Raw genomic sequence first — 72,089 nt, 5'->3', positions numbered from 1 at the left:
GTACTGTAAGCGCATGATTGTTGCTTGTACTGTTTTAGTACAAAAAGCAAATGAATGCTGCTAGTACTGTTTACATGCGGCCTAAATGAATCATCTACTCAAAGATACCCGATATACCTAGTCATTTTTATTAACAACCTATTGAATAAAGTAAGGTTCTTTGAAAGCTGTTGACGGTCTTAGAAAAATGTCTCCATTGAGAGAGATGATGATCTGGTTGTCTTAGATTATTAATTGTCGTCTAATGAGAGGTTTTTCATATTACAAGGTGATGGATATGGGTTTGTGAAAAGTAGCTAAGACTTTACGTCTTGTGAGACTGTGTATGAGAAAAATATTTTCTAGGAGCTCTTGTTCAAAATCCAATTAATGAGATGGAAAATACTAAAGAATCTAGTTTTGCCTTGTATACAATTTGGTGTTTCCATTATGGTTTGCTCATGGGAGTTAGAGGTTGAGATTTTTTAGAGAGTAAGTATGGCTTAATTGATCAAGTAAGTTTTTGATGCGATTGTCGTTAGAAGTAATGACTAGACTATTGTGATGGTCTTTATGGGCAAAAGGCCCTAATTGCTTTACCCTTAAAAGAAAAATAAATTATGGTTATCTCACATGCTTTTTGTTGAGTACAAGAGATTCATATGAAACCTTAAAGTCACAAATTTAGCTTGTTGAATGACATTTGAGGTCACATTGAAGATTCTTAAAAGTCGCATGTAGGACTTGCTTACTAGAATCTAAGATTTAAAATTGTGAGTTTGATCTCAATGAGATTCGCGATGAGTTTTCGCTGACTTCATGGTTGTGCTAATGACTTTTATATATAAAAGTAGAGTCTCTTGGAAGGTGCATGTTTTTGAAAGTTAATATACATAAGAATGCGCACGGAGAGAAATGGTCCTAAAATTTCACTTGAGAGTTGTGATTTGATTATTTTTAGTTGACCATGTGATTTCCCTCCGTCATGGCATTGCTCGTAATGCACGTGACACTGATATGTTTTATGATCATGTGGCGTGGCTGGAAGAATTTTTTGGTAAGCACACACATTCACCATAAATTTGGTAGTTATGGTGAAAAAGATATGTCGACAGGCTTAGATCAGCTCAGTCACAAGAGCGATCACTTTTGGCGCTACAAAGGGGTAGCGAGTAAAGATGAGACAATGTGTCATTTGGAACTTGTTCAGAGAAGAATAAGTTGTAAGACACATAAAATATGTCATCTTAGTGGGAGCTACTATGAGGTCTAAGGACCGTACATGGTTACCCACAATCCATGTAGTCTGTGGTTTAGCCAGATGCCGAGATCCTCTTTGGTGCTTTGGATAGCAAGCAAATGGAGAGACTCGAGTTAGGCGCTAAGATAGTGACTACACTAAGATCTATACGGTGTATTGAGATAAGATATACGCTCTTTCTTTGGAAAGAGAATTTCATTATAACATGTATTTCATACTACATATGCTTTAGCAACCAACAGTAGAGGTGAGTGAATGGATCCCTGTTTCCTCACCGTTTGAGTCCTGAAGGTCATAATTGATGACCTTAATTTATTTATGCCCTTAAGAGACCTTTGACTATGTCACAAGGTTGATGTTTTAGTGTCAGCTACTTTAGCATGTTATCTATGGCCATGAATGATGCGGTCTAAAGAGATATTGTTGGGAAAGCGACTGAATTGAAACTGAATGACATGAGGGCGAAGGGAAGACTATTTGGTAACACATCGATAATGGTGTGTACTTACTGCCGGCAAGTTATGTTACTTTTTGGGAGTTGCGATGTAACTGTGAGTACATTATGTTTTATAGAGATTGAGCATTACTCTGAGTCATTTGGACTCGAGAGGGATTAGGGATGCTTAGTCTGATGTGACCAAATGAGTCGGGGCATAACGAGACACTTTTAGGGATGTTGCTATGCCTGTCTTCTTTCGGAGAGATTTGGTATAGTGCTCCCATTTTTCTTTTACAGTTGTGCTCGATGGTCGCACGGCCTATTTGTCAATATGAATAAGATTGAAAACATATTGAGAGATGCAGACATGGGGTCTTGCCCACTATGTGTGAGTGGGAGATGTAAGAAAGGGGCACCCATAGTGGGCACCCCTTCCCCTTCTCATGGGGGGTTATGAAGTGGCTCTTAAGTCACTTCATAAGGCTTGATGGCTGGCCATTAATGGCCAGCCAAGGGGTTACACATGAGGGGCTATTTACATACCCCCTCCCCCCTTTGGATACAAGACTTTGGTTACCAAGCTCTCTCTCAAATGGTTCTCTCTAGTCCTGGCATCAAGGCTGTGAAATTTGTGGGTGTTGCTCTGGTATTATAGCACACTCCACCATCGACAGGATAATTTGGGATAAACAACAACGCCAGGGAATCTGTGGAACTATTGTACTAGATCTAAGATATTTCCGACGATGTAATATCGCTTCTGCTGTATACTTTACCTAGTTTTTCTAACAGTAAACAACACAACTTGATCAAAGTTATTGATACTCTATTCCATTGTAGATAAAATGAGACAATGAAATTTTATGTCTGGGGACCAAGGAAGCTGTGATCTTCACACAACAGAAGAAAACCATAAATTTAAATTTATTTTAAATCTTTGGAAATAATTAAGTTTGTGTTAATGAGTCAGTGATCACTTTGTGGTTCTAATGCTACTTACACTTATATGGAGTTTGATTTGATATGGTTGCTAACGAGTCTATGTTTATTTTTTGTTTGTGACATTTCCACAAGCACCTTACGTTCACAATCCAAAATCAAGAACTTTAACAAAAGAAACATCACAACAATTTCCTCAATACATTCATTCACACAATTATATAATCTACATAATCCAATTCCCAATTTGAATAAGAAATAATATCCAAAATTCAGAGAAAATTCCTAAATTTAAAACCCTAAAAATTAAAATTACCAATTGGCAAAAATTGGGGAGAAGAAGGCATTGCGGCGATGGCAACGTGAAGCAATCTACGATGGAGTGACATTAACGGCGGAATCCTGCTTGATCGTGGGATGTGGCATCATGCGGTGTGAGAGAAGAATCACGATGAGTCAGTGAGAGGCTAAGAGCTGAGTCGGAATTACTCCAATTCTGACTCCAATTTCTGAACACTCCAATTCCCTCAGAGTAGGAATCGAAGCAGGAATCAGTCAGAATTGGAGGGGTCAGAAATTTGCACACCCCTAGAGAAAGGGAGAGGGTGAGAAAATGAGAGGTCCAAAAATGGCAAAAGAGAAACCCTTGGGCGTGTGGCTCTCCCCCCTTTATATAGAACTCTCCCACAAAACCTTATCGATCACTTGAAACTCAATGCATGAAGGACAAATGACTTGCTCCTCTTTCATTCCCTTTGGCCATCCATGTCCCTTGAGTTCCCATCATGAGATTGCCTTGGGAAGGACCAAGGCTTGGGGTGGCGTGTGGGTTTCCTCCCCTCTTGGCCAAATGCCTTAAATACCCCTCTCAAGTGTGTCTAAGTGCAATACACCTTAGGGCACAACTAAGTAAAATCACCCACTAGTCTATTCCTCTTCCAAAATGAGATGTTGCATGGATGCTACATGGCTTAGGCATGTGGTGGCTCTAAATGCCGCTCCTCTCTCTCTCTCTCTCTCTCTCTCTCTCTCTCTCTCTCTCTCTCTCTCTCTCTCTCTCTCTCTCTCTCTCTCTCTCTCTCTCTCTCTCTCTCTCTCTCTCTCTCTCTCTCTCTCTCTCTCATAGAGATCTTTCCTCTTCCATGCACATTCCCTAGGTGACCTTACACTTCCCAAAGCTTCTTCTTGTAACCCTAGTTGACAAGTGGCGTGTGAGTGTGTCCTTGAGTGTGGTGTCTGAAACTTTAGGGTTAAGATTGTTTTTTGTGCAAATGTCCTTTCATCTTTTCTTCTAGAAGCTCAATGTATGGTTGACACTTGGCAAAAATCTAAGAAAACATATAGGTAAAATATTATATTTTGATTGGATTTATTTAGTTATAATATTTGTTTTGTGGAGTTTTCTTAATATTAATTATCGTTTTGATTTTGAGGAATTAGTAGTGATTTGAAGTTTTAATGGGAGATTAATCATTTGGTCGTGCAAATTTTGTTTATTGATGGTTAACTTTGGAAATGGCTATTAGGTTACCAAAGTTGGAATAGGATGAAAGTTTGGAAGGTAAAGCAGAGACGTCGTTGATATTAGTAATTTATGGTGTGAAGATAATAACTATTGGAATTTGTTGGGAGTTGTTAATGATATGTATCTTTCAAATATGTTCGGAGTTGTATCTTGTATCTTTTTGGCACTGATGTTGGACCTCACAAATTTTGAGGACGAAATTTCCTTTTAAGGGGGGAGGATGTGACATCCCGTTTTTACGTGTATTTTCACTGAATGAGTATTTTAATTTAATTAAAATATTAGTTCTTTTATTTTAAATTATTGTATTTTAATTGGATTTATTTAATTGTAATATTTGTTTTGTGGAGCTTTCTTAATATTAATTATCGTTTTGATTTTAAATTGTTGTGTAATTTATTTTAGTTTGTTTTTGAATTTAAAATTATGTTGTTGTTTTTATTAGTTATTTATTATATTTTAATTGATATGGTGTTTAATAGTTTTGATGGATTGAAGATTTAAACAGTATGGCCTGTCTTGAAATTTATTTGTGAAGTGCTATTGAAGGAATTAGTTGTGCTAAAACTAGAGTTTTTGAGAGTACAAGTAGGTGGGTGAGTTACCAAGAGTGTTTCGATTATGTCTAGGTGAAGTCAATGGTAGTTTATAGTGAGTTAGTTATTGCAAGATTATATGTTATTCAAAATATAGGTAATGAGCTTGAAGTGTGGGATATCGGATAGAAGTTATAGACGCTCTCGTTGGTTGGCCGGGAAGGACTTGGGCCTTTTGGATATGCTCCTTATCTTTAGAAGATATATGTGTATTTTGGGATGATGTTAGTGTTTTCAATTTGGAACCTGGAGGTTGATTAGTATTGATTTTTGTCATCAATCAATGGATGTATTTTTGCGGAATGTGATTTTTGAATAGGGCAGCGATGGCCAACTGAGGAATGAGTGGAGATTTGTGGTTTTTGGAGGTATATTATTTTCTATAGAAATGTGGTAAAAGTTTTCTTGTGATTAGGTGTGGATTGAGCTTGTACATGATGATGTTAATTTATGAGGATACAACCTTTATGTATTTTGGCGGGTTATCAGAGTGCACGCAAAAGCATAATTTTTGCAGATACTTAGGTACTCAAATTTTGTATTGATTTTAAGGAATTAGTAGTGATTCGAAATTTTAATGGAAGATTAATCATTTGGTCGTGCAAATTTTGTTTATTGATGGTTAACTTTGGAAATGGCTATTAGGTTACCAAAGTTGGAATAGGATGAAAGTTTGGAAGGTAAAGCAGAGACGTCGTTGATATTAGCAATTTATGGTGTGAAGATAATAACTATTGGAATTTGTTGGGAGTTGTTGATGATATGTATCTCTCAAATATGTTCGGAGTTGTATCTTGTATCCTTTTGGCACTAATGTTTGACCTCACAAATTTCGAGGACGAAATTTCCTTTTAAAGGGGAGGATGTGACATCCCGTTTTTACGTGTATTTTCACTGAATGAGTATTTTAATTTAATTAAAATATTAGTTCTTTTATTTTAAATTATTATATTTTAATTGGATTTATTTAGTTGTAATATTTGTTTTGTGGAGCTTTCTTAATATTAATTATCGTTTTGATTTTAAATTACTGCGTAATTTATTTTAGTTTGTTTTTGGATTTAAAATTATGTTGTTGTTTTTATTAGTTATTTATTATATTTTAATTGATGTGGTGTTTAATTTATTTTAGTCGTTTATGTTTTTTTTTTTTAAATCATTTTTGTCGGATCAGTTTTTGGACTCCGGAGGTGAGGATTAGACCTCATTTCTTTTCCCCATCTTTTCATTTTCTTTTCTCTTTTTCTTTTTCTCTTTTCCTTTACTTTTTTTTCTTCTTTCCTTTCTTTCCTTCTTCTTCTTCCTCCCGTGCGCATGACCTCTCCCCCTCTCCCTCCGTCCGTTCCTTTAGGCTGCCCAACTGATGCCACCTCCAGCCGCCGTGACCCATCTCCACCTCCGGCATGTCCCTCCCTCACCGGCGAGCTCTACTGCACCGGTGGTGTGCTACGCCGGCCACCCAATCTCTCTCTTTTCTCCTCCAAACAAATGGATCTTCAAGCCTTTTTCTCCTCTTTGAGCCACCATTAACGGCCAAATCAGCCACCAAGCACCACCAATGGATTCACCACATCAAGGGCTTCCTCCCTATGTCTTTCTTTTCCCCTAACTCTCTCTTTTTCTCCGATGGGTCTCCATAGCTAGAGTTTCGGTTGCACCACCGTACGCCGCTGTACACGGCCACCCATGGTATTTCACCACCACCATCTTGTTCCTCTCATCACCATGACCTTTCCCAAGAAATTTCATGGCCAACGAAGTTGTGTATAGCCCTCACTCTCAAAAGCCGAAATTAGCTTCAAGTGTCCGATCCACTGCCATGCGCTGCCACCGACGGCCAACTCTCACTTCCATTAGCTTCATAAACATCTCTAGACTATTCCCTATCAATTTCGTGTCTTGGTTTGTCCCCGTTCGAAAGTGGGTAATTTACTACCCACGGCCACAGTGTAAAATACACTGTTACGTTGCTTTTTCTCTGCCGTTTGCAACGTCGTGAGCTTTCAAAAAATACCTTATAGCACTGTAAGTATTTTCCAAACTTCATTTTAGATTTAAATATATTTTTGCTCTTACAATTAATTTATTAGACTGGTTGGTTGATTCCGGACTGAATCCGAGGAGTTCGGGGGTCGGATGGATTGAGGACGGAGTTGCTTGGTTTGGTTGATTTTGTGATTGGATGGATGTTTTGCATCTTGAGGTGTGCATTGCATGATGCATTCCTGTGCATTTTATTTAAATTGAGAAAATCTAGTTTTATTTGTGTAAATGGATTTTCGGGTGCGTGTGTATCACGACCCCAAGCCGGGATGGGGTATTATCTTGGTGGAGCTCCTCTGGTCAATCGGGAGTGGATAATACTGAGTGACATCCCCTGGGTTGTCGCTGGGCGACGACCGGATCGCACGATACGGTAACGCTGTCGTGTCGACTCCGTGGTCCCTAGAGTGGCGGGGACTAGAGGATGACCTGGTCCAGGGACGCGCTGGGCGCGAGTACTGGGCATCGCTCATTTAGGTATTACACGCATAGTCGTTACCTGCGGTGTGGTGCAAGAGCTAGAGTGTGCGGATGATCCCTAGGGGAGATCATGGTGCATGCAATATTTGGATCGGTTTTATGGATTTGGATACGGGCCATTTTCTGGGAAAACGACGAGGTTTGGTTTGAGGCTATGTGATCCATTTTATGGAAAAATGGTAGTTTATTGATTTGGGTCATCATCTGGGATAATAGCGAGGACTAATTTTAAAGGTTATGTTTTTGGGCCAAAAAAATGGGATTTTGGCAGGCGTCGAAAAATGTGAGTTTTGTGGGACATGTGCATTTGCATTCTTTCATGCATATTATTTGAGTTTAATATATTTTTATCTTGTAGCGTTTGGATCTTACTTACTTGCGACACCATTTTAGTACCGTAGATCTTGATGCAGATATCGAGGAGGAGGAGGAGGCTGAGCCCAAGGAAGCGACTCCGCCGGAGTATTGAGTTGGAGTTTATGCTTTGTAGTTGGTTTGAAACAATATTTGTAGGTTGTAATATTTTATTATGTATGTTTTGAATGGGTTTGTATTAAACAAAGAAAAAATTCTGGTACTTAGTTATATGATTTTGTTTATCCGCTGCGTGTTTTCTTTTGCACACTTGTTGCATGTACACACACTTGACACTTAGAGATAGGGTGGTGACCCATGTTGTCATCATCCGGACGTCTTGATTTTTCCGTGTCCGTACGTGGGATTTGGGGGCATCACAGGTGGGCGTGTTGTAGGAGGTACGGGTGAAAATCGACCCCTTCCGATGAGAGGGAAAACGATGGAGCAACTGATCGTAACCGGTTGACGGGAAGGAGAACAACCAGCCGTATCGACTCTAGCGGTTAACTGTCAGTTTTCAGTTCCCCCTGCCAGCGTCATTCGTTTGAGAGAGAGAGAGAGAGAGAGAGAGAGAGAGAGAGAGAGAGAGAGAGAGAGGTTGAGAAACAAAATCGAAACGGGGAAGAAGAAGGAAGAAGAAGAGACATAATATCTAAACAACGTCGTTTGGTATTAACTGTTTGGTTTAATTCCAAACAGCGCCGTTCTACTTATTTTCTTTCACACCTTATAGACAAAACGACACCGTTTAGTTTAATAACAAACGACGTCACTTAATTTGTGTCTAAAACACAAATGCAGGAGTAAAACGATGTCATTCCACTTAAACTTACAATATCGACTATAACCCATAGCCCTCCAAGCCAATGATGCGGGTTCAATTCCCGCTACCCGCTTCTATCTCTATAATATCCCTATTTATTATATATATTAATTGTTTCTATATTAAAGTGAATATTTATGAATATTCAATATTATTTTAGAATATTTTATTCTATTAGCACTTTTTGACAAAGAAATACACTATACATTCTTAAAAATCACTATTTCTTTTTTCTTTTTTCTTTTTTTGAAAGGAAGACAATTTCATGGATAACTTTGTAACGCCCGTCCTTGTAGTGGATCCTTTAGAAAATGATTTTATGAAAATAGACGGGAATTACAGTTTCTTTTTTAAATTTCTTTTCCTTTCGTGCCAGGATATAAAAGATTTCATGTTTATAAATAAAACTTGTTTCTTAATTTAAAAGGTTACAGTAAAAAATATTAAATTTCGTAATTAAAATTTCTCATACAAAATAGCATGCATAGGCTTTCGTGCTCTTCTTCTTGGGTTGTGTCCGTCCTAACGAGTCATGCTCATCTTATCCCTGGGAGGGCACACATAAAAACTAAAATGAGCTGATGACTCGTAAACATTACTTCATACAGTTAAAATATAATAACATAAGTTTTCAGTTATGCATTCATCACTCCATGCATATCATACATAGACATTCAATTCGTTTTAAAATATTGTGAGGTGGAGTTTTTCTTTAAAGAGGATTTTCTTTCGTAAAACAGTTCCCCATGCCTCGCTGCCTTCATTTCTTAAAACATCTTTTCATGTATACATATTTTCATACATACATGCATTCTTTCTTAACATGCATACATTCTTTTTTATCGTTTTTATTGGCCGTTGCACACTGTTGCGCCCAGTGTGCTGGGGTTAACAGTCTTTTATACCTAATTCCGCCCGTGGCCACGGGTTGGAAATCCATTCCGTTATGGTGCAGTACTGGGTGTACTATTAGTACTACTTATCCTGCATTACAATCTGCTCAATCCAGTCCTTAGGTACCTTTTCCCCTCATTCATGTGGCTGTTACGTATTTTCATACATTAAGCATTCAGTCATTTTCATTCATTCCTTTTCAGTTCTTTACAGTCCAATCCTTTATAGTTATTTCATTCCTTTCTTTCAGTTCATTCATTCATTTCAGTCCTTACAGTTCTTACAGTCCTTCAATCATTTCATTCATAAAAGTCATTTTAAAACACTCTCTTCGGCCAAGCCCTCTCATTTCATTTCGTAAAAATACATACAATACATACCACATATAACATCCATCCACATGCATATACTTACGAATTTTGGGTACGTGAAAAGGGGTTGCCAAAGAGAGTCGTTACATACATATACTTGAAAGCTTATACTTAGCATTATTTCTTAAAACGTCTTTCATGTCAGTTCATAAAGTATCGTAAAGAAAAGCATTTTGTTTTCATTTTCTTATATTTTATAAAACTCTAGAAGAGTATGAATACAATATTTACCTGGACTTCATGCCATACTCATTCCATGCAGTCCCTTCGTGTGTGTGTCAGATGGCAACCTACATGTATACACATAACGTTATGTTATTCTCTATCTAATGCATAAGCAATTATATTAGAAATAGAACTACGCTTCACTTGAAACACTCTCCGTCCATCCCTGGATTCTTATGTGCCATTTACTATGCTAAAACTTTCTGATTCTTATTCCTTAAAGTGAACCTCTATAATTCACCTTAGAGTTAAGACACTAAGACCTTCGTCTTATTCTTTTATCGATCACATATCGACACATGACTCAGACTGACTAAGTCATGCATTCCAATCCTAGACAACTTACCTATTACTACCTTCATGTATCCTAGCTCATACTAAATCATCATTCTCATCCATACAAGCCACATAACTTTAAGCCAACTCTGAGGCTTAACATCATGCAACCATGTTAAGGATAGATTACCCATTATATATGGTAAACCTGTCCGGCACACGTGTCTCACCAAAGGCACATGCACCTTATCCCTTTATCGCTTAAGACTAACACACAGTCTATTGGTAGCTTGCTTATATGAACAAGTACCATACTCCGATACCAACTTGCTCAAAACCAGTCGATGGAACTTTTCGCACTTCCCGGCCCTGTAAAAGTTCATCCCGACAATTAAAAAGACAGGAATGCATCTACAAATGCACCTCTATCACGTCACGTAGCTCGAGACTAATCAAAAGTTACGTCACGACACCCGTCATACTTCCAATGTGCTACTCTGATACTTTTTTGTCACTTCACACATATTCTTAGCCATAAGTCAACTACAAGGTGACACCCATCACCTCGGACTACAGGTCACATCACATCTATTTCGAGACACTGTTACACAGTTATCAACTGTTGCCAAGATGACTAACACAAGAGGGGAAGTGAATTGAGTTGTATTTAAAAATTAACAATTATAAATCAAATACATAATATAAAATATAAACAAAATATGAATCGTCAATAATATAAAGAGTAAGGGTAAGAGAGAAATAAACTTAGTATGTTAACGAGGTTTAGCCTCATTGCCTACGTCCTCACCTCAAGCTACCTCTTGAGGATTCTCAAATTCACTATTCAACTTCTTTCAGGTGGAGATAGAAACATATTACACCTTTGAACAACACCGCTACAAAGGATCCGTGTAGAACACTCTCTATACTTGCAATTACCTTACACGTGGTTATTCAACTATTCCCTATGTAAAACACTTTCTACACTCACAAGGGTTATACACACCTTTTTACTGATACAAGAGCTGATAGTTGGTAAGTTATCAAAGTACACTCATCAATGAATGAAATAAGAACAATACATCGCAAACTTTATCTTTCTCAAAATAAACAATGGTTAAGTCTCAATGCTTAGAGAAGAGAGAATGAAAGTTTTGAATGAATGTTGTATGCTCTTGGTGATGTAAATTTGAAACTCTTAAATGATCTATTTATAAGCATATGAGACTTCATATTTAAATTTAAAAAAATTCACATGTCAAAGACAACATCATTCACTTTTCAAAAATTTCAAACCTAATATTTTTACTTTTAGCATGTGACAAAAGTGGTACACTTTACTTTTCAAATTTTTCAAACAAAATCATCTACCTTTTCCATAAGTAGAAAAGAGCATCAATCACTTTTGAAAATATTCAAATAAAGCATGCACATGTGAAAGATGACAATTAATCATCTTTAATATTTTTAAAATTTTCAAACAAAATCATCTACCTTTTACATAAGTCAAAAAGAGCATCAATCACTTTTGAAAATATTCAAATAAAGCATGCATATGTGAAAGATGACAATCAATCATCTTTAATATTTTTAAAATTTAAATATTTAATCATGTCATGTACATGTGAAATATGGTAATCAATAATCTTTCAAAATTTTCAAATCAAAATTTTCAAAATATTCGTGCACATGTGGAAAATGTATTTTAATACTTTTTGATAAAATATTAATTTTGATTTTCAATCCTAATTTCAAATTTTTAAGAGATTTACAACATTATTCTATGAACTTTAAGAGCTTTAATGTAAATTTGTTCCTTTCTTGCTCATTCTTGGTTCTTTAATGTGCTTGATTCCATTGTATAGACAACTTGAATTCGAGACTCTTTTATTCTTTGAATTCATTTGTTATCATCAAAATCTATGTGTAGATATATAATTACACGAAACTTGAAACCTTGGGTTCAACAATCTCCGCCTTTTTTATGATAACAAATACTTGATAAAACTTGAAACTTGTATTAATGCTTAAGCTCCCCCTGAGAATGTGAGTTTTTCAAGCAAAAGTATAAATATAATTCCAAACATATATAACAAGTTTAGCAATTCAGATAATGTTAATATTCTAGTCTAAAACTTCTCCCCCTTTTGGCATCATTAAAAAGGATCTGCAGCAAGTAAATAGACTGAAGAAAAAATGGTGTGCTAGTAAAAAAACTGTAGATAGTTGAAAAATTAGAGCCACCCATGACCCGACAAGTGATGCAAAACCTTGAGGCCTAAATTTATGAATTTAGTGTGGCTGGAGATTTAAAAAATCGCCTAATGTTGTTGACAAACAAGATTAAGGGCTCCGAATTTTTAAAACAAAATGTCATTTTCACCCATCAGATATCAAAAAAATCACATTGCTCATTGACTTGGATGATAACTTGTCTTGTTCTTTATGCTATATCTATAAAATCAGTCTTAAAGTTCATCCAATCTACATCAAATTTTCTTCTCATCTTTATAAATCATCTGCATTTTTTCAACATTCTCGCTTTAAGTTTTCAATTCTTTTCTCAATGGCTCATTCTTCTAACATTCCTCTGGATTCATCCATGAGGTATTCTACACCTCAATCTCCTGTCCTTTCTGCAACTGCCATTGGTGCCATATTGCAGCAAGAAAATAATAATTTGGCTAATAAGTCAGATTCTGATGCTATCTACGACTTGGCGAGTCTCGAAACTCGCTACTCATTTTCTATTGTTGCTTTTTTTAACAACTACAAGTTAAAAACAATGAGGTGAAAAGCTTAAAGAACAAATTGTTGTACTTCAGCGAATTGTTCAAGAGTCTCACACAAGGAAAGGAATCATTCGGCAGAGGAATAAACAGTTGAAATCTCTATTAGATTCTTCATATCGCTTGCCAATTTCCATGGATAGGGATGGCATGATAATGTATGAAGAGAATGAGTCTCTCAAACATAAGGCTAAAAATCTCAAATTTATGTAAAAGTATTTATAAAAATTCTCTCTCTATTTTTATTGACTCTAATCTATCTTTTAAAAGATATTCATAGCATGCATCATACATATTTCTCTTCTAATCATACATAATCTATCTTCTAGTAATGGTTTTGTGAAAATATCTGCTAACTAATTGTATATGTTTGTGATGACCTGCTTTTACGTGTATTTTCACTGAATGAGTGTTTTTAATTTAATTAATATATTGGTTCTTTTATTTTAAATTATTGTATGTTAAATTGATTTTAATTTATTTGATGTTGTATTTAATTTATTTTAGTCGTTTTATGTTTTTAATATCGTTTTCAACGGATCAGTTTTTGGTTTCCGGGAGTGAGGATTGGACCTAATTTCTTTTATTTTCTCTTTTTTCTTTTTCCCTTTTTCCTTTTTCCTTTTTCCTTTTCCCTTTCTTTCCTTCTTCTTAGTTTCTTTTTTCTTCTTCTTTTTTCTCTTCTTTTCTCGCGTGCCCGAGCTTCCCTTTCCCCTTCCTGTCACCGCCTGTTGACAGCCGCCGTGTAATACACCACCCCCACCAAAATCTTCCCCTCCCACCAATTTTCAGAGCCATCCGTCCAGCCGTTAGCCGCCACGCACGGCTGGAAGTCACGGCACCAGCCCTCCTTTTTCTCTCTGTCGCGGGTTGCTTTCTCAGCCCTGAACCACCGCTCGCCAGCGGCGTGGCCTACAACACCCACCCAGTTTTCTTCCCCTTCCACCGGTGAACATCCCCACCAAGTTTCACCTCCATTCGAGCCATCGTTAGCCGCCACGAACTCCTCCAAGCCACACGATTTTTGAGCTTTTCCGGCGCCGTCGCTCCACCTCCAGCCACCACCTCTTCACAGCTTCTTCCCCTACCTCTTGCTGACCTAACCCACCCATTTCTAGCCTAGATCCGTTGCCGGAGCAGCTCCCACGAGCTCAACTCCGATTTGGCATTTTTCCACTTTCTCCGTCGTTTCCACTGCCACCCATGGCCAAAACTCACTTTCACTAGCTTTATAAACATCCCTAGACCCTTCCCTATCAATTTCATGTCTTGGTTTGTCCCCGTTAGAAAGTGGGTAATTTATTACACACGGCCATAGTGTAAATTACACTATTACATTACTTTTCCTCTGCCGTTTGCAACACCGTGAGCTTTCAAAAAATACCGTATAGCGCTGTAAGTATTTTCCAAACTCTACTTTTAGATTTAAATATATTTTGCTCTTACAATAATTATTTATTTGCTGGTTGGTTGATTCCGGACTGAGTCCAAGGAGTTCGGGGGTCTAATGGATTGAGGACGGAGTTGCTCATTTTGGTTGTTTTGTGATTGGTTGGTTATTTGTGCATTAAGGCGTGCATTACATATTGCATTCATGTGCTTTTTCTTTAATTGAGAAAAATTATGTTTTGTTGGCGTGTATAGATTTTCGGCTGCGTGTATCTCACGAGCCCAAGCCGGGATGGGTTATTATCTCAGTGGAGCTCCTCTGGTCACTCGAGAGTGGATAATACTGAGTGACATCCCCTGGGTTGTCGCATGGCGACGATCGGATCGCACGATATGGTAACGCTGTCGTGTCGACTCCGTGGTCCCTAGAGTGGTAGGGACTAGAGGATGGTCTGGCCAGGGACGCGCTGGGCGCGAGTTCTGGGCATTGCTCGTTTAGGTGTCACACGCGTAGACGTTACCTGCGATGTGGCACAGAGCCAGGGTGTGCGGATGATCCCTAGGGGAGATCATGGTGCATGCATAATTGGATCGTTTTTATGGTTTTGGTTACGGGCCATTTTTTGGGAAAATGGCTAGATTTGTTATGAGGTTTTGCGATCCATTTTCTGGAAAAATGGTGGTTTGGGCCATTATCTGGGATAATGGTGATACTTGGTTTTAAACAATATGTTTTTGGGCCAGATGGATTTTTGGCGTGCGTGGAAAAAATATAGTTTTACGGGACATGTGCATTGGCTTTTCTTTCATGCATATTGTTTGGGTTTTATATGTTTTTATCTAGTAGTGTTTGGATTTTACTTATCTGCTGTGACGCCCCCAAAATCCCCACGCCCGAACACGGGGAAATTGAGACGTCCGGATGGTGACAACCCGGGTCACCATCCCATCGTCGGGTGCCGAGTGTGTGCAAGGCAACAGATGTGTACAGAAAATCACGCAGCGGATAAAGAAAGTTATAACTAAGTACCAGAATTTTTCTTAACGTAATACAAGCTGTTTAAAACATACATAGATAAAATATTACAAAACACAAATACAGTTTTAGACAAATAAAAAGATAACATCAGCAACCCGGCGGAGCCGCATCCTCGGGCTCAGCCTCTTCCTCCTCATCCTCAACTCCTGCACCAAAAGCTACGGAACCACAAATGGTTCCGCAGGTAAGTAAAACCCCAAACACTACCAGATAAAAACACATATAACTCAAACAAGATGCATGAAACATGCCCAATGCACAAAGCCCAAAAACACCAGTTTTCCACACACGCCAAAAACCCACTTGGCCCAAAAACATATCCATTCCGAAAAACACGCCAAAAGTCACATTTGGCCGCCAAAAGTCCATTTGGCCCAATATCTCGCCGGAAGTCCATCCGGCCCAATATCTCGCCAGAAGTCCATCTGGCCCACGCCAAAAGTCACATTTGGCCTCATAAACCATTATCCAATTTTAACCGTATGCACCATGACCTCCCCTAGGAGTCATCCGCACACCCTGGCTCCAGTGTCACACCGCAGAGTACCACCACGCATGTGACACCTAACAAGCGATGCCCAGTTCCGCGCCCCGCGCGTGCGTAGCCAAGCATCCTCTAGCCCTCGCCAGCGAAGGGCCACGGAGTCGGTGAGTAGGGCGATGCCCGGTTCCATGCCCGGCACGTTCGTAGCCAAGCATCCCCTAGTCCCGCTCCCGTCATCTCTCTCGATAACTCAGGGGACATCACTCAGTTTATTCCGCTCCCGAGTGACCAGAGGAGCTCCACCGAGATAATAACCCATCCCGGCTTGGGCTCGTGATACACACGCACCCGTAAAACCAGTCACGCCAATACACAGACTTTTCACACAATCCCACAAACACACGTGCATGCACCATGAAATGCCAAATCAATGCATATTAAAATAATCCAACAATATAAATCAATAAAACAAGTAACTCCGTCCTCCATCCATCCGACCCCCGAAACTCCTCGGACTCAGTCCGGAATCAACAACCAACAACAGATATTTATGGAATGAGCAATATATATTTAAATCTGAAAGTAGGGTTTGGAAAATACTTACAGCGCTATACGGCAATTTTAGAAAACAAGCGGCGTTGCAAGCGGCGGAAAAACAGCAACGTCACAGTGAAAATTCACTGTGGCCGTGGGTCTGAAAAACCCACTTTTGAACGGGGACAAACTAGGACACGGGATTGATAGGGAATGGTCTAGAGGTGGTTGTGAAGCTATTGGAAGTGACGGACGGCCGTGGGTGGCGGCGGAATGGCCGGAAATGGCCGAAAATGGCAAATCGGAAAACAAGCTCGTGGGAGCTGCTCCGGTGGTCGATGGAGGCCGGAAATGGGTGGGTTAGGACGGCAAGGGACCGGTGATGAAGTGGTGAAGAAATGGTGGCCGGAGGTGGAGCGACGGCGGCGGATCGGAGCAAAATCCGTGCGCCTTTGTTGAGCTTTTTCCGGCCAAATGGCCGGCCGGTTGGGGGTGGGTTTTGGAGGGAAGGTAGACCGGAAGGAGAGGAAGAGAATGGGACCGGTGGGAGGCTGAACGGTGGCCGGACGGCGGCGGTAGGGGCTGGGGAAGGTTGACGCCGGCGTGAGGGAGAGAGAGAGAAGAGAGAGAGTGCACGGGGGGGGGTCCGAGTCGGGGAGAGAGGAGAGGGAAAAAAAAAGAGAAAAAAGAAAAAGAAGAAAAAAGAAAAGAAGGGAAAAAGAAAAAAAGGAAAAAGAGAAAAAGAAAAAAGATGTGAAAAGAAATGAGGTCCAGTCCTCACTCCGGGAAAAGAAACAAACCGCCAAAAAGATTAAAACCACAAAAACAACTAAAAGAAATAAAACACAACCTCAAATAAATTAAAATAAATTAAAAACCGACTTTAAAAACGCAATTAAAATAAAATAAAATATCTGATATATTAATTAAAATAAAAACAATTATTTCAGCGAAAATACACTTAAAAGCGGGTCATCACATCCTCCCCTCCTTAAAAACAATTTCGTCCTCGAAATTGCAAATCAACTACCAACTTAAAGCAAGCCACATAAACGCTCACAAACTAACAGAGATCAAGATTAAAATGCATACCTTCATCATTCGAACAGATACGGGTACTGCTCCCTCATGTCCGCTGCTCGCTCCCAAGAGAAGTCTTGAGCTAACGGATCTCCCCAAGCCACTTTAACCAACGGTATCGTTTTGGACCTCAATTGTTGCTCCTTCCAATCCAAAATCTGCGACGGAACAACCTCGTAAGTGAGATCCGGTTGCAACTGAATACTCGTTGGGTCGACGAAGCTTGGCTCTTGCTGTCCAAAGCTCTTCTTCAGGGATGATACGTGGAAGACATCATGAACATCCCCAAAATAATCCGGCAAAGCAACTCTATAGGCAACGGACCCTACTCTCTCCAGAATCTGAAAAGGGCCGACGTACCTCGGATCTAGTTTCCTTTTCTTACCAAAACGCTTAACACCTCTCATGGGAGAGACTTTAAGATAAACCCAATCACCAACTTCAAATAACAATTCTCTCCTCCTGGTATCAGCGTAGCTTTTCTGGCGACTCTGAGCTGCCGCCATTATATCTCTAATGATCCGGACTTGGCTTTGCATTTCTTGAATTATTTCGGGTCCAATAATTCTACTCTCCCCAACTTCATCCCAACACAAGGGCGACCTACACTTTCTTCCATAAAGAGCTTCATAGGGAGCCATCTGAATGGTCGCATGGTAGCTGTTATTGTAGGCAAACTCAATGAGCGGCAATTGATTTTCCCAACTCCCTTGGAATTCCAGGGCACATGCTCGCAACATGTCTTCCAGGGTCTGTATGGTGCGCTCTGACTGGCCGTCTGTCTGCGGGTGATAAGCAGTGCTGAACTTCAACTTAGTACCCAAAGCTGCCTGCAGACTCTTCCAGAACTGCGATGTGAACCTCGGGTCCCGATCCGACACTATACTCTTTGGTATGCCGTGTAGCCTCACTATCTCCTTAACATACAAACGGGTCAACTTACCCAAAGAGTCGGTGTTGTTAACAGGCAGAAAATGAGCACTCTTCGTTAACCGGTCCACGATCACCCAAACAGAGTTCTTCCCACTAGGTGTTCTCGGCAAACCCACTACAAAATCCATCGTGATGTCATCCCACTTCCACTCAGGAATAGGGAGGGGTTGGAGCATACCTGCAGGTCTCTGATGCTCGGCCTTTACTTGACGACACGTGTGGCATTTCTCCACATATAAGGCAACGTCCTTCTTCATTCCATCCCACCAGTAAATTTTCTTCAAGTCTCGATACATCTTTGTACTGCCGGGATGAACTGAATACGGGGCCGCATGAGCTTCCGCCATGATCCGTTCCTTGAAATCTGAGTCCTTTGGGATCACTCTGCGATCTCGGAACCGAAGTATTCCATCACTATCCATGCTATAGTGCAACGGCCCTCGAGATTTTCGGACTCTTTTCCTGATGTTCAGCAGCTTCTGATCCTTTCTTTGGAGAGCTTTCAATTCTTCAAAATCTATTACCCGAATGTCCAGAACCGAAGACAAAATCTCTACTTGCTGCGAACTCTCTATAAGGAGCCTTCTCATTCCATAAAGTAACGAATCCATTTCTGACGGTTCGGCTTCATCCTCCAAATGAGACTTCCGGCTCAAAGCATCAGCAACTATGTTAGCCTTCCCCGGGTGGTACTTGATCTCACACTGATAGTCACTGATTAGCTCTAGCCAACGCCTCTGCCTCATATTCAAATTTTTCTGGGAAAACAAATGCTTCAAGCTCTTATGATCAGTAAATACCTCACAAGCTTCCCCATACAAGAAATGCCGCCAGATCTTGAGTGCAAAAACAATCGCAGCCAACTCTAGATCATGCGTCGGATAATTCTTCTCATGGTCCTTAAGCTGACGAGATGCATAGGCTACAACCCGTCCTTCCTGCATAAGGACACAACCCAAACCGAACTTAGACGCATCACTGAAGACTACAAACGGCTTATGCGGTTCTGGGAGTGCTAACACTGGTGCCGTCGTCAACCTGTTCTTCAATTCCTGGAAGCTTCTCTCACATTTCTCTGACCAAACAAATTCTGTATTCTTCCGAGTCAAAGCTGTGAGAGGTCCGGATAAGCGAGCAAAACCCTCTACAAACCTTCGGTAGTAACCGGCGAGCCCCAAGAAACTCCTGATCTCGCGTACTGTAGTTGGGCGTGGCCATGACAAAATGGCTTCTACCTTACTGGGATCAACTGCCACCCCACCCTGGGAAATTACATGCCCAAGAAATTTAACTTCTTCCAACCAGAACTCACACTTGCTGAGCTTGGCGTACAACTGGTGCTCTCTCAATTTCTCAAGTACCAGACTAAGATGATACACATGCTCTTCAATATCTCGGGAATAAATCAGTATATCATCAATAAATACTACCACGAAGGAATCCAGATAAGGTTGGAACACCCGATTCATCAAATCCATGAAAGCGGCAGGAGCATTAGCTAGCCCAAACGGCATCACCTTAAATTCATAGTGTCCATACCTCGACCTGAAGGCAGTTTTCGGCACATCCTGCTCTCTGATTCTCAGCTGGTAGTATCCCGACCTCAGATCAATTTTAGAGAACACCGCTGCCCCCTGAAGTTGGTCAAATAAATCATCTATCCGCGGGAGAGGATATTTATTTTTGATGGTCACCTTGTTCAACTCCCTATAGTCAATGCACATACGAAGGGTTCCATCTTTCTTTTTAACAAATAAAACTGGAGCACCCCACGGCGACGTACTAGGCTGAATAAACCCCTTCTCTACTAATTCTTGCAACTGAGTCTTCAACTCTTTCAATTCAGCCGGTGCCATGCGGTAAGGAGCCTTATGCACAGGAGCCGCTCCAGGTTCCAAGTCTATAACAAACTCCATCTCTCACACGGGGGGTAGTCCGGGCAAGTCATCCACAAACACATCGGGGAACTCTTCCACAACTGGAATGTCTGCCAAGGACTTCTTCTCAGACGGCGTGGACACCATCTGAACCAAGAATGCATCCGCTCCCCATGCAATCTCTCTTCTTGCCTGTATCGCCGATATAATCATCGGCTTTTCTTTTAATCTACTCCCCGCAAATTCCAGACAATCACCATCCGGAAGCTGAAAGCTAATAGTCCGACTTCTGCAATTAATAGTCGCAGAATATCGGTATAGCCAATCCATCCCGAGGATGATATCAAAACCCAACAGCTTGAATACCACCAGATCAGCATCCAAAAACCTTCCCTCAAAGTTTAACGGGCATCCCAAAGCAACCTTGGAACACCACACCATCTCGCCATCGGGTAGCGCCACTACCATAGCCTTCGGCAACGGTTCCGTGACCAAGTTACACACCCGAGCAAACGTGGAAGACACAAACGATCGTGAAGCACCGTAATCAAACAAAGTACAAGCATAAAACTCATACAAACGGACTCTTCCTGAACCAAACACACAACCCATGAAATCCAAAAAAAACAACGAAGAAACCAAATGCACCAAAAATAAATCCAACTTAAAAGATTAAATTAATCCATACCTGTGATTACTCCAGCATCATGGGTCGCTGGTGCCTCATCGTCCACCTCTCCGGGCGTGACAGCATAAACCCGGGCTTGTACTGCTTGTCTCGGGTTGGTTCTTCCACCGTGTCTACCTCCACGGCTTCCTTGAGCTCTAACGGGGCAATCCCGAGCAATATGCCCCACTTGGCCGCACCGATAACACTGGGGTCCGCTACTCGTCCGACACTCGCCCTCATGAGCTCTATTACAAACTCCACAAACAGGCATACGTCCTCCCATGCGAACACTGGAGGATGCTTGAGATCGGGTTCCAGTTCGCTGAACAAACTTCTGAGGCGAACCCGAGCTGCTTCCTTCACCAGAAAAACTTCGCCTCTTTTGCCCTGAAGGGGAGCCCAAACTCAGATTATTTTCCCTCTCTATAAGGGTGGCCACATCCACTAACTCCTGAAAAGTGGATATCCGATGGCTGACCACCAAACGGCGTATATCAGGGCGTAGTCCCTCCTGAAAACGCTCAGCTCGCAGCTCCTCTGTGGCAACAAGATGAGGAGCAAACCGCTCAAGTTCCATGAACCTCCGGGCGTATTGTTCCACTGTTGCGCCCCCTTGGACCAGATTGGAGAACTCTCTTGCCTTTTGCTTCCTTACCGATGCGGGAAAGAAGCGGTCATTGAACTCTTTCTTGAAACGCTGCCAGGTCACCGCAGCGAAAGATCCCAATTCAGATTCCAGCATCACCCTCCTGGTATCCCACCAATCAGAAGCGATACCCTGCAAAAGATAGCTGGCGTAGAGTACTTGCTGAGCTTCAGTGCATCCACACACCTCAAAGGTTTTCTCCAGATCCTTGATCCATTTTCCAGCCTGAAGAGGATCCTCATTTCCAGTAAAGTGTGGGGTCCGATGCGCTAGGAAGCGCTCATAGGTGCATCCAGCTTGCACCATGCTACTGGACCCTCCTGGATACATCCAAGGTCCTCCCTGATATGGCCAAGGACCTCCTGGTTGTGGCCAATACACTCCCTGTGGCGGACAAGGCTCTCCTGACGGTGGATAGGGCCCTCCTGATGGTGGCCAAGGACCCCCTTGTGGTGGCCAAGGTCCTTGTGGTGGCCAAGGCCCTGCCTGTTGTGGCCTAATATTCTGTTGCATGAACTCCGTCATCTGCCGAATTGCTTCGGCTATGGAGTCATCCCTGGATGTATTGTCTTGCGGTTCCTGAATATTTTTCCTTGGTCTACCTGGTCTCCCCATATTCCTGTCACAACACCACTCTTGACCCTCCTTTAAGAAAACAAATAAAACCATCATAAAACCAACAAAACAAAACAGCACCACGCAGCAAGAAACAAAAGAAACCCGCATGCCAAAACATAACTAAATAAAACAAGCAAACAAACATAAACAAATAAAACAAATAAAACAACTATACTTAACATAATTTTAAAACACAACTTTAAAAACATTCTGGTACTACCTACGGGACTTGTGGTTTTACCCAGAGCCAAACCGCTCTGATACCACCTGTGACGCCCCCAAAATCCCCACGCCCGAACACGGGGAAATTGAGACGTCCGGATGGTGACAACCCGGGTCACCATCCCATCGTCGGGTGCCGAGTGTGTGCAAGGCAACAGATGTGTACAGAAAATCACGCAGCGGATAAAGAAAGTTATAACTAAGTACCAGAATTTTTCTTAACGTAATACAAGCTGTTTAAAACATACATAGATAAAATATTACAAAACACAAATACAGTTTTAAACAAATAAAAAGATAACATCAGCAACCCGGCGGAGCCGCATCCTCGGGCTCAGCCTCTTCCTCCTCATCCTCAACTCCTGCACCAAAAGCTACGGAACCACAAATGGTTCCGCAGGTAAGTAAAACCCCAAACACTACCAGATAAAAACACATATAACTCAAACAAGATGCATGAAACATGCCCAATGCACAAAGCCCAAAAACACCAGTTTTCCACACACGCCAAAAACCCACTTGGCCCAAAAACATATCCATTCCGAAAAACACGCCAAAAGTCACATTTGGCCGCCAAAAGTCCATTTGGCCCAATATCTCGCCGGAAGTCCATCCGGCCCAATATCTCGCCAGAAGTCCATCTGGCCCACGCCAAAAGTCACATTTGGCCTCATAAACCATTATCCAATTTTAACCGTATGCACCATGACCTCCCCTAGGAGTCATCCGCACACCCTGGCTCCAGTGTCACACCGCAGAGTACCACCACGCATGTGACACCTAACAAGCGATGCCCAGTTCCGCGCCCCGCGCGTGCGTAGCCAAGCATCCTCTAGCCCTCGCCAGCGAAGGGCCACGGAGTCGGTGAGTAGGGCGATGCCCGGTTCCATGCCCGGCACGTTCGTAGCCAAGCATCCCCTAGTCCCGCTCCCGTCATCTCTCTCGATAACTCAGGGGACATCACTCAGTTTATTCCGCTCCCGAGTGACCAGAGGAGCTCCACCGAGATAATAACCCATCCCGACTTGGGCTCGTGATACACACGCACCCGTAAAACCAGTCACGCCAATACACAGGCTTTTCACACAATCCCACAAACACACGTGCATGCACCATGAAATGCCAAATCAATGCATATTAAAATAATCCAACAATATAAATCAATAAAACAAGTAACTCCGTCCTCCATCCATCCGACCCCCGAAACTCCTCGAACTCAGTCCGGAATCAACAACCAACAACAGATATTTATGGAATGAGCAATATATATTTAAATCTGAAAGTAGGGTTTGGAAAATACTTACAGCGCTATACGGCAATTTTAGAAAACAAGCGGCGTTGCAAGCGGCGGAAAAACAGCAACGTCACAGTGAAAATTCACTGTGGCCGTGGGTCTGAAAAACCCACTTTTGAACGGGGACAAACTAGGACACGGGATTGATAGGGAATGGTCTAGAGGTGGTTGTGAAGCTATTGGAAGTGACGGACGGCCGTGGGTGGCGGCGGAATGGCCGAAAATGGCCGAAAATGGCAAATCGGAAAACAAGCTCGTGGGAGCTGCTCCGGTGGTCGATGGAGGCCGGAAATGGGTGGGTTAGGACGGCAAGGGACCGGTGATGAAGTGGTGAAGAAATGGTGGCCGGAGGTGGAGCGACGGCGGCGGATCGGAGCAAAATCCGTGCGCCTTTGTTGAGCTTTTTCCGGCCAAATGGCCGGCCGGTTGGGGGTGGGTTTTGGAGGGAAGGTAGACCGGAAGGAGAGGAAGAGAATGGGACCGGTGGGAGGCCTAACGGTGGCCGGACGGCGGCGGTAGGGGCTGGGGAAGGTTGACGCCGGCGTGAGGGAGAGAGAGAGAAGAGAGAGAGTGCACGGGGGGGGTCCGAGTCGGGGAGAGAGGAGAGAGAAAAAAAAAAGAGAAAAAAGAAAAAGAAGAAAAAAGAAAAGAAGGGAAAAAGAAAAAAAGGAAAAAGAGAAAAAGAAAAAAGATGTGAAAAGAAATGAGGTCCAGTCCTCACTCCGGGAAAAGAAACAAACCGCCAAAAAGATTAAAACCACAAAAACAACTAAAAGAAATAAAACACAACCTCAAATAAATTAAAATAAATTAAAAACCGACTTTAAAAACGCAATTAAAATAAAATAAAATATCTGATATATTAATTAAAATAAAAACAATTATTTCAGCGAAAATACACTTAAAAGCGGGTCATCACACCTGCGGTACCATTTTTGGTTCCGTAGATTTTGGTGCAGAGTTCGAGGAGGAGGAGGAGGAGGCTGAGCCCGAGGATGCAGCTCCGCCGGAGTTATGCTTTATAGTTGGCCTTGAATCTATATTTGTAGTTTGTAATATTTTTATTATGTATGTTTTGAATAGTTTTATATTAAACTAAGAAAAATTCTGGAAGAAAAATTCTGATACTTAGTTATCTGACTTTGCTATCCGCTGCATGTTTCTTCGTACACATTTGTTGCTTATACACACACTTGGCACACGTTGATAGGGTGGTGACCCGTGATGTCATCATCCGAACATCTCGATTTCCGCGTGTCCGTGTGTAGGAATTTGGGAGCATCACAGGGTTTGTGAACTCTAGTACTATATCGCCTTTCTGCATATGATATCAAAGAAAATTACATCTTATTTCAATATGCTTAGTTCTAAAATGTTGTATTGGGTTATTTGAAATATTTATAGCATTTGTATTATCACATTTGATTGGAATGTGATTATACATGAGTTTAAAATTTTCAAATTGTTGCTTCATGTAAAGAACTTAAGTACAACAACTACCCGCAACAACATATTATGCCTCAACAGTAGATAATACAACAGAATTTTACTTTTTACTAAACCAAGAAACTAGTACATGACCTAAGAAATGACATGCTCCACTAGTGCTTTTTCAAACAATTTTGCAACCAGCATAATCTGCATCTGTATAGCTAATTAGATCGAAAGATGTGTGCTTAGGGTACCATAACCCTAAGTCAATTGTACCACTAAGATATTTAAGAATGCGCTTAACTGCAATTAAATGAGATTCTTTTATAGATGATTGAAAGCGTGCATATAAGCACACACTAAACATAATATTTGTTCTACTGGCTGTCAAATATAATAAGCTACCAATCATACCTTGATATACTTTCGAGTCAACTAGCTTACCGAATTCATATTTATCAAGTTTAGTGGATGGATTCATTGGTGTTCCAATTTCCTTAGCACCTTCCATCCCAAACTTCTTGAGTAATTCCTTAATATATTTTGACTAATTGATGAATGTCCCACTTTTTCCTTACTCAATTTGCAATTCGAGAAAAATGTAAGTTCTCCCACCATGCTCATTTCAAATTCTTCCTGCATAGTTTTAACAAAAACTTAGCACATATTTTTATTAGTAGCACTAAATATTATATCATCAACATAAATCTGAATCAAAAGAATATCGTCATTTTCGTATTTAATTAAACGAGTTGTGTCGATTTTTCCTCTTAAAAAATATTTTTCAATCAAGAAACTACTGAGTCTCTCGTACTAAACTTTAGGAGCTTGTTTGAATCCATATAGTGCTTTTGTGAGTTTGAAAACATGATTTGGAGAAATATGATTTTCAAAAATTGGAAGTTGCTCAACATATATCTCTTCATTTATAAAACCAGTTAAGAAAGTACTTTTAACATCCATTTAAAAAAGTTTGAAATATTTATAACAAGCATATGTAAGTAGCATTCGAATAGCTTCTAATTTTGTGACTGGTGCATATGTTTTATCATAGTCGATTCCTTCTTCTTGATTGAAACTTTGAGCTACTAGTCGAGCCTTATTTCTAGTAATGACTCCGGACTCATCTTTCTTATTTCTAAAAACCCATTTTGTTCTAATAATAGTATGATTTTGGGTTTAGGAACAAGTGTCCAAACATCATTTCTTTCAAATTGATTCAACTCTTCTTGCACTTGTTTCAATCTTTCTTTAGTAGAGAACAATCTAGTTTGATATGTCCAAGCTTATTACATTTATAACAAATTAAAGAGTCATTTTTACCTGAATTTTTCTTGAAAAACTTTTTGAATGATTTTCTCGGAAGAGCTTTATTTTTCTTTAAGAACCTCTTAATTCTTCTTGTTATCATTGTAACTTCTTCATTTTTATCGTCATTTTTCTCATCTTCATCACTTTTACTTTCATGAGAAACTGTTTTAAGTACCAAGCTCTTCTTTAGCTTTCATTCTTCTTCTCTTCTTTTCAATGTGTACTCATGGGTGGTAAGTGACCCGATGAGTTCATTCATTTCGAGTTTCTTGAGGTCTCTAGTTTCAAGAATCGCTATCACTTTTGATTCCCTACGTTTTGGTAAAAAGTTGAGAATTTTTCTTACTATCTCTACTTTGGAATAAATTTTGCCAAGAGCTGTCAAGCAGTTTATGATGTTAGTAAAATGAGTGTACATACTAGAAATAGATTCATTATCATTCATTTTAAACATTTCATATTCATGAGTAAGAATATAAATTTTTGATTCATTGACTTGTGAAGTTCCTTCATAAGTATCTTTCAAGTTATTCCAAATTTCTTTTGTCATAGCATAAGTCATTATTCTATTAAACTTATTTACATTGAGAGCATTATATAATAAATTTATAACAGTTTAATTCGATGTATAAAGTCTATCTTCTTCACAATCAAACTTTTCTTCTTCTTTTTTGACCTTTACTCCATCAATTACTTTTGTTGGAATATAAGATCTATTTACAATGCATTTTCAGATTTCTTGACCTTGAGCCTGAAGGAATATTCTCATTCTAACTTTTCAGAATAATTAATTGTCTCCACAAATATTATCAAAAAAAAAATTGTCTCCACAAAAGAGTGGAGGCCGACTATTAAATTGACCTTCACCAAATGAAACTGCAATGTTAGCCATAAGATCTTAATTTAAAAGATAGTTCATCTTATAACGAAATCCTTGCTCTGATACCAATTGTTGCCTAGATGACTAATACAAGATAGGGAGTGAATTGAGTTGTATCTAAAAATTAACAATTATAAATCAAATACACAATATAAAATATAAAAAAAAATACGAAGTAGCAATAAATATAAAGAGTAAGAGTAAGAGAGAAGCAAACTCAGTATATTAACGAAGTTCGGCCCCATTGCCTACGTCCTCGCCTCAAGTTACCATTTGAGGATCCCCAAATTCACTATTCAACCTCCTTTAGGTGGAGATAGAAACCTATCACACATTTGAACAACACTGCTACGAAGGATCCGTGTAGAATACCCTCTACACTTGTAATCACCTTACACGTGGTGATTCAACTGTTCCCTGTGTAGAACACTTTCTACACGCACAAGGGTTATACACACTATTTTACTGATACAAGAGCTGATAGTGGGTAGGTTATTAGAGAACACTCCTCAATGAGTGAAAGAAGAACAATACAGCGCAAACTATATCTCTCTCAAAATGAACAAGAGTTAAGGCTCAATGCTTAGAAAAGAGAGAATGAAAGTTTTGAATAAATGTTGTATGCTCTTAGTGATATAATGATGAGAACCCCAATCGACTCGCTTTGAGACCTAATAACAATATTGGAAAAACAAACCCAAGAAAGCCAAACTCAAGTTTATGAATGGAGAATCTAGACCCATTGAGATCTCGTTTCAAGAACCTAGATTATCTTAAAATCTAGACCCGTTGAAGAACCCGTTTCAAAAACCTGGATTACAAGGAGAAACGCTACAAAGGTTGTGATTTACCTTTGATAAGTTCAAAAGTTCAATTAAGAACAAGAGGAGTAAACTCAACTCACCAAGAAAATTCAATAATGTATAACCTTCTCAAATGAGGATACAAATGGTTTAAATAACAATCCCAAAAAACCCTAAGTGAATAGTGCCACGGGTACTATATTGTGAAATAGTGCCGTGCTACAGTAATTTCTAAAACCTTAGTTCATATAAAATAATAATTTTTCAAATATGCCATTGGCCAAAATACAAGGTCTTTTTAAAAATTCTAGTTTATTAGAAATAAGACATATGTGGGCTAAGCATCCTCAAGCCCACTTATTCTAAACTAATAAAATAAGCTTTTTTAATGAAATAAATAAGTTCAAGGCCTTCAATGACAATAGGCCCAATTCGTGTCTTCCATAGCGTATCACATGGATGAAAACTGGATCTCCTTCTCTCAAGCCCATCTTAAATGTTGGGCTCTTGCTAAACACATCTCAAGTGGATTTAACACATCCTTGCATAGCTTCCTTGATTTTTCTAGCTCTTGATCTTGTAATTGCTCAATCTGAAACTTGTAAAGAATCTTTACAACTTGGTCCACCTTGGGGCCCATCATTCCCCCTCTCCTCAAAAGGATTTGACCTCAAATCTCCACCTGGATCAAAGGGAAAAAGATCAGAAACATTGAAAGTAGCAGAAATATGGTACTTACCTAGAAAATCCACTTGATATGAATTATCATTAATTTTCTCAAGAATATGAAGAGGTCTATCCAAGCCACTCCTATCATCAACAAGCAAAAACATTAATGCTAAAGGAGTAAGTGGATTAAAACCATATACAATTTCATGATGAGAATAAAAAACGGTAGTATGCATAGTCCTATTACATGCAAACTCTAACAAATACAAACGATATTCCCGCAAACGTTTATACAAGAAGTTAATGAATGGCAAATTATACACGAAAAAGTACTCATATAACATGTCTAAAATCTTCAGCACACCCAAGTTACCCAACAAACTACCTCCATGTCTATCACACACAAGCAAATGATGTAAATAAGAAATAGTAGTATGCATAGTCTAATTATATGCAAACTCTAATACTGACAAATGATGCTCTCGCAAACGTTCATAAAACACATCTAAAGTCTTTCTTACACCAAAATGACCACTCAAACTATATGTAAACTCAATGAATGGGAAACAATACTCCCACCAATGGTTATGCAACACTTCTAAGGTCCTCATTATACCAAAATGTCCTAGCAGACCACAACCATGCACAAGCAACTCATGCATAAAACTAGTAGGCTTACAAAATCTATTCACTTTAAACAAATAACAATCTAGCCTATGGAACTAACCAAACGATAGTTTCTCACATACGCCATATACACTAGCAAAATCATCATCAGTAGCATGCAATTTCTTATCATATTCAAATATCAATAACTTTGCATCTAAATTGAAGACAAGAACATACCTTCTTGATAATGCATTAAACACAAGATTTTCCTTACCATGTGTGTATTTGATTTCATGAGAAAAAGTCTCAATACATTCCTCCCACTTAGCATGCATTCTAGTCAACAACTTACCTTGTCCCTTCAAGTCTATCAAGGACTCGTGTTCTTGAAAGAAAGGTTGGGTATGGATTGTCACACCTGTCACAAAGTTAATATAATGCTTTATCTCTCTAATAGATGGCAATCCACTAAACACACCGTTAGGAATCGTGATCTCATATCCCTACAACAAAGAAACAATAATACTAGGTAAAGGTACGTCAAGTTCGTTAGTATTAAAACTTGCCTTAGCATAAAAACTCACTTTTCTTTTTACTTTCCTCTCATTTTCTGCACTATCTCTTCTCTTTTCACTCTCTCTTTTATTTTCACTCTCTCTTTTCTTTTTACTCTCTATTTTTTCTTCAGTCTCTTTATTCTTTTCACTCTCTTTTTCTTTTCACTCTCCGTTTTTTCTTCACTCTCTTTGTTCTTTTCACTCTCTCCTTCTCTTGAGGTTTTGGCCTCACTATTTCTATTTTTCTCAATCTCACTTTCACTATTTCTTTTTTATCAATCTCACTTTATCTCTTTCTTTTTTGATCAACCTCAATTTCTTTCTTTCTTTTTTGATTAACTTCACTTTCACTCTTTCTTTTTTGATCAACCTTACTTTTCAACTTCAGTTGATCCTCATAAACCTGTGTTGGAGTTAAAAGAGCAAGTTTGATTATTTTTCCATCCTTTTCAAAACTATACATGTTTCTAAACCCATCATAGATCACTCTCCTATCACACTGCCACAGCCTCCCCAACAAAATATGGCCAGCATGCATAGACACAACATCACAAAGCACCTTATCCTTGTACTTCCCAATTGAAAAAGAAACTAACGCTTGCTTATTTACCCTAACCTCCCCACAATCATTCAACCACAGCAACTTGTATGGTTTAGGGTGTTTCAAGGTAGGTAAATTCAATTTCTCAACTAAAGTAGTGCTAGCCACATTAGTACAACTCCCTTCATCAATAATCATTCTATATACCTTGTTGTTGATGTGGCATTTAGTATGAAAAACGTTCTCTCTTTGCTGCTCTGTATCATCCATCTTACATTGTGTATTGAGAGCACGTCTGACAACAAGAGACTCACCATACTCATCATTCTTAAACTCATGTTCAATACTAGGCTGATGTCTCCTATCTCTCTCACTTTGCAGATTTCTAATCAATACACCTCGTTGATCCATCCTATCCCTCACTTCCCCCAAAGCCAAATTCAACCGTTCAACTTTTTGTTCCATGGACTGTGCAACACAAAGAATGAATTATCTACCATCCTCTTTGGTGATGAGTCATTTTAATGAGATATTGTATGCTCTGCACAAAAAAGAATGTTAGTGAAAAAAAGATCTTACACGCTCCCTTATGTGTTTACACTCAAATAATGATACTCCACTCGTATTTTACTCTTAATTGACTTTTTCCCGATAATGATCTCACACTCTCTTGCCTTTTACCTCAAGAGTTTTTTCACTCAAGTTCTTGAAGAACTAATTGAACTCAATCAAGGTAGTACAACCTTATTTTGTCCCAACTAGTAATTAGGTCCAAGAAACAAAAACAATAGAAAACACAGAAAGAATAAAATGACACGAGACTCAAGGAAATGATACGAGGGAAAGAGTAATCACAAGACAAGACAAGATACCAACTATAATGATATGTATTCAGCCATTTTGATGATAAGGCTCAATCCATTTTTTTTTCCTCTATACTCTTTTTTTTCGATTTTCTATTTTTTTTTTAAATTTTCTTTTCCTTTTTTTTTTTTTCTTTTCATTTCTTTTCTATTCTTTTTTTTTTTTTCCTTTATTTTCTTTTCTTGTCTTTTCACACCAACTGATTTGATCACAACCAAAAGAATAAGCAATTGATAAAACCCTAACAAAAACTTAAAAACCCCTAGAATAAGATATATGGCAGCTCATAGATCGAACAAGAGATTTCAACCAACAAGAACACTAGAACAATGAAAGTAGGCAGCCTTAAGAATAAGGAATTTTTGTACTTTTTTTTTGAACGCTAGAACAATGAAACTCTAGAATTAAAAATACAATAAATAAATGATAGAATCAGATCTGATTGAAAACCTGCTCTGATACAAATGATGAGAATCTCAATCGGCTCGCTTTGAGACCCAATAACAATATTGGAAAAACAAACCCAAGAAAGCCAAATTCAAGTCTATGAATGGAGAATTTAGACCCGTTGAGATCTCGTTGCAAGAACGTAGATTATATTAAAATCTGAATCCGTTAAAGAACCCGTCTTAAAAACCCGAATTACAAGGAGGAAAGTCACAAAAGTTGTGATTTACTTTTGATAAGTTCAAAAGTTCAATTAAGAATAAGAGGAGTAAACTCAACTCACCAAGAAAATTCAATAATGTCTAACCTTCTCAAATGAGACTACAAGTGATTTAAATAACAATCTCTAAAAATTCTAAGTGAATAGTGTCGCGGGTATTGTGGCACGAACAATGCAGCGCTACAGTATCTTCTAAAACCCTAGTTCATTAAAATAATAACTTTTCAAATATGTCTTTGGTCAAAATACAAGACCTTCCCAAAAATCATAATTCATTAGAAATAAGACATATGTGGGCTAAGTATCCTCAAGTCCACTTATTCTAAACCAATAAAATAAGTTCTTTTAATGAAATAAATAAGTCCAAGGCCTTCAATAACAATAGGCCCAATTCGTGTCTTCCATAGCGTATCACATGGATAAAAACTGGATCTCCTTTTCTCAAGCCCATCTTGAATGTTGGGCTCTTGCTAAACACGTTTCAAGTGGATTTCACCCATCCTTGCATAGCTTCCTTGATATTTCTAGCTCTTAATTTTGTAATTGTCTTATTTGAAATTTGCAAAGAATCTTTACGACTTGGTCCACCTTAGGGCCCATCATGTAAATTTAAAACTCTCAAAAGATTTATTTATAGACATATGAGACTTCATATTCAAATTTAAAAAGATTCACATGTCAAAGACAACATCATTCACTTTTCAAAAAATTCAAATAACAGTTTCTTCTTTTTCATTTGTCAAAGACAACATTATTCACTTTTAAAAAATTTCAAACTTAATCTTTTTACTTTTCGCATATGACAAAAGGAGTATACTTTACTTTTCAAATTGTTCAAATAAAATCATCTACCTTTTGTATAAGTCAAAAAGAGCATCAATCACTTTTAAAAATATTCAAATAAAGCATGCATATGTGAAGATGACAATCAATCATTTTTAATATTTTCAAAATTCAAACCTTTAATCATGTCATGCACATGTGAAATATGATAATCAATCATCTTTTAAAATTTTCAAATTTAATTTTCAAGATATTCATGCACATGTGAAAAATATATTTTAATACTTTATGATAAAATATTAATTTTGAACTTTAATCCTAATTTTGAGTTTTTAAGAAATTTACAACATTACTCTATGAACTTTAAGAGCTTTAATGTGAACTTATTCCTTTCTTGCTCATTCTTGGTTCCTCAATGTGCTTGACTCTATTGTGTAGATAACTTGAGATTGAGACTCCTTTATTCTTTAAATTCATTTGTTATCATCAAAATCCATGTGTAGATATATAATTACAAGAAACTTGAAACCTTAAGTTCAACATCGACGTTACATAACACAGAGCACATGCCACGTGTACTCTCTTCACTCTACGCCACATGTCACTATGGCACACGTCACACGATGCATCATTGCACTACATTGAGTACACTCCACATGTACTCTCTTCACACACCACGCCTTATCACAACTACGGCATACACCTCACACTCATACCTCATAGCACAGTTCACAACACTACATAGTTATGCCTAACACTTCACTACACAGTCACACTTTAAAGTGAACTCCACAATACTAACAGCACAGTTCACAACCTATCAACTAACATAATAACGAGGATAAATGATAGAGAGTTATATCATCGACAGGATAACCCATGCGTTGCTCGCTGCTCGTCATGATCAAGGCATCGAAGGAGTCGTACGTGGTAGTTAAACTGCGTATGGTGGCTATCCACCATATAAGTTGGCGGTTTGGATTTAGGGATAGCTAGGCATGGTCTTGGAAATGCTCAAGGTGGCCTCGTGGTGGTCTGGGTGGTGGAGCACGACGGATCTCGCTGTGAACAGTGCACCCGAGAGAGAGTGAGGGTGTGTGTGAGTCAAGGGAGGGGCTGTAAGTTATGGCTAGGCATGGAGGAACTTGAGGGATGTGTGGTGAAACTGTGGTGGTTGGACGATAGCCCACGGCGGCGGATTTGGCCGTGAGTGGTGCAAGTTGTGCATGAGAGAGTGGGGGATAGTGAGGGATGTAGGGATCTTGGTTGAGCATGGAAATAGCTAAGGGAGGTCGTAGGTGGTTGAGGATCATGGTGGTAGTGGTAAGGTGGCATGGGTAGCCATGCTCGGTGGAGAAGCCATGTGTGTGTGTGTAGTGACCCAATAGAGAGAGAGGGAGGTAGGGGGAAAGAAGACCATAGAAAAGAACCCCATGAGGTGGTGGTGTCGTTGGCGGTGGTCAGTGACCAAGTTGGCTATGTATGGTTGCACTACGGTGAGAAATGGGCTTGAAACCCATTTTGTTGAAACTGACGTGAGAGAGAGAGAGAGAGAGAGAGAGAGAGAGAGAGAGAGAGAGAGAGAGAGAGAGAGAGAGAGAGAGAGAGAGAGAGAGAGAGAGAGAGCACGTGGGGGCTCGCTGGTGGGAGGAGGTGTTGGTCGAAGTGAGCATAGAGGCTAGTGACTGGTGGTGAGATTGGGCGAAGCTGTGGTGGTGTTAAGCTGAAGAGAGAAGGCCACGGTGAGAGGGAGAGGGCTATAAGTCGGGCTGGAGAAAGGGAGAGGAGAGAGAGAGAGAGAAAAGGAAAAAGTGAGGGAAAAAGGTAAGGACTTAGGTAATTAATCCAGGCCTTTTCGTTTCGGGATCTACAAAAAAATCTAACGGTGAGTTTAAATACTGATTTGAAAATGCATAAGCTTTTATTTAAATTAAAACACTAAGATGAATTAATATAGAATATTATTTTAAAGTTTATAAAATAATATTCCTTCATCATTAATTAAAATGATGAAGTCTCGTTAATTGGTTAAAGAGAATAAAATCACTTAAATGAATTTAGAGTTTTCAACATAAATTTAAATCTCGTTATATTTTTAAATGACTAAAGTATTTAATTTAAATAATTTTTCACAATTATAATATCTTTGAAACTCTTCAAAAATATTATAATTGTGTTATTTAAAAACAAGTTTAGTCCAATAATACTGGAAATATCACATATAATTATTTTTAGAATATTTAAAAATATTCGTAAGTTTTTAAAATATCGAACTTGCTTTAAAATCAACTTAACATTTTTTAAAACACGCCGTCAAGACTCGACACGTAAAAGGAGGCTAGTAATTATAGAAGAAATAAGGAGTGGATTATTACAAACTTAGACCATACATGATATGTCTTTCATTACAGAGTTTTTGACCTCATTTAGACCATCTTCTAGCCATACTTTGTCATTAGCTTCTTTTGTAGCTATCTTTGCTGCTGTATGGACAACATTGTTTGTAGACTTGTATACAAAAGAAAGTCTCCAGGCAAGATGAAGCTCCATCATTTATGGGTTGGAAAGCGAGAAAATGTTAGAATTTAGATTGTATTTTTCAGGTGAGAAGTTGTAATAGACATGAATGAATGCAACAATATTTCACTATTAAAAAAAAATCAGAAGGGATGCTCTTGTTAGAAAGCGTAAAAGGTTGGTTTTAGCGTTCCAAATTGAAAATAAACTCATATCATAATAAGGATGACCTAAAGTGGGAAAAAGCTACATACAACTTGAAAGTATAAAAAGAAAAAATAGGAAACAGAGCACGGTAATTTTGTAAGAGAATTAGGGCATGTTTGGACATTATGAGAATTCTTATCATTTTCAAAACTTTTCATAATTTATTCTCTAATATCGCTTAAACATAAAATACTTTTTAATTTTTAATTTTAACTTTTTCATCTAATCATTTCTTAATTATTACCTAAACACAAAAATCTATACAATTTTTATAAACTTCAAAATAAAATTATATTCAAACAATTTTTTAATTTTATTATATTTTATTCAATTTTTTCTCTTTTATTTTTCAAAATTCAATAAAAACATCTTCATTCAAATCCCAATCAATACCATTCACAAAATTATGAATATTTGAAGTGTACAAATATGCCCTTCTCTTGTTTGTACAAAATTCTTATAAAAATTTTGTAAAAATAAATTTATATAATAAAGTAAGTTATGTGATACATAATACTTATTTTTTATTCCGACCGACGTACCTCATCTAAAAATTGAAAGACCAAAAAATTCTGTGCAGAAGTATTTCTCATTGTGTAAAGGGCTGGGGCTGGGAGTTAAAACAGAACCAACTTACGTTTTCGTTAGTTTGAGAAGAAGGTAACTGAGATTTAAAAAAGAGAAAAATATACTTTCAAAAATAGTGGAGTTCGTAAGTAGTGTTAGGCTCATTTGCCGTCCGAATCCCACGCCAAGCGTGTTTGTATCTTCCTTGACGCAAACAGTAACGCCTGCTCTCTCTCTCTACCTGTATCTCTGCCGGGGACCTTATTGTTATCCAAAATTCTGACTCCTCCTCGGTCGTGTTCTGTCCTTCTTGTCCATTTCTTCTTCGGTCCTTGTCTCTTTCTCTTTTCAAACCAAATCAGACACAAACGGGGTGCCACTGAGAGTAAGTGCGGGTGATGAAGAGGCATAGGAATGGGGAAATCTGGGACTTCGAGCACGAATTACCGGCGGTGGCAGCCAATCAGTGCGGGGTAGATGTCGTGCTTGGATTGGACGGCGGCACCACCTCGACCGTGTGCGTATGCATGCCCGTCATTCCCTGTTCACGCTCTCATTTTCCCGACCCTCTCCCCGTCCTCGCTCGCGCTGTGGCCGGCTGCTCCAACCACAACAGTGTCGGCGGTAATCTTATTTTTCATTTTCTTTACCTCGTGTTTTTTCGTTATTTTTTTTAAAAATCTGGAATTGGAAGTGAATTAACGTGTTTTTCAATTTTTCTTCTTCATTTATCTTTTGATGTCTTCTGCTGTTGGGCTTAGTTTGTTAAGAAAAGAATTTAACCCCCTTTCCCCCGAAAAAAAAGAAAAGTAAAGAAATTCTGCGACGATATTGTAGTTCTTTTGTACCTAGTGTTAGGATTATGATAGTCATTCCGAAGCTATGGCACCAACCTCGATCCCTAAATGTATTTTAAAGAAACTCTCATCTTCTCTAGGCAACGGAGATGCTGCTGGGCTCAAGTTTAATGAGGAGGAATTGGGCTTCTTAGCTGCTCCCATTGAGAAGATCCACACTGTATCAAAGTATTGTAACTTCTTACAAATGGCGTTGGTGGTTTTTCGAGTGAGAGACAAAGAAGAAGAGGGGGGGGGGGGGGGGGGGGGGAGGGGCTGATGGGCCATAACTATCACATATATCAATTCCTTTTCACCGACCAAAAAAAACTATCACATATATCAATTCCAGAATGTTGATGCTTGATGGGACCTGGTGCATGGTGCATGTAGATGCTAGGAGAACCTGGAGGCGGAGCAGTTCGTCCTAATGCCTTAGGAGTTGGTGCTTGCATGAATATAAGTGGAGCAAGCAGATGGTGTGTAAATGAGAGGGATACCCTTAGACATGTTAGAGTGATAGGCGAGTCTGATTAGAGTCTTGAAACTGATGTCTTTGATACACTGCTCTTAGTAGTGTTACACCCTTTCCCACAGGCATGCAAATGTTACTAAATCATATAACATGCGCAAGGAAAGAGACTCAAAGTAACCTCATATTTATTGAAATCACAGATATAGTCTTTGAAGTCTTTAAATTTTAAAGTAACCTAGTAACATGAATTTTAGAGCTAATCCTATGAGTAAAGACGCTTATTAACTAAGTTTGAAATTCTGTAACATTCAGGAGAGGTTTGGATAGTGAATTGAGATGAGATGAGATGAAAGTTGAATAAAATATTGGTAGAATATTAGTTTTTGATTGTACTTTTGTTTTCGGATTGGAAAAAGTTGAATTATTTATTATATTTTGTTTGAGAGTTTGGAAAAATTGTAGTGATTAGATTAGATTAGATGAGATGAGATGACTTGAGAGGCCCTCTCAATCCAAATAAGGCCTCAGTCTAATGCCTGGATCACCTTCTCAATGTTAACATCATCACTTGGGTCACTACTATGATGAGATTTCATGGAAATCTTAGTAGGTTATATAACTCAAGACAGCAACTAATAATGCAAGTAATGGCGATGAATATAACAAAAAAAACTTCAAAGTAAAATAGAAGGAAAATAATACATATCAAGGTGCCAGCCTATGAGCAATGAAATAAACATAGTTCACCGTAAAGTTACTGCACATCCAATGCCCAAGTCATCACATAATATAATTATCGTGGACCCTAGGTCCATTCAACAACATGAAAATCATCTTATTGATTTCCATTTATTGATGTGTGCACCATTGTCTGCCTTAAGAATGATCATGTGCACACCCTGTCTCCCCTTACTGCAACACTGGTAAGGACATTGTGTACAACTTCATAACAAGCGATGTCTAGCTTCATGCTCCATCCTTGACCATGGCTTTCTCTAGTCTTTGCCAATTAAGAAGACACGACATTGACCCATGAGCGTTACCATCTTGCCGAGCTTATTGTCATCCGGCGACAATCCAAGATACATCACTCAGTTCTTAGACACTCCCGAGTAATCAGAGAAGCTCTACTGAGATAATGCCCCATCTCAGTTTGGGGTCGTGATCCACTCATACACCCATATCTGCTCCTCTTAAAACAGGTAAGTGGGTACTTTTTATAGAATAACATCAACACTTCAACAAGACAACTAGTAAATCATGGTGGGGCATTATGCATGTGGAATAATATCAAAAGAATGGGGATGAGACGTAATGATGTGAACTCGTAGAATTGGAATCCCTTAAACCCATAATTAATTTGAAAACTCACCCAATAAAGCCAAAATCAAGTCAATAGGTGAAAAATCTAGACCCATTCAGAATTCGTTTAAAAAATCTAGATTATATTAAAATCTAGATCCGTTGAAGAGCATGTCTCAAGAACTCAGATTACAAAAGAGGAATGCCACAAAGGTTGTGATTTACTTTTGATAAGTTCAAAAGTTCAATCAAGAACAAGAGGAGATAAACTCAACTCACAATAAATAAAATCAATTTTTACAAAATTTCATATATTGTGGCTACAAGGAGTTTAATAGCCCTTCCCAAAACATAACCCTAACTAAAATAAGGCCCATTCTTTCCAAAAATACCCTTAAGTGAATTGTGCTGCGTTACAATGCACAACTAACGTAACATAGCCTATTGAAACCCTAATTTAACAAAATAAAACATATGTGGGTCAAGTATCCTCAAGCTCAATTATTCTAGACTAATTCTTATAACTAATAAAATAAGTCCATTTAATAAAATAAACACGTTCAAGGCCTTTAATCACGTAAACATAATAATAAGCTCTAATGTATCTTGCACTCTTCTGTAACTTGTATCACGTGGATGAGAACTGGATCTCATTCTCTCAAGCCCATCTTAAATATTGGGCTCTTGTTAGACTCGTCCCAAGTGGATTGCACCAATTCTTGCATTGCTTCCTTGCTCTTCTTGACTTTTGATCTTGTGATTGCCCTATTTGGAACTTGCAAGGGATCTTTAAGACTCGGTCTACTTTGGAGCCCATCATTCACTCTCTCCTCAAAATGATTTGACCTCAAAACTCTACCTGCATCAAGGGAAAAAAGATCAGTAACATTGAAAATAGCAGACACATGATACTTACCTGAAAGATCCACTAGATTTGAAATATCATTAATTTTCTCAAAAATTTAAAAATGTCTATCCAAGCTATTTTTGTCATCAATAGGTAAAGGTATTAAATCAAAAGGAATAAGTGGATTAAAGTCATATATAACTTCAAAATGTGAATAAGAAATAGTAGTATGCATGGTCCTATTATATGCAAACTCTAATAATGATAAATGATACTCTCGCAAATGTTCATGTAACAATTCAATGAATAGAAAATTACTTCCACAAACGTTCATGAAACACATCTAAAGTCTCCCTTACACCAAAATGACCACTCTAATTATATGCGACCTCAATGAATGGTAAACCATACTCCCAAAAGTGTTCATGCAATACGCCTAAACTCTTCTTTACACCAAGGTGACCTCTCCTACTATATGCAAACTCAATAAATGGGAAACAATACTTCCACCAATGGTCATGCAACATGTCTAATGTCCTTTTTACACCAAAATGTCCTATCGAAGCATCTCCATTTGCTCCACGCACAAGCAACTCATACATAGAACTATTAGGCTCAAAAAGTGTATTCTCTCTAAACAAATACCAATCTAGTCTATAGAATTTACTAAACGATGGTTTCTCACATATTTCATACACACTATCAAAGTCATTATCATTAGCATGCAATTTCTTATCATATTCAAATCTCAATAACTTTGCATCCAAAATGAAGATAAGGACATACCTTTTTGCTAAAGCATCAACCACAAAATTTTCCTTACCTTGTGTGTACTTGATTACATGAGGATAAGTCTCAATGCATTCTTCCCACTTGGCATGCATTCTAGTCAACTTACCTTGTACTTTCAAGTATATTAAGGACTTATGTTTGGTATGTAGGACAAATTCTTTTGGCCAAAGGTGATGTTGCCAATTTTCCAATGTTGTCACTAAATCAATTTGATGCTTTATTATTCTAATAAGTGACAATCCACTAAGCATCTCGCTAGGCAACACGACCTCATATCCATGCAACAAAGAGATAATACTAGGCAAATATTCATTAAGTTCGTCAGTATTAAAATTTGCTTTAGCATAAAAACTCACTTTTCTCCTTGTTTTTCTTTCACATTCTTCACTCTTGCTTTTAGTTTCACTCTCCTTTTTCTTTTCACTTTTTTTTTTCTTGAGGTTTCAGCATCACTCTCATTTTTTTTTTCTCTCATATTTCTCTCTCTCTCTCTCTCTCTCTCTCTCTCTCTCTCTCTCTCATGTTTTGTCTCACTATTTCTTTCTTTTTCAACCTCACTTTTACTCTTTTTTTTTTGAATTAATCTCAGTTTCTGTCTTTCTTTTTTTATCAATCTCACTTTTTAGTTTCAGTTGGTCCTCATGGACCTGTGTTGGAGTTAAAGGAACAATTTTGATTATTTTTTCATCATTTTCAAAACTGTACATATTCCTGAACTCATCATGGATCACTCTCCTATCACATTGTCATGGCCTCCCTAACAAAATATGGCCAGCATGCATAGGTACTACATCACAAAGCACCTTCTTTTTTCACTTTGCAATTGAAAAAGAAACTAGCACTTGTTTACTTATCCCAACCTCCCCATAATCATTCAACTACTGCAACTTGTATGGTCTAGGGTGTTTCAAAGTAGGTAAATTCAATTTCTCAACTAGAGTAGTGCTAACCACATTAGTATAACTCCCTCCATCAATGATCATACTACATATTTTGTTGTTGATGTGACATCTAGTATGAAAAATACTCTCTCTGCTGCTCTGTATCATCCATCTTATTTTGTGTATTGAGAGCACGCCTGACAACAAGAGATTCACCATACTCCTTATTCTTATACTCATATTCAATGCTAGGCTCACGTCTCCTCTTATCTCTCTCACTTTGCAAATTTCTAATCAATGCACCTCGTTAATCCATCATATCTCTCACTTCCCCCAATGCCAAATTTAACCTTTCAAACTTTTGTTCATGGACTGCAACACAAAGAATGAATTGTCGGCCACCCTCTTCAGTGTTGAGTCACTATTATGAGACATCGTAATGTGCTGCACAAAAAGAATGTTAGTAGTAAAAATCTCACACTCCCTTACGTGTTTATGCTCGAATAATGGCACTCCACTTGTGTTTCGCTCTGGCTTTTTCCCGATAATGATCTCATACTCTCTTGCCTTTTACCTCAAGAGTTTTCCCATTCAAATTCTTTAAGAATTAACTGAACTCAAATCTTGTTTTATTCCAACTAGTAATTAGGTTCAAGAAACAAGAATAAAAGAAACATGAAAAGAATAAAATGATACGAGACTGAAGGAATTGATACGAATGAAAGAGTAATCACATGACAAAATATAACCTATAATGATATGTATTCAGCCCCTTTGATGATAAGGTTTAGTTAATGCCAAATCACCCAATTTTTCAAATTGCAAGTATTTCAAACAACTATACCCATAATCCTTTTCCTTCTCTTCTTTTTTATTTTTATTTTTATTTTTTTATTTTTTTATTTTTTATTTTTTTCGAATTTTCTTTTCTTTTCTTTTCCTTTCCATCCTTTTTTTTTTTTTTCTCACTAATTCAATCACAAACAGCAATATTCAATTGGGACAATCAAAAAATTGAATTCAAATATATAAAAATTGACAAAGAAATAGAAGAAAATCAATAAAACCCTAGATGATGAAATTTTCAGCAACCTTAACAAGATGGAATTTTGGCCAACACAAAAAACCCTAGGATGAAGGAATTTCGGCAGCCCCAATTCAAGAAACCAAAACTCAAAGAACCCAGAGATAGAGTAATTCAGCAACTCTAGGAACAAGGAAATTTCTGCACTCTTTTTTTTGTTTTGTTTTTCAACTCTAGAACAATGAAGCCTTAGAATTAAATATGACATAAATAAAAGATAGAATTAGACTTGATTGGAAACCTTTCTCTGAATACCAAATGATATGAACCCGTAGAATTGGAATCCCTTAAACCCACAATAAATTTGAAAACTCACCCAATAAAACCAAAATCAAGTCAATGGGTGCAGAATCAAGACCCGTTGATAACTCGTTTCAAGAACCTAGATTATATTAAAATCTAGATCCGTTGAAGAACCTGTCTCAAGAACCCAGATTACAAAAGAGGAACGCCAGAAATGTTGTGATTTACCTTTGATAAGTTCAAAAGTTCAATAAAAAAAAAGAGGAGATAGACTCAACTCACAATAAATAAAATTCATCAATTTTTATAAACTTTCATATATTGTGGCTACAAGGAGTTTAAATACCCCTTCCCAAAATATAACCCTAGCTAACATAAGACCCATTCTTTCCAAAAATACCCTAATTCACAATATATGAAAGTTTATGAAAATTGGACCGTGCTATTCAATAGGCTAAGCCCATCTTGAATATTGAGCTTTTGCTAGACTCGTGCCAAATGGATTGCACCAATTCTTGCATTGTTTCCTTGCTCTTCTTGGCTCTCAATTGTGATTGCCCCATTTGGAACTTGTAAGGGATCTTTAAGACTCGGTCCACCTTAGAGCCCATCATGTAGTAATCATAATACAACATACTCATAGTCATTAACCAATATTGCTAGCGTTATTGTAGAGAAGAACCTACGTCGGCATTGAGCTTTCACTGAGTTGCTTGTTGATGATATGGCCTCCTTGGTTCGTTGTAGACTCTAATGTATGAAAATGTGAGAGTGTGAGCGTTGCCTACAGAGTTAGAATTTCCGTCTTCTCTCGAGGTTCAGAGTAGGAGAGAGAGAGAGAGAGAGAGAGAGAGAGAGAGAGAGAGTCTCTAGGTTTTCCAAAATCCCAAAGCGAGCTCAACGAAGTGAGTCTTTTATATAAAGCGATCTACCTCTCATGGACCTCGAAGCTCTCGATGTAGGTTAGCTGGTGAATCGGTGAGAATCCATAGTCCAGGTGTACGTTGGATGGAGGGGGTGACAGCAACGGAGAGGACTTGCTCTGCACATCTCAGAATTTCTGCCAAAGCGATGGGACACTAAGTCTACCGCTTTTGAATGTCGCCCATGTGGTCGAAAGCTTCTGTGCATATGGTCTAGCTCATTCGTGATTGTCCTATCCTACGTGCTCTTTTTGTACAAACATTGACGTTTGAGTATGATATCATTATAAAGGTACCCACTTATTTTCTAAGCACTCCTTGCATCTTCTTGTAACACCCCATACCTCTTAAGGCTTGTAAAGTTAGAGGAACCAGACGGTACTAACATGCATTCTTTGCAGTAGGCATAAAAGATCCCATAAATAAGGCCTTACTGAAAACTTCAATAAAAGAAGTCTAAAAAAAAATAAACATCTTGTTCAAACTCACTTATTTAAAATATAATAGTCTCCTTGTGCTAAGAATAGCGGAAGCATAAATCATTTAATAGTAAAGATAAAATCTAAATACTCTCTAAGCCTCAAGCCTCATTGTCAATATCAACTCCTTGGACAACATCCTTGTCTTCAACTCCCTCTAACTCTTCCTCACCTCGGGTGGGAAAACATTTGAAAACAACTAAAATGAGTTGAATACTTAGTAAGAATCACATAATGCAATAAATATAATATAAACATAGGGTTTTCATTGAAAAACATCGTTCATTAGAAAACTCAACTTCAAGCATAAATCAAACATAAATCATAAAGCATTAAGAAACATTTTGTTACCTCAATTTCAAGCGTAAGCATTTATCATCCTTAACTTCCATAAATCATTAATCATTCATTACCTTAACCTCATCACTATGGCGATTACACACTGTTGACCCTCGTGTGTTAGGGTCGGTGACCCTTGCGATCAATGGTTCTTTCTGGAGTGACTGGCTTAAGAATTGAACCTCAGGAATGGGTCATCACTGGGTGCACTGCCAGTGATGCATTCCGACGTTACCATCTGTCACAATCTCATGGTACTTTCCTCAACCTCATATGGCCAGTTCATTAATCTCATCAAACACATGCAATCATACCATTCATTTTATTTGATTTTCTCTTCTTTAACCTTGCCTTACATTTCATTCTTTTAAAAATAGATGGTCATACTATATAGTATTTAGTCACACATCAATCATGCAGTTCTAAATCATAAAACATCTTTCATCATAAATAGGGTTGATAAATAGTTCTAAGTCATGCTGTCCTATTGATGTTGGTGGATTGGGTGTTCATAACTTGTGTAGTTTCAATAAGGCGTTATTGGGGAAGTGGTTGTGGAGATTTAATAAGGAAGAGGGTGCGATGTGGGGAGGGTTGATTGTTCGGAAGTATGGTAGTGATTTTTTGGGGGGGGGGGGGGGGGGGGGGGGTGGTGTCCTAAGGAGAGCAGGGGGACTTATGCGGTAAGCTTATGGAAATTCATTAGAAAAGGTTGGGATAATTTTCTGAAACAAGTTTATTTTGGGGTAGGTGATGGCTCAAGAATTCATTTCTGGTTTGATGTTTGGTGTGGTGAGTCTGCTTTGTTTAGAGCTTTTCCGAATGTCTTCCGATTGCCTGTTAATCAGCAGGCTTCCATTTCTGAGATGATGATTTTTTTCTAATGAAGAGGTGCATTGGAATGTCTGTTTTTTCAGATCTGTTCAAGACTGGGAAATTGAGGAGGTTACTGATTTTTTCAAGTTGCTGTATTTCAGTGGTTATTAGAAGACATGAAAGGGATCATATTCTCTGGAAAAGTCAGAGACCAATAAGTTTTCTGTTAGATGATGAATGGTCAGCAAAATTTTTCTTTTCCTTGGAAGAATATTTGGAAGGTTTGTGTTCCGTCAAAAGTTGCTTTCTTTGTTTGGACCGCGGCAATTCGAAACATTCAGACTATTGACAATTTGTGAAAGCATGGAATGATGGTTATGGAGTGGTGTTTCATGTGTAAGAAAGCTGGAGAATCAGTGGATCTTCTTCTTATTCACTGTGATGTGGCAAAAGGGTTATGGGAAGGGGTGTTTAGAAGAATTGGACTGTCCTGGGTTATGCCAAAATCAGTGACAGAAATACTTGCATGCTGGCCTAGAATTCATTCTTGTTCTCAAGTTACAGCAGCGTGAAAGATGATTTGTTTGTGTATTATGTGGTGCATCTGGTTGAAAGGAATGAGAGGTGTTTTAATGATAGGGAACATTTTGTAGATGATCTCTGGAATTTTTTATGTTTTCCCCGTTTTCTTGGTTTTCAGACATTGTTCTTAATGGTGGGGCAGTCCATGAGTTTTTGTTTTTGCTGTTTTATTACTTGAATGTTCTTAGGTGTTTCTTTTGTATACTTCTTGTGTACATGGGTTTCGCCTATTTCATTCGTTGAATAAAATTTTTACTTATAAAAAAAAGGGGGCTATCAATTAAGGGCTTATACATACATATATACTTTTGAAAACATGTACTACATATATACTTTTGAAAAAAGAAACTTTATAGTTTACCATAAAGCGATGTGTAGAAGAACATGATCATAGTCACTTGCCTCGACCCTTACGCAATTTAAGCTAATCGTTTGTTTCTCCAAACCTTTCAACCGAACCTATAATATTTTAAGTAATCGTGTGAACTTTCTAAATCATTAATCATTATGTGTGTTATGCGTTATGCATGGATCTCTTGGTTGTCTCTATTCCTTGCCTATCACTGTTCATGCTTATACCATACTTGGCTTAGTGATTATGACTTGTTACATGCTTGGCTTAGGTGCTTGTGACATACTCGGGTCTAGGGTTCATGATATGCATGGGTTAGGGCTTTTATCAGGCTCGATTTGGGGCTCAGCCGAGACATGCTTGCTAGGTCTAGGGCTTGTAATGTGTGACTCTCTCTCTCTTTCCTACTTACACTTGTAATGTGTGACTCTCTCTCTTTCCTACTTACACTTGTAATGTGTGACTCTCTCTCTCTCTTTCCTACTTACACTAACATATCATAACATGCTTAGGGCTTTAGTGCATCTAGTTGAGTGGGAGTTTACCTAGGGCAAACCGAGACTTAATATGGATGGGGAGGCCAAATTAATTAGGGTTTGCAAACCCTAATCCTTCTTGGCATGAAGGCGGCATGCTTTGATGGTTGGGACATACAATGAATGTGTGGTTGAGGGTCATGGTGCTGTGACTGTGGTGTTGGTGTGCTCAGCTATGGGTGTTTGAACCTGTGACTTGTGTGTGTGTGCGCTTGGGTATATGGTGACTAATCCGTGACATATGTGTGTGTGTGTGTGTGTGAGTACTCAGGTAGGGGTGGTTAACCCATGACCTACATGTGTGTGTGATGGGCGATGCATGGCGTGGGAAGGCTTCATGGTGGTGGCTGAATGAGTGGCTTCTGGAGAGTGTAAGGGTGTGGCGTGAATTGTAGAGTGCAAGGGAGTAGCATGGCGCCAACTTGAGGAGTGAAGTGTGTGTGTGTGTTTGCCGAGTTTGTGGGATGCAAGTCCAAGTGAGATGAGACTTTCTAGTGTTTTGCTCCAGGGGAATCTGAAATATGCTTGCTGTCTTAGTCATCCTAGGGCTTTTGGCTAGTGCTAGAGTTCTTGACTTGGATTTGGTCAATCCTAGGTGTTTTCGGCTAGGGCTTGGAGATGGGATTTCCTTAGGAGTTTTGATTAGATTAGGAGTTGTAATTAAACTAAGAGTTGTGTTTGTATTAGGACTTATGCTTGGATTAGGAGTTGTAATTGAAGTAGGTTTTTGTCTATTTCCCAAAGACTGCGTCTCATTTCCATGGAAGACATTTTGGAGTAGTAAGGCTCCCTTGAGAGCTGCTTTCTTTGTTTGGAAAGCTACAGTTGGAAAGATTAACCTTGGATAATTGGATGAATAAACACGTTATGGTGGTGGAATGGTGTTATATGTGCAAGCAGAATTCCCCTCTATGGATCATCTCTTACTTCATCGTGAGGTTGCTAGCTCCTTGTGGCAAGTGGTACTTTGTCTATTTGGGCTAATATGGGTGATGCCTAGATGAGTGGTGATTTGTTAGCTTATGGAGGGAAAGAAATGACCAAGGTTTTCCAAGAAAATATGAGGACTTGGAAGAACTCAAGGATTTACTTTTCAATTTACTAGACCATTGGATGGCAACCCACCTACCTTCCTAGCTTTAGCTTATAGGATTTTCTTCTTCTCGTTTCTTTCTTTCATTAGATGTATCTGAAGTATATATTGTGATCTCTTTTGTTCCTCTCATTAGGTGCATTTGAAGTATAATCCCCTCTACCTCAATCTTGTCTTTGTTTCCTTTCATGATGATTAATAAAACTTATTGTACTTGTAAAAAATCTCCCTCATTGTTGTGACTTGCTTCAGGCCCATCATGGAACCCATCATTTACTCCAGAAAGATTCTATCACTGAACACGATAGGTTCTTGGAGCCAGTTTTTGAAAGTCCATTACTTGTAGTCGTGTTAGTTTCCCCATATTTGTCCAATGTCCCTCTAAACTGGCTGATGGTCTCCCCTGTTGAGAATTCTTTGGAGTTCTGTAGTTTCTCAGTGATGGGAAAAGAAAAATGCAGGTAAAAAGGAAAAGAAGAAGACGAGAGAAAAGAAAAGGATGTACCTAGCGCCCAAAAGAGAAGAAAAAGAAGACCTTGGTGATGCTTTAAAATTGGACAGTAGACACCATTTTAATTTATTTTTTAGTTTAACTATTATTTTTAGGAAACATTACTGAAAATGTGCTTCGCCTTTTGTTTTGAGTGGGAAAAAAAATATTCAGCTGCCTGTATTTAACCTGAACTGATAGATAACACATTAAAGAGTGGAAAAAGTGAGAAGGAAAGAGAGAGGGAGGGAGAGTGAATATGTGGCAAGGACAAAGCAATGCCACTTGTATCAAGACAGCAATACTGGGTTACTATCATTGGAGGGCTTCTCTGATCGTTACCCTTGTTCAGCAGCATGAAAATCTATCAGACCTCTTTTAAATCATTAGTTTTCTGTTTTCTCTTTTAGTGGCATGCCTTAATATGGATGTGTAACTGTGGTAGTCATTAATATATGAATTGCACCATTTTATGGATGTTTTCGTATATTCATTTTTATTATTGGTTCATGCCGTGCTTATTTTTTCTGTCACCTATGGTGCAAAACCTTGGTTTGGGTATTTTTGTTTTTAAACTTTGTTATCTATAAGTTATGATTGTATGAAGCATATTTTAATCTATGTTTTCATCCTGCATCCCATTTGTATGAGGAGGTGCCATTTAAATCAGAGCCCATTGGAACTTGGGTGTTTAACATTAGCAAATATTTCTTAATCTCTGGTGTATATTTAAAATTTGTTAGGCCTTTCTAGCAGAATTCATAATTATGACTTATTACTCATCATTAGTTTTTTGTTTTTTGTTTTTTGTTTTTCTTGTTTTTGCATCTATCTTTCTTGTCTTTTATGGCCTAAATGGCCATATGCTGATATTATTCTGAATTTGGACATTTTAAGCACTTGTACCTTAGGACCTTACGGATTTGTAACTTTCATATACTTTCTTGAACATCAGCTCCTTAGGACATTTAGTAGATTATATTACATTTTTTTTTGTCTAAGCTAATATATATTATTTTACTTATCAATAAAGAAAGCTGCACCATAAAATGGACAATATTTCTGATAAAACATGAAGTGGCAATAGAGTTATTGTATGGCTAGGTTGTCAGATAATATGTTTTCCTCTACAGAAACTGCCGCAAGGGAAACTTTGGAGCAAGTTATGGCAGATGCACTTGCAAAGTCAGGTTTAAATCGGACTGCAGTTCGAGCTGTTTGTCTAGCTGTATCTGGTGTTAACCATCCCATGGATCAGCAAAGAATTATAGATTGGCTTAGGTGTGCTCTATAAAAGCATATATTTGTCGTTCATGAAATGCATGAAATTTGTAATACTCGATTTATTCATTCTTTGTTTCATTTTCCGTTTGCTGTTTATCCCATTAGCTATTGTTGCTTAATCAGGTTATTAAGCGCGATGTGTTCCACAACTCCGAAATATAAAAGAAAGTTCCTGCTCATTCTATCCCTTCTATTGCGACTGCTTGAATTTATTATAGTTTCCTGATAAATTCTAACTCTTATTTTAGCAAAGGAACAGAAAACTTTCCTTTCTATGTTATATCTCAAATTTTCATGAAATTGATGGATGATTCTGTTTTTCATTAATATCTAATAATTGCATAATGACTATACATCAATCGTAAGGCTTTGCATTTAGTGTTTTATATAAAATCTGGGACGTCCTGTAAATAGCTTTTCATGGTTTTCTATCTCAGTCCCTAATATTCAATTATCCTAATTTTCTAGTAGCAATCAGTCGCTCGCTCATTTTTGGTCAAGAATGTGGGAGTGTGGTGGGGCACTTTGTATGTTGGGTCTTTGAATTTAAGAAAATCTAATTGTACTCTTGAAATACATTTGATGAAAAATGAATACGATATACACTTGATTTAGAAAGGGGAGACGATAGTGGATCGATATGTGGCCTTGAAATCATATTTATATTATTTAATAGAAGCTGCATAAAAAATGTGTAGGAGATTTGTAAACTTTGTGAATGTTGGCGCAAAATGTTGGTGGTTATGGGGAGCAGAGTGTTGGTATGAGCATTTGGGTTTGAACTTTGAAGGCATCCAGTGAGCTGCATTTTCAACATGGTTGCGTGGTAATCACTCATGGTAGAAGCTGCATTTTCCATATCACCACCCGTGCTTGCACTGTATATCATTTATGTGTTATGCTGCTCTATCATTTATGGATTTAATATTTGTCATCCAGAAATATCTTCCCCTCCCCCATTACACTTGTATCTATCGATATCTTCTGTTTTGAGTATTTTCTCTCCCGATGTGAACAGTGATATATTTCCCAGCCACGTACAACTATACGTTCAGAATGATGCCGTTGCAGCTCTAGCAAGTGGGACTATGGGAAAGCTTCATGGTTGTGTTTTAATTGCTGGTACAGGGACCATTGCTTATGGATTCACAGAAGATGGTCGTGAAGCTCGGGCTGCTGGTGCAGGGCCCATCTTAGGTGATTGGGGAAGGTATATAGGTTTATGTGGCTGATGTTCTTCTTCAACAACAACCCCCCCTTCTCTTTTTCCTGTTGTCAAACTCTCAAGAAAACAGGCAAAGCACAAGTACGTAGGAAAAGTATACATGGATAACACCTAGTTACAAGTTAGGAACTAGAAATGGATACAAGAAAATCATGGGAACTAGTCCCATGACAATTACAGAAGCCCAAAAATAAGAATGGAAGAAGAAATGTCTGAGATCATCTGAGGCTATAACTCCAAGAGACGAGTATTTCCAATGCTAGAATGCAAATTTAAGCATTGTGAAAAGTTTCATAGTTTAAAGCAATCTCTCTATAACTGCACGATAAGGTTGGCAAGGCATATAATATGGCGGACTCAGGCTCTATCTCCGATGTATTTCTTATTGTCATCTTTGTTCTGTTCTGTACTTATCTAGAAGAATGAAAAAAATAATAATTTTGTTTTGTAGTCAATAGGTTGTTAAAGTTTGTTAAGGGAAGTATTTAGTTAATCCATGGATGAAGATTGCCACAAGAATGCCTAATAGGTTGTGGCAGCAATGTTATGTAATGATCCAAGGAAGGCCCAAGCCACATTTAGGCCCATGCTCCGGAAGGACTGGTCCAAGTTACAACTAGAGTCCCTTGGAATTCATTATAAAGGGCTTTGAATGAATCTCATCCACTACCTTCCCATATACAATCGCACAATCCGGGTATTACTGTATCCCCCTTAATTTCTCGGCGACCTCCTTGGCCCAAGTCCATTATAGGTTGGCATGGCTCAAGTGTCATATTTCTTGCTGAGATTGATTCTGATACCATTGGTAATGACCCAATGAAGGCCCACGCAACATTTGGGCCCATGCTCCTAAAGGACTAGTCAAAATTACAATTGAAGTCCCCTGGAATTTATTATGAAAGGTTTGAACTTCTCCCTCCTAAGTAATGTGTAATATTCATTACCGATGAGTTTCTTTTACGAAACCAGATCATTGTGCGACCAAAAATTCTACTTGCATGGTGATGATATTTTCTTTGCCATCCCATGAATTAGCTGATCTTCCAAATATATTAGTATAGTCATGCTCTTCAAATCGATCTCACTGCCTACTATTGCTATCTCTTCTTCTGTTTAATAATAATAAAAATAAATAAAATAAAATAAAAATAAAAAGTTTTATAAATAAGCTGTTGTACTCAAGTATCTAGTTGGACTGAAAATTACTTAACTCATAAAGGGATGTTTTCTTTTCCAATAATGTTATAACTTTTTGAGAAATTTCTATATGGTGTGCTCATTGTGGAAGAATTTATCTTTCTATTTCCTTTGGATTATATTTTCCCACACAACTTTGGTTATCTCAGCTTGGGTTATAAAAAAATTCCTTTATCAGAGTTTTCATTGATAGTTTCATTTCCTTGCAGTGGATATGGAATAGCTGCGCAGGCATTAACTGCCATCATAAGGGCTCATGATGGTCGTGGTCCACATACAATGCTTACAAGTAGTATTTTACAGATGCTTGACCTTGTTTCTCCAGATGAACTCATTGGGTACCAATCTGAAAATTAGTTGCTGTTGCATAAAACATGACAAAGCTTGTCATCTATTCTATTCTAAAACTCTGCACAAGGTTCTCCGCAGGCTAACCAACATTTATTTAATCATCAATATAATATATTGAAGAAAAAATGCCTCCTGGAAGTAAGATGAAAGTACCACTGTACATTTTCCTTCTTTGGATTTTGTGGTGTGTTCTTGATTTGAAGATGGCAGAGGCAAAACAAATTTGCTTTCTTGTAGATGATCTTTGGATCTTTTGTGAGAGAGAACAAATGTTGGTCTACCTTCTAGTCATTTATCCTTCATTCTTCTTATTGACCATAAATTTCAGTTTTCGATCTGTGGTGGTTAACTCTTGTATTAAAGTTGTATGCTTTGTCTATACCATCTTGATCTCCTAAGCTAAAGGTATTCATTGGAAACTATATAGGAGCTTGGTTAGTTTTTTCTTATTTAAACTGTAAATTAAGTCTTAAATTGATATAGATAGCATATCATGGACATGATTGGATGGCATATTGGGTCACAATATTTTTCTCTCAAATGGAATTTAGGTGGACCTATGCAGATCCATCCTGGGCTCGCATTGCAGCACTGGTTCCAGTTGTTGTTTCTTGTGCGGAGGCAGGTGATGAGGTTGCAAATACAATCTTGCTAGATTCAGTCCAAGAGCTTGCTTCAAGTGTGAAAGCTGTTGTTCAAAGACTTGGTTTGTGTGGTGAAGGTGTGGAATATACAACTAAAACCAGAAAATAAAAGAGCTATATTTTCTTTTCATTTGCTTCTGTGTTTATAAAATCATATGATATAGTCATGCATCTTTACCTCTTAAATTATTTTATTGTTGAACGTTTGTGGTATAGTACTTCACCAGTTAATGTAATTTGTTAATTTGAATTGGCCTCTACAAGTAATTAGTCTTGTCAATAATTGTTTTCTAGCATACCTCAACCATCTACAAGACTGCTCTGCGTCTCTTATTATGAATGAACTTAGTTCTATAAGATTGAAACTAAGCACAACATGACCCATAAAAAAACAAAGCAAGCAGAACATGACTAGGACATAATTAGAAGTTTTCTTTAGGGTCCATGGTTGTGCGTGTTAGAAGAAACTAATAGCTATAGCTCATCATATGACATCCTTTTCGTTGTCACTTGTGTGATTCCTACTGCAACACAACTCAGAAATAAAGCTGCTGACATGCACCATTAAAATTACTTCCATGTGAAAGGACTTTTTTAACACATTTATATTTGGAGCAAAAGAATTGTTTCCATGCATATATCTCATTCTTGGCATTTTGAGATATTAGCATGCATTTTGTTGGGGGATAAAATGATTGAAGATGATAAGCCCACAAGGGACCCATGGAGGACTGAAGCCCGTGACCAAATGAAGAGGAGAGAATAAGACAAGAGGCCAGCCATGAGTTGACTTGAGAGGGCATGAAGCAAGGAGGGGACATAAAGTGGAGGGGCATTGGCTTAAGGGGGAAGGAAGGAGGTAACGAAAGTGGCATTGGCTTAAGGGGCATTGACTTGAGAGGTCTGCCATGATACCATTTGTAATGCCCCAATGGAAGGCCCAAACCGCTTGGCTTTTACTCCAAAAGAACTAGTCAATGATACAATTGGAGCCCCATTGAAACCATTATAAAGAGCAAAAAATTCTCCTATCCAAGCAATATGGGATCCCATACACCACTTACCCTTATCCTTATCATATGGGTCTCACGATGTAGGGTTTGGATATCATATTGTATTTCCACTGTGTGGTTTTACATTCTTATTAATGGTTCATCATCTTTATTTTTTTAGTAGCTCTTGTGGTTTGAGGCAGTGGAATCCACTTTTGTCATTGTTGTGTAATTGTTATATAGGTAGGATGATGAATCCTACAGTGGACAGGGGGTTGTATAGTTATTCGGTGGGCCTGAGGATAAAAAATCCTACACTGATTTTTTTCCTTCTTTGTGAAGCAAATGCTGAAACAACTCCAACAGTTGCTGCTTTTTCTTATGTTTTAAGTGGTTTTAGGTTTGATCATTTTGGTGAAATCTGATGTGTAAAGTTTGTTCCTGTTCATGACGTGTGATGTTTGACCCTTATTCATGGCTATAAAGTTTGTTCTTTGCTTTTGGGTGCAATTTACAAGTCTTTATCTTGTTAGAGAAAATGGAGCAAAGGTTCGCTGGTTGGAAAAGGCTTTTTATTTGTCTAAGGGTGGTCATTTGACTTAAATGGAAACTGCTCTTTCTAATTTGCGTACCTTTTACTTATCTTTATTCTCTATTCCAGTAAGAGTGGCTAATAGGTTTTAAATAATTCATAGACTTCGTATGTGGGGGAGTTGGTGCTAAGTTTAAATTTCATTTAGTGAATTGGTCAAGTATTTATGCTCCTATAAATGTTAGGACTTTTTATCATTCATTGTGAGGATGCTTGGGTTGCTGAGAATATGAAAATCCTGAATGAAATACTCGTTGGAATACACTTTCAACTAAACTTGTGGTGCAAGATTGGAGGTGGATCTGGTTTCTTCATTTTGAGATGCTTTACAATTTCAGAGTAAGATAGATGTGTGGATAGCATATGTTGGATCCTATCCAGGAGACACAAGTTCTATCCAAGAGACACAAGTTTGAAGTGAAGTCATACTATAAGGTTTTAACTTTACCCACAAATTCCTCATTTCCTTGGAACAGTATTTGGACTGTGAAGGACCCTTTGACTGTGGCTTTCTTTGTACTTAGTGGCATTGGGTAAGATTTTGAAATTGGACAGTCTGAGGAAGTAGAATATCGCTATCATTTATTGGTGTTGTACGTGTAAAATGAATGAAGACACCATTGATTAACTTCTTTATTGTGAAGTTGCAAGAAATTTGTGGTGTTTGCCATGTATGGGATTTGGTGTTGATTGTGTTATGCCAGGTGAGCTGGGGGAGGACAGCAAGCGTTTGGCAAGTTTTTGATAGTGTAGAGGTTGGCTCCCTTATGCTTAATATGGTGTATTTGGCCAGAGCAAAATGCATGGACTGGTAGGATAAGGAAGCTTCAATGGTGGAACTGAAAAGGACTGTCCTCCACTCCCTTTATGCGTGGATTGGAGCTCATGATACTCTGCTTTTTGCTAATTTTTCAGATTTCTAGAATTGCAGTTTTCTTTTTCAATTAAATAGGGATTCTCTTGTATACTTCCTATGTACTTGGGTAGTGCCCCTCTGCACTTGTAACGAGATTACATTACTTATATAAAAAGAAAGGTCTAGTATAATGCTTATCGGGAGGGGAGTAAACAATTGTCTGTTAAACCTTTCACGCATGTGATTGTTTTCAGTTGTGTTTCTGATCTGAGACATTCTTCTTGTATATCACCCTGTAGTTGTCCCTTGGGTTTATTACCTCTTTGAATGGACAACTTGTAGAAGTCTTTATCATATAAGATATTGGACCATGTAATCAAATATCAACAATGTAGGAAGAATCTCTATGTACTAAGCTATTATATCTTGTAATATCTTTTATGTTGAATACTTTGGTCCATGTTTGTTTCTCATTCTAACGGAATGTATCAAGAAGTCTGCAAACCATGCATATGGCTATGAAACATCATTTCCAATATTCTCAATAGGAGTATTTCTTGTGGTTTTATCAAAACTAAATGTAATTACAAACTTGGCAAATAAAATCTGATAGTATGGAGTGTTTCCCACAAAATCTGTGTTGAATGGGTTGTTCTAATTGATATTTATGGAGTAAAAAATTACTGCAGATGGGAAAGACTATTTTCCGCTTGTAATGGTTGGTGGCGTTCTTGAAGCAAATAAGAGATGGGATATAGGGAAGGAAGTCATAAACTACATATCGAAGGACTACCCTGGGGTACAGGCAATCAGGCCAACGGTGAGAATATTTCACATTCATCTGTGTAGCAGTTATCTGAAAAATTACCTTCTGTTTTTCAGTTCAAAAATACTTCTTTTTGCCTAGCTACAAATGTCAGCCAAAGAAACAGAAACTATAAGAAGCTAATAACCTTCTGAAACTGAATCCAATCCTAGCCTTTCTAGTGTTCAGCATGCTTCTCATATGTCTAGTGCGGTGATATAGATTGAAAGCATGGGATGGGGAAGGTGATTGTTTTTCGTTATTTATGTAAAGATCCTTTGATGAATACCTTAGCCAATATATGATAAATTTCACCCCTTCCCATATTATCTTAATCTTTTGGGACTGTTGATAATTTAACATCATGTCGAACCAATGGTTCTAAGCTTGAATCCTGCTTAGTGTCTCTTTGCATGTTGCATGTGTTTGGCCCACTCGTTATAGGAGTTTGGCTGTTAAGCCACAACGATCTGAGAGGGGGCGTCGACCGAATCCTGAATATTCTGTTACGTGAGTAATACTCTGTTACGTGAGTTGCATGCTGTTACGTGAGTACATGCAGGACTGAGTCATAGCTCAAGGGACATGAGCTGCATGCAGGACTGGGTCGTAGCTCAACGTGCAAAAGAGGAATAAAGTGTTGCGAGTTTTACGTTATTTAGCTTCCGCTAATTATGCTCTGTTATTTGCATTCTGTTTTACATTTGTAAAGTTTTATTTGTTAGTTGCAGTTTCCCTTATATTTCGGTTTGTATCGTTTGGCTTTGCTTATTTAAGCAGCCATCGTTTCATTAATGGATATTATTCAAGTATTAACATTCAAACGTGTGGTACGTTCTCACCCGAAGAGAACAATTGCTTTAGTGTTTATATTTTCTGTGTTGGGACCTATCATTGGCCTCAGAGCTAGGTTGCTATGGGGACTAACAAGGAGCGTATTGAGCACTTAGAGTTTGGACTTGGTATAGTTCAAGAAGGACTACAACGGATGGAGGAAGCTCTCGATAGGATTTCAACTATGTTGGTTGTTAATCAAGAGAATCCCAACCATGGTAATCCGCAGCGAGAAGGAAATGATGGGGTTTGACAAATCGTCTCCTCCAAATCAGCAAAGTTGGAATTCCCTCGATTTTCAGGGGATGATCCAACCGAGTGGGTCAACCGTGTTGAACAATTCTTTGAATACCAAGGCACGACTGAAACCCAAAAGGTTTCCATAGCTGCTTACCACCTTGAAGGGGAAGCAAATCAGTGGTGGCAATGGCTTCGTTGGACGTTACAAGAAGAGGGACGTGTGATTTCATGGGAGAGGTTCCTATAGGAATTATGGGCTCGCTTCGGGCCATCGGACTATGAAGACTTTGATGAAGCTCTCTCAAAGATCAGACAACTGGGGACATTGCGGGATTACCAACGTCAGTTCGAGAAGCTCGGCAACAAGGTTCGTGGATGGACATAGAAGGCATTGGTGGGTACATTTATGGGTGGCTTAAAAACCGAAATTTCTGATGATGGCATTCGGATGTTTAAGCCAAAATCCCTCAAGAAGGCCACTGATTTAGCTCGGATGAAAGACGAGCAGCTCGCACGACAGCGGCAATTCATGCGACCACCACCTACAAGGGTTCCTCTAGCTCTTCCCCAACCCACTCATGTGGGTCCAGCTACTCCAGCTGTTCCAGTTCGGCGTTTATCCTGGGAGGAGATGCAGAGGAAATGAGCGCAGGGCCTTTGCTTTAACTGCAACGAATGATTTACGGCTGGGCATCGATACCAAAAGCCGCAGCTATTACTTTTCGATGGCTACGTAGGTGATGTGATCGGTGAGGATGTCACTGACCAACAAATGGGAGAAACCGATCAAGGAGACGTTACGGGAGAGGTGCACGAACCCGAATTGGAGCCAGAAATCACCTTGCATGCATTGACCGGATGGACTGGCCCAAGAACGATGCATATGACAACAACTATGGGTCCTCACGACGTGATGGTGTTGATCAACAGCGGATCCACACAATTTCATCAGTGCTCGTTTGGCAAATACACTGCATTTACTAGTAGTACCAACGGACCCGTTCATTGTTCGAGTTGCTAACGGCAAACGGCTAAAATGTCAAGAAAGATTTGATAAGGTATCCGTAAATTTACAAGGCACTAAGTTTGATCTTACCCTTTTTGCTCTACCCCTATTAGGTCTTGACTTAGTACTGGGCATACAATGGTTGGAAATGTTGGGTTCTGTGGTTTGTAATTGGAAGCAACTCACCATGGACTTCATCTGGAATAACCAAGCCCGACAGTTGCAGGGATTGGACGAGCAGTCCATTCAAGAGGCTACGTTAAAGGAGCTATCCAAAGCTTGCCGACAAGGCCAAACATTATTTGCAGTATGTTCTTCGGCTACAGAGGACTACTTACAGGGTGCGGCTCATGGCATTAATCATCTAGACATGCAGCGGGTAATATAGAAGTACGACTTATTTCAAGACCCCTCATGCGTACCACCTATGCGTGAGATCGACCACAGCATTACACTAAAAGAGGGCACCGAACTTGTTAATGTACGCCCGTATAGGTACGCTCACTTTTAGAAAGAAGAAATCAAGAAGCAGGTGCAGAAGATGCTGGATTCCGGACATATTCGTGCTAGCACCAGCCCATTTTCCTCTCCGGTACTGCTTGTAAAGAAAAAAGATGGGAGTTGGCGATTTGGCACAGACTACCGTGCGCTTAATAACTTCACCGTCAAAGATCGTTTTCCCATTCCAACGGTAGACGACATGCTAGATGAATTACGCGGCGCCGCATATTTTATGAAACTGGACTTGCGAGCCGGATACCATCAAGTAAGGGTAAATCCTCCTGATATTCCTAAGACTGCTTTTCGTACTCATAATGGTCATTACGAATACCTCGTAATGCCTTTTGGCCTCTGTGATGCACCCTCCACATTTCAGGCCATCATGAATTCAATATTTCGAACTCATCTTCGAAAGTTCATTTTGGTTTTTTCCGATGACATCCTCATATATAGTTCCACTTGGGAGAAGCATGTGGCACATGTTGCACAAACTCTAGAAATTTTGAGACAGCATAAGTTTTTTGTTAAGGCAAGTGTGTGTTCGGCCAGCAAGAATTAGAGTATTTGGGGCATATCATCACGCTGCAAGGAGTGAAGGTTGATGAGAAAAAAATTGCAGCCATGCTCGCATGGCCCCGACCTGCTAATGTTTCTGAGTTACGTGGGTTCTTAGGCTTGGCAGGTTACTACCGGAAGTTTGTTCAGAATTACGGTATTATCGCTCGACCACTCACCAACCTACTCAAGAAGGGGAAGTTCGGCTGGCATGAAGAGGCCGATATAGCTTTTTCTACTCTTAAGCGAGCAATGTCCACCACCCCCATTTTGGCTATGCCTAACTTCAATGAATCTTTCACCATTCAGACCGATGCCTTTGGAGATGGGATTGGCGCAGTTCTAACTCAGCAAGGCAAGCCCATTGCCTATATGAGTCGTGCACTTGGAATTACAAAAAAATCATGGTCAACCTACGCCAAGGAGATGCTTGCCATTGTAGAATCCATACGCATGTGGCGACCTTATTATTAGGGAGGAAATTCTTTGTTCAAACCGACCAACGCAGCTTGAAGTATTTTCTGGATCAACGTATATCAACGCCGGAGCAGCAAAAGTGGGTAGCCAAGTTAATGGGCTACGACTATGAAATTATTTATCGTCCAGGCCATGAGAACGCCGTAGCAAATGCCCTTTCATGCCAGTCAAACAGTCCAGTATTGCATCATTTGCACACAGCTGTTGTTACTTTGTGGGACGAGATTAAAGCTGCTTATGCAGGGGATTATTATATTCAGTCCGTCGAATGGGTGGCAAAGGTTCAAACTGAAGGTCCGTATTCTCAGCACCAAGGACTTTGGTTATTTAAAGGAAGGGTGGTTATTCCTTCCTGTGTGACGCTGCACACTAACCTACTACATGAGGCACACAACACCAAAATTGGGGGTCACTTGGCGTTTTACAGACGTTCAAATGACTAGCTCAGCAATTTTATTGGCCTAAAATGCACCAATCAGTCCAAGAGTATGTCAAGCACTGTGAGGTATGTCAAAAAATGAAATCCGAGACACTTTCTCCGGCTGGATTACTGCACCCGTTACCCATTCCCTGCCAAGTTTGGGATGACATTACGCTCGACTTCGTTGAAGGATTGCTAGCCTCCCACGGCAAGGATACTATCTTAGTCGTCGTTGACAAGTTAAGCAAATTTGCACATTTCTTAACTTTGTCCCATCCGTTTACTGCTAAGAGTGTGGCTGAGAAATTTGTGGAAGGAGTTATCAAGTTACATGGTCTTCCGAAATCAATTATTAGTGATCGGGATCCAATTTTCATTAGTCGATTTTGGCAGGAATTCTTTCTAATGTATGGTACTCAATTGAAACTTAGCTCCACCTATCATCCGCAAACCGATGGGCAGACGGAAGTCGTAAATCGATGTGTTGAACAATATCTTCGCTGCTTTGTTCATCAATGGCTGCACAAGTGGAGCACTTATATTCCGTGGGGTGAGCTATGGTATAATACGACGTTCCATGCGTCTACAGGCATGACTCCATTTCAGGCGTTGTATGGTCGTTTACCTCCTTCCCTTCACAACTACCGTAACGGTGAATCTTCGGTACATGAGGTAGATCAGAGTCTCGCAGCCAGAGATGAGTTGTTGAACCAACTTAAAGCAAATTTGGCATCTTCCATTAATCGTATGAAGCAGACGGCGGATAAAAGCAGAAGGTATGTGACTTTCGAAGTGGGTGAACTTGTGTTTCTCAGGTTACACCTGTATCGGCAGCAATCGATTTTCAAACGTGTCCATCAGAAGCTTGCTAGTCGCTTTTACGGGCCCTACCCAATCATACAGAAAATTGGAACGGTTGCTTACAAGCTTCAGCTGCCAGAAGGAGCGAATTCATCCAGTCTTCCCTGTCTCACTCCTCAAAAAATTTGTGGGAGATCGGGTGGTGCCTTCTCAGGAACTGCCACCAGTGAACGATGACGGTGTAATCTTAGTGGAACCTCAACAGATTAAGGACACTCGCTGGGTCAAACGCAGAAACAAGTTTGAAGAAGAGAGCTTGGTTCAGTGGAAGCATTTACCCGCGGAAGAAGCCACGTGGGAATCGACTCAACCGTTGGTTGAGCAATTTCCGCATGTGAACCTTGGGGACAAGGTTTCGCTTGATGGGGGAGGGATTGTTAAGCCACGACGACCTGAGAGGGGGCGTCAACTGAATCCTAAATATTCTGTTACGTGAGTAATACTCTGTTACGTGAGTTGCATGCTGTTACGTGAGTACATGCAGGACTGAGTCATAGCTCAAGGGACGTGAGCTACATGCAGGACTGGGTTGTAGCTCAACGTGCAGAAGAGGAATAAAGTGCTGCGAGTTTTACGTTATTTAGCTTCCGCTAATTATGCTCTGTTATTTGGCTCTGTTATTTGCATTCTGTTTTACATTTGTTAAGTTTTATTTGTCAGTTGCAGTTTCCCTTATATTTCGGTTTGTATCGTTTGGATTTGCTTATTTAAGCATCCATCATTTCATTAATGGATATTATTCAAGTATTAACATTCAAACGTGTGGTACGTTCTCACCCGAAGAGAACAATTGCTTTAGTGTTTATATTTTGTGTTGGGACCTATCATTGGCCCACGTGAGAAGTTTTGAGATATTAATCAAATGATTGAAATTATCCATTCCCCTTAGTTTAAACTTTTGGGGCAATTGGTGACATAATAACGTTCAAAACACGTGCCTTCAAATGAAATTTGTCAAGTACATGAATAGTAGAAAACCTGAGTATTCTGCCGAAGAAACCAATCGACCAAAATCATTATTCATATTTTAAGACTGTTTTCTATTTATAGTATGTTTTTTCTCATTCTTTGTTCTGGGGGGCGTAGTAGCATATGCTAGTGAAGTTAAGACCTCTAATATGTATGTATATTTGTAATATTTCGTGTCTACTATTCATTGGTAATATTTGTAACTGCTTCACGTTTTTGTCTCTTTAAATCTATACCAGGTGGAGCCTGCAGTTGGGGCAGCGCTGCTAGCCTGGAGTTTCTTCATGAAAGAATCCAAGAAAAGTTCATAGAAGCTAAAGGTCAGTGATTCAAAACAACTCATTCATTGTACAGTGACCGGGACAGATGCAACTATAAAAGAAGTATGCATTGTGTAATCGAAAATAATGATGATTATCCATATTTTCTCCTTACAGTGGAAGGCATTTATACTTGCCTTATGATTCATGAAATGCTTATAGTGATTTGAACAAAATAATTGAACTGTGCTAAGAGCGAGTGTGATTTATTTTGTTGCCTAATAAGCTGTCCTTGCTTCTGCTTATTTGGATTTCGATGTATTTTTTACTTGTGGTTGGATGCCATGTAAATCTTTGAGCCTTCTGTAATGAGCAATTTAGGTCCTGAATTCGTCCAAGTGTAGTAATGGTGTCTCATTTACAGCGTGAACCTACTCTTTGAAAGCACATTTACTTTATACTTGGGATTTGTGGATTGAAATTTGTAATCCCGAAGTCTTGTTTGGATATGAAAATTTCTGGATATTTTTGTAATTGTTGAGAATTTTTTCAGGTGTGTATTTATTGGTATTTGTGACTGGCGAGAGGTAGAAAATATGTTTAAAAAAATATGGATGTCCTTTTATGGGTGTTTGGGAAAATGGTGGGATGCTAAAACAGCGAAGGCCATGGCTATAGAAAGATGAGGAGAATCAAAGTAAAAAGATGCAACACACCCAATGGATTGATGGTAAAATAAAAGGAAATGAAATATTTTACTTCGAGGGTAAGAAATGGATATTCAGTAGAAAGGAGAAGTACGATTACTTTCTGGATAAAGAATGACTAGAGCCCCTACTCGGTACTTCAGTGGGCTATACATGAGCCAACAACATAGGGAGAGGAAATAAAATTAGAAAAAACATAGTTATAAGCATAATTGTGTACTAATCTGTGTACTAATATGATGTGATTGGTTAAAAAATAAATTTTATTAAAAACAGTATTAATTTAAATTTTAAGTATGAATAAATCAGTATTGGTACACAGATTAATGCGTAACTGTGTTTGTATGTAGCAAAACTCATAAAACTAAGGGTCCAAGCCCATAACTTGTTATCCTATAGTCCAAACGACATACTGGATTGAAATGAAGGAAATGCTAATGAATTTAAACGGGGCTCATAGCCCAACAAACATTTAAACAAATGAAGTCCATTGAGGCCTGGTACTTTGTTCTTGAACTGCGACAAACCCTCTCTTTTTGAAGTACCTTGTCCATAAAGTGCTGGTGTGCTTCTCCGCAGTGGAAAGAAGGCAAATTAAAATGACACTCACAGAGCTCCGAATTGGTACTGAAGGAGAAACAACAGCTTCCAATTTCGCTAGCTGCTTTCTCCCAAAGTTAGATAAAAGTTCCTTGTATATGAAATGGCTCGGCAAATTTTTAACCCTTCCACCTTTTAACTGTATATTGATTGAAGCTTTTTAGCTTCCGAGTCTGCTGTTTTAGCCTCATCGAGTAGAAGGTTAACTTCTTCAAAGTCTCCCAACTCTAGAGTAGCAGCTCTTTCAGATGTTGCAGCACCAGCCATTAAAAGCAATTTATGGAATCTAGACATTGCTACCTCCTTTTTCTTGGATAGGATAAGGCTCTGTCTCCAATCTGTTAACAGTGTGTGTTATCTCTTACTCCAAGTCAATCTGTATGCCATCATTTCCAACACTTTCCATGTCCATCTTACGCCATCCTAATCTAGTGCTTGCAAGGACTATTCATCCAAGTTCTCAACCAGGTACCCAAGTATACCTGACCCCAAAAAGCATTTTTTTTAAATCTAAAAGCCTATATTCTATTACAATTTTTTGAACAAAGAATTTTGAAAAACTTATTTGTTTATATATAATACAATTAATTACCTTATTAACTAAATGCATCTAGAAAAAGAAATTCAATATTTATAATATAAAATGCATGCAACACATAATGCAATTCACTACATATTAAATTGTTTGGTATTTATACATTACATTACAAAATAAAAAATGACAATATATGAAAATTACATATTTAATGGTCTTGCTTTACTGTAGGACCCATGAAAATTAAATATATATAGTATTTTTGCAAGCTATAGCAATTTCCCATAGCACACCTTCATGTCCATTCAAAATGAAATAATATCAACAATTTATACAATAAAAATATTCTAGGCTGCAAATAATGTCAACAAATTATACAATAAAAATATTCTAAACTGCAAATAATGGATAGTGACAGTGCTTTCACAGATTGGGTAAAAAAAGTAAGAATGATTTGTCATCACCTTTGGTCGAGAATACAAGGAAATTAGTGAAGTAAGATTATGCTTTCCAACAAGTAGCTTCCAATTCTGTGATATGATGGTGACATGGAACTCTCTAAGAAGTTATTGTAAGAAAGATCTAGCTCATTGCAAATGAGCGTACCTAGTTTCCATTAATAACCATTTTGAGATAAAAATTATTAAAGTTTAAGAGATAAAGTCATGCAAATTGGAAATCTATATAGCACTGAAATTTTCATGCAGTTACCAATAATTCAATATCAAGATTTATAATCATTATCAAACGAAGAAAACTCAAGAGGGAAAATAATTTTTTATGAAAATAAATGTAAAATGGGATACAAAAACAGGGTGGAATACAAAATCAGAATCACAATTAGTATAACTAAAAAAGAAATACAAATGCATGTATCATTTAAAAGAGTAATCAAGAATATCCTTCACTCACAAATCTTTTCACTTTTCTAAAACAAAAATAGATGATGGTATGGGTCCTTCAAGTCCACTAGCGAGTATTTTACTCACGAATCCACATGCAGTTCATCAAAAGAGAAACATAAACAAACCACCACTTTTATATGATTAGGAGAAATATTAAAAAGTTAAAAGATTTAAAGGTTTAAAAAGTTATAATCACAAGTTATTAAAAAAAAAAAAAAAAATCGGAAGCCTAAAAAATCGTGAGCCTCCGACTTGCAGCATGTTGTAGACCAACTCAAAGAAACTCCAACAAGATTAAAGAAAGTCCCAAAGTGAATTATTTCTGGTGGAGAAAACTGCAGAGATAATTTACACTGAATTGGTATCATCAATATTTATAACCTCCATTTTTCAAGCTTCTCATGCTCTACTTAAACGCATTTTAGTCCTTACCAACTCGAAGATCAGGAGAGAGAGATTTTGCATTTATATATATTGGGGTGGTCTTTGTTTGTTTTGGGGGGGGGGGGGGGGGGGGGGGGGAGAGAGAGAGAGAGAGAGAGAGAGAGAGAGAGAGAGAGAGAGAGAGAGAGATTTAAAAGATTTATATATATATATATCTCTTTTAAATTTTGCCTAAATCAAAACTTCTCCTTTTGATTTAGGCATTTGCCAAAAACAAGAAGCATCAACCTATGCAGTTCATATTAAATTCAGTACAACAAGATCCATAACCTTCAAGTAAAATTGAAGCTACAACGTTGGAATTATAGAATCAACCAATCGAAAGAATTTTAGCTTTGTAAATGAGCACTACCTTCCATCCATGCAATGAATCAAAACTTGGTAACATCTAATAAAGTACACGGATGAAGTTTTTGTTTAGGTGGTTAGAGTCTAAAACTCTGGTTCTTGACAAGAGGAGAATGATAATCTCTGGTTGATAAACAGTTAAGTTGCAACAGGCAAAATATTTTGATGTGTAATGAAACTAGAACAAAAACACACAGAAAGTGCATATATCAATTTTATAAATAAAAATGCATATGGGGTGTGGAAAATTAAAATAAGTAACTCCTATAACAACTGAGACAAGATACCCAAAAAAAAGTCTAAAGTTCATAACTTTGTAACTAAATAAACACAAACTCAAAGGAACAAATTTGGTACCCATTTTATTTACTTGAAGCCTGAAAAATACTCATCAATAGGGAGGAAGAGAAAAGAATAGCATTTGAAACCAGACGTACCTCTTTGATGGAAGAGAAGGGAACGGCAAAACAGAGCAAAAATGGAAAATCCAAAGACAGGGTAAAGCGATGATCGGGCCAAAGATGACAAGAAGATAAAATGCAAATTAGGGGATTAGATCTAAGAGTAGATCTAGAACAAAAAAGCAAACACAACTCAAAGCCACATCTTAGATCTAAGAGTAGTAGGGTTTCGGCACTCGTCAAAGGAAGGCTAGGGTTTCAACACTTAACAGTCCAACCCTCATCTTCCCTAACTCAAAACTCAAAACCCATGACAGAAGCATATCATGAAATACTGAAATTCCCCTCTCCTGGTCACAGACTGGGACCCTAATGATGCAAGAGGGAGGGAGAGAGAGAGAGAGAGAGAGAGAGAGAGAGAGAGAGAGAGAGAGAGAGAGAGAGATGACGGAGCGACGGAGTGAAAAACAATACATGTTTAAAAAAAAAGCAACAAATCTAGAAAACCATGTTTATAAATGCTCAAAGATCGAGAGAGAGAGAGAGAGAGAGAGAGAGAGAGAGAGAGAGGCTTACCGAAAAGCCAACAGTGAGAGCATTCAGAGAAACGGTCGCAGAAACTTACGTTTTCACCCTTCAATGCGCACACATGAGAGAGAGAGATAGTCGAGAGAGAGAGAGAGAGAGAGAGAGAGAGAGAGAGAGAGAGAGAGAGAGAGAGAGAGAGAGAGAGAGAGAGAGAGAGAGAGAGAGAGAGAGAGAAATTATCCACCCTCGTGTCAATACTATAACCTTGACAAGAAATAGAATCAAATATTGAACTACAACCCTACAACACCATAGCAGAAACAACTACACATTCCTAATCCCATGGTTCAGGTGGATTTGATTCGAAACATCTCATGAATGAGTCATTGGCAATGGCACCAGTAGCCTCCATTAAGGTAGGAAAAATGTTGAGAAGATAAGTGATTGCTTCTAAATATTCAATCTGCTTAATCCACTTGAACGCATCTGGCAACAAGGCGAATAAATCCCTCTCAATTCTTCTCTCAAGCCTTTCATCAAGCAACTTCTCAATAACCTTGGGATTCCTTCCCTCCGTAACGGCAACACATGAATTGGTCGTTCCCAACTCAATGCCAACAACATCATTCACAACAGGATTAGAACTAAATGCTCTGATTAGAGATGTGCAATTGTGACCAAACTTTGAGTGGGCCCACAATTGCATAGCAATGTTGGTGAAGGATCGAAAGGAGGATAGAGGTGCGGAGGTGACATCACGACGTTGTAGAGAGTTGAGTAATATGACAATTATTGTGTAACAACCCGCTAGAAATTCAATGGTGGAATTTCTATTGACTTTAGGAATTACATAGGTTTTAGCCTATCAACATAGTTAGTATTATCACTCACTATAGTGGCAGAAGTGCGATTTTAATTATTTGAGGTAATTAGAAGTGTCAAAGTGTATTATGATTTGCACCATTGGACTTAGTTGATTATTTAGGATTTTATGGCATAATAACCTATTTTCATATTTTCAAATGAAATGTCTATTTGAAACTGTGATTTTATTTTTAGGGGCATTTTAGGATTGAATTTCAATAAATTATTTTTACTGTAGGTTTACATGAATATTTAGGATTTTTCAGTGTTAAGTTTATAATTCACTTTTTCATAGTGAATAGTAACCTCAATAAGCACACCAAGTGCAACGTTTTCAAAATCACAATCTGGAATGTCTAAATTAGCTTAAAGAAGTTTTATTTAGATATTTGGCAATATCTTAGTCACATAGTATTAGACACTTGGCACCATGAGTAACATTTGATGAATTTGAAAGAATCAAGGTGTGAGATCATGCCACCTAAGCAAAAACCATATTCCATCCAACCAATCAAATTGTGCCAAACCCTATATGGTTGGAATCCAACTAAGAACCCAAAAGCATGGTTGAAATTGAAATCCTAAACGGTTTTATCCAAACCATAAAGTTGACCTCCAAAAACCCTAATTAAATCGGTTTCTAGCATTGTGTTTAATCATTTGATTAAATTGCTTCCACATGCTATTAATCCTTCAAATTATGTTATGACATTATTATTTAACCTTTTTAGCCTTGGATAATTTATTGGGCCATGAGAAATTATATTTTGGCTTGATAGCAATCCAAACCCTCTTAAAATCTAAAATTGAGGCCCATTTGGTTATGCTTATTAAGGTCCACGAATTTAGCCACTTTAGCATTGCTTTTTGACTAAGTAATTGCACCCCCACATGGCTGACCATATTTTCTCAAGAAGGCCTAGAGTGTACTTGAGGTGATAGGCTAAAAGGCCAACTCGCTCTTTCCATTCTACATTCTACATAGAGGAAATATATTGTGCTGATTTTTGTATATTGTTTTGGGTAGAAAAGACAATCAAGCTTCATTTTGGCTTTATTATCTTCCATAACTTGTGCAAGAATCCCCCCAGCACACTTCCCACACAAATCATCTCTTCTTTCCACTTTTCTTTGAAAGAATAATAAAGACACTCTCGGACAGCTTTTCTGAGCTCTTTTGTACACCTAATTCGAAGCTTTTTTAAGTGTTTCCTCACAAGTTTTCCTACATGAAAGTTGTTCTTTTTTTATTATATTTTACTTGGATACCTTATTTTTTCCATTTGAAGATATTTGGATTGGTCAAAATTTGTTTAAACCCCAGCAACTTTATTACGGGCGATAAACTAAAGAGTGTGTTATATTTTGGAGTTTTTGATTAAGCTAATGGATAGATGTTGGTATGAAATTTTTATGGAGTATTTTGAACATTTGTATATGATTATTAGTTGAGGATTTGTTGTATGATTAAAGGTTTTGATGAAATATTTTCTTAGATCTAGAAACTTAGAAACTAGAAGAGGAAAAACAGTTTTTATTTTAAGAAAGTTTGGATCTTTTGTGGTTTAAACTTGTTCCAATGGCTTTGATAATTTTATTTGAGGATACCAAGCCTCTTATATACATGTTAGAATGTTATTTTGAAAATATTTGATATTAATTTCAAAGATATAAAATTTTATGCAATGAGATATTCGGATAGGCCAAAGTGCTGATATTCTTGGCTAAGTTCATGTTTTTGTTGATTTTTAACCATATCTTGAGTTTAAAGTTTAGATATATTTTAGGACACATTTTTAAACCATGTGATGTTATGGTTTGAAGATCAGATCTTTATAAGTCATGGATCAAGAGGTTGATTCAAACAAGTTAGAAACAAAAATATGTTTTTGAACTTAGAAGGAAACCGAAAAGTTCAAGCATGGTTTTAGTGATTTTGATGACTTTTGTTCTTGATTAAAAATATTATTATTCTTAGGAATATATTATGAGTACATGAGAAGAAAATTTTTGGTTTCATCATGAATTTTGAAATTTGGAAGAATTACAACAAAAATCAATGGAAATAGCCTATGTAAGTTTCGGCCCCTGCAGAATTTTCATGGTTGTAACTAGTTTTAGAGTTTTTTGATTTGATATTTAAATTTAGGAAAAAATTTAGATGAGATATGTAAATTTTGGTAACTTTTGGAATTAGGATGCAAAATCCTTAAGTTGGGGTAAAATGGTCATTTTTTCACATGTAGAGGTTAAAATAGTGATTTTGCTCTAAGTTAGTATTTTTCCATATTTCTAATTGTTAGTAGTTAGGTTCTAATTTCTAGAAACCACTTCTTTCAGTTTCTCGTAATCGCGCTTGATATTTCACTTTGAAACTTGAAGACCGATGTAAGTTAGTTTCTAATTTACTATCAGTTTAATATGTATGTGTGATGAGTAAGGGAACTATAGCGTATGTATATATGTTATCATATATGTCATACAAAGTCATCACATATTCATCTGTTACACAGAATTTATTTTGTCATAAATTATTCATCTGTTACATAATATATTCTATCATGTCTTACTACACATTGCAAGTATGTCATGTTAAGTATGTCATATGTTACATGTATGTCATGTCATATAATATTCACTATTACGAGTATGCCAAGTCACGAAATGTTTTCTATTACATTTTATGTCATGTTATGAAATGTTTCTATCTCAAGTAAGTCATGTTTTTAGAATTACGTTCGAGTCATGTTATGTTACATCAGAGCTTTTGTCCGTTTGTATTCATCAGAGCTTTTGTCCTTTCATATTCATGTCACATTTCATCTCAAATACAATTTGTGCATTTTGCAAATAGTCATGTCAAGTCAGTTGATGTCATTCATGACCCTAAGTACTAGGATGGAGTAATAGCCTAGTGAAACTCTTTTGTTCACGCTGGAGTATCTAAATAGATGTGAAATTCTCTGAGTTGATGAAATACAGTCAACAGGTTGTAAATATGAACTAACTAGCTGGTCATTGAAGCGCGGCAGGCATTAACATCGATGGAGCCAAAGTTCAGTTGTCGTGGATCCCACGATTAGTGTGGCACAAGAAATATGCGGTCCACAGTGAATGTGGCACATACAATGCACTCATAGCTGGTACATATACCTGTGTTCTGATACAGTAATCGGCAGGAACACATGGCTCTAAAGGACCCATGTAGCACCCATAAAGTTAAGTTTAATCAATTAAAGAACAAGATTGCAAATTCATGTTATTAGCTAAGTTGTACTTCGGTCAAGGATGATACGTGCTGCCTGGTATTGCGGTCAAGGCTTATGCGTTGTCGAGTATTATGGTAAAGGAGTATAATCTACCGTACTACAAAAATAATATATCAATTAATTTATATTATGGTCAAGGATGATATGAGCTGCCCGGTACTGCAATCAAGGCTTATGCACTACCAAGTACTACAGTGAAGGAATATAATCTGCATACTATAATCAGTATATCATGTTCACATTCACGTTCATGTTATGTTCAAGTTCATGTTAAGTCAAATGTTAGATCAAGTTCATGTCATGTCATGCCAGGTTCAGTTCACATTCTAGTTCAAGTTATGTCAATTATGCTATGTTCAGTTATGCCAGTTATGTTATGTTGTACGTCAAGTTATGTTATACTTAATAATGACATTGATTATGCATTCATACTTGTATTGCCATGCATGTATCATTAACCTTTGTAGAGGTTTTCTGTTAATTTGCTGAAATTTGTAATTAAATCTCACTGTGGTACTCCCAACTACCATTCCCCCCCAATGATAAATCTTGTTATAGAATCTGAAGGAAAATCGGGAATTGACCAACTGGAAAAACAATCAACTAAACTACGATGCGACGTTGATGATAGTATAGTAGTTAACTTAGTTTACTACTTATACTTATGAAATTGAATCTTCAATACTATTTTGATCATAGCCATTTTAGACTAGTGTTGTGATCATGGTTATTTACTATACCTTTATGTATAAAATATGTTTTAAGTATTTGGGATATTTTCAATTTGGTGCATAATATTACTAAAAAAAAATTATCATCTATGAATATTGCATAATGTTATATGCATATTAGGAATATTGCATCTTATTGTCATGAACAGGGGGAAATAACCTTGTGTTGCATGTATCGACGCTTCAAATGTCCATCCGATCCCAAGTAGAATTTGGGGGCATCACATGTTGCCATGAATGGATGCCTTAGATAGATCGGAGTGTAGCAAGAAGTGGAAAAAAAAAAGTCGTAGAGATAGAGGCTTTTGGACAAGGACCCACCAAGGTCAAACTCCCAAATCTAAGAATATGAGCATGAAGTTTGAGGCTGGAGCAACAGTGGTGCTCTGTTCCAACTGTTAGAAATTTTCAAAATTGCATGACAT

General features: G+C 38.1%; 1 protein-coding gene across 3 annotated transcripts; it reads left to right on the top strand.

The window, feature by feature from the left end:
* Positions 1-36,248: 36,248 nt before the first annotated feature.
* On the top strand, positions 36,249-62,866 carry LOC122304135 (N-acetyl-D-glucosamine kinase-like). Of its 3 annotated transcripts, XM_043116220.1 has the most exons (8): positions 36,256-36,813; positions 45,308-45,487; positions 49,393-49,540; positions 50,562-50,753; positions 52,178-52,306; positions 52,871-53,040; positions 56,093-56,223; positions 62,312-62,866. In XM_043116220.1, the coding sequence occupies exons 1-8, from the start codon at positions 36,588-36,590 to the stop codon at positions 62,381-62,383; spliced, it is 1,248 nt and encodes a 415-aa protein (XP_042972154.1). In that variant the 5' UTR covers positions 36,256-36,587; the 3' UTR covers positions 62,384-62,866. The 3 variants fall into 3 exon arrangements, with proteins under 3 accessions (XP_042972155.1, XP_042972154.1, XP_042972156.1); XM_043116221.1 differs by lacking the exon at positions 56,093-56,223 and having other exon boundaries at positions 36,249-36,813; XM_043116222.1 differs by lacking the exon at positions 45,308-45,487 and having other exon boundaries at positions 36,262-36,813.
* Positions 62,867-72,089: the final 9,223 nt, after the last annotated feature.

Source organism: Carya illinoinensis, chromosome 3, assembly GCF_018687715.1.
Source record: "Carya illinoinensis cultivar Pawnee chromosome 3, C.illinoinensisPawnee_v1, whole genome shotgun sequence".
NCBI lineage: Eukaryota > Viridiplantae > Streptophyta > Magnoliopsida > Fagales > Juglandaceae > Carya > Carya illinoinensis.
The sequence above is the reverse complement of the archived record's forward strand: the minus strand, read 5'-3'. Positions and strand labels throughout refer to the sequence as shown.

Excerpts from the sequence above, each read along its gene's own strand:
- LOC122304135 (XM_043116220.1), top strand. The coding sequence starts at position 36,588 with ATGAAGAGGCATAGGAATGGGGAAATCTGGGACTTCGAGCACGAATTA. Across the intron at positions 50,754-52,177 it reads ATCTTAGGTGATTGGGGAAG|TGGATATGGAATAGCTGCGC; the intron begins GTATATAGGTTT and ends ATTTCCTTGCAG. Across the intron at positions 52,307-52,870 it reads TCTCCAGATGAACTCATTGG|GTGGACCTATGCAGATCCAT; the intron begins GTACCAATCTGA and ends AATGGAATTTAG.